Source organism: Pimephales promelas, chromosome 15 (genome assembly GCF_988280905.1).
Source record: "Pimephales promelas chromosome 15, fPimPro1.hap1.1, whole genome shotgun sequence".
Taxonomy (NCBI): Eukaryota; Metazoa; Chordata; class Actinopteri; order Cypriniformes; family Leuciscidae; genus Pimephales; species Pimephales promelas.
This window is the reverse complement of record NC_142783.1, coordinates 30,155,770-30,217,170: the sequence shown is the minus strand read 5'-3', so window position 1 is coordinate 30,217,170 and position 61,401 is coordinate 30,155,770. Positions and strand designations below refer to the sequence as shown.

Below are 61,401 nucleotides of genomic sequence, written 5' to 3'. Positions count from 1 at the left end.
TAGTTTGTAGATATCAATGCAACTTTGTAAGGATATGATTTTTATTATTGTATTGAGAAGCACAGTTCAATTAAAGTAAAAACATGAATGGGAACACTACTTAAATCTGTGCACTACCATTCAAAAGTTTGGGGCCTTTTTTAAAGGGATAGTTCACTTTGAAATACATTTTTGGTATGTTTTAGCTTACCTCAAGGGCATCCCAATATATACAGCTGTGGTTACAAGAGGTAAAAACGATATAAATACTGTTTGTTTTCTAACACAATGCGCTTGTTTCGTGTCTTAGGCCACCAATAATGTGTACTTACATTAACGAGTCATTAAATCATGTTTAATTTGGACTTCTCTGTGCATGCTCTTTGAGATGGTGACCATAGACCTCCATTATACGACTGGCAGACACGAACGGTTTGACCTGAAAATATCAAAATTGAAACTACTGAGGAACAAAGACACCTACATCTTGGATGCCCTTGAGGTAAGCTAAAACATACCAAAAATTAATTTCAGAGTGAACTGTATTCATAAAGGATGAATTAAATTGATTCAAAGTGACTGAATACTTTTACAAAAGGGTATTTCAGAAAAATGCTGTTCTTTTAAACATTCTATTCATTAAATAAACCTGAATATCATGATTTCAACAAAAATATTATGCAGCACATTGATCTCCAACATTGATGATAATACTAAAGGTTCTTTAGCAGCAAATCAGCACGCTAGAATGATTTCTGAAGGATCATGTGACATTGAAGACGAGTAATAACGCTGAAAATGAATATTACAAGAATATTTAATGAATTTTGTAATGTGTTCTTTATACACACATACTTCAAGTACAGTGTTACCAAAACATTTCAAAGGTTTCATCAAGTCAATGAACTGCACACGACCCTTGGTACCAACACTTTTAATGATGTATAAATTAAATGTACATGTTACATTTATTGTCACTACAAATTCATGATCATTTTAGGCATGGGTGAGCTTAAAAATGTTTGTTTTCGCAAGTTATTACAACACCTGGCTTTAGGCACGAGACCAAGGCATGAAACGAGAATTCATGATGGCTTGTGTGAGTAAGCTGACATTTTTGATATCTTGGAAATATTGAAAAGAAATTTGTTTTATGGAAATATGTAAACTCCCTAATTAACAACCTACAGTGACCAGTTTTTCCTCTAAACAAATCCAGTGATAATCACAATTCATATGAGAATCTCTAAAACACAAACAAATGAAACTGTTGCATTCTCAATGAGAGGCAGTTAAAAGGTTTTAAGACTTTGAAGGCCCCATGATATTTTGCCTTATGTTTCACATGAAATCAAAAATAAATTTCAGTATGTTGTGATATCTCTCTGTTTTCACCTAATCATTTTCATAATCTTTAAGTCATATAGCATCAGAGTCCAGTCCTCACCAGAAGGACCATTCTGGAAGCTTAACCGCTCGTGGGAAGAGGCTTTGGAGGGACATTATCTGGACCATAATGTGCTGTAGGTGGTCTATCAATGTTTGGATCTCCATTGCTGGCTGTGTTGATCTGATTGAACTTGCCCAGGTGTTTGATGATCTTGAAATTAGTGCGAGCGGTTTCCGCAAAGCTGTTCTCCAGGAGCCACCCGTCGGACTCGCTCTCGGGGTCCCCCTGTCGCAGCACGTTCTCCAGGGACGTTTGGAGGTAACGGACCCCAGTGAGAACTGAGAGCTGTCAGAGAAGGAATCGATGAGGTTGTTTTTGACTCATAGCAGTCTGATACTTTTTCCTATAAAAAAAGTTGATTCAACTGAAACTATTGTATAATTCATACTGTTTGAAGTGCTGTATGAAGCTTTAGGAAACTGTCATTGGAGTGGCTGGTGCATTGAGCAGATTATAAAGTTAGTATATAATCCCAGGATGGGATTAGGCCACAGAACCGGATCAGATTTTAAAAGCTAGGGTTGGCAATTTCATAGAGGCTAGCAATAGCAAGCTAGCTTTTAAAACATAAGATCCTACCCTCCCTTCAGCCATGCCTCCTTCAAAACACGGTAGAACATCCAATCATTGCATTTGGACCGAATGCAATGATTGGATGAACATTTTTTTGGACTGTCAACACTTAGCCAAAAGTGCGGTCACGTTTTTGCTGGCGAAATCCAGTAATTTCATAGCCTGGGAAAACCCAGACAATTTTCCAATCCGCCGAAATCACGGCACCAATCAGAAACGTTGGGGCGGGCTTTACATGATGACGACATCGCTGGGATTTTGAAGCAGATTTTGAAGCCTACATCACAAAGATGGATGGCGCCGTCGAACATCACTCGTTCGAATCAGCTATCGCGTCTGTTTTAGGCGATTTGAACGTTTCCTTTTTGTTAAAAACCGAGGCCGCCGCTCTGCATACAGTACGTCATCTCCTTCATCGCTCTGATTGGTTTTAGGTCTACCCGCGACGTCCGTTGGTGACGCCCCTCTAGAAATGATTTGTCTATGACGCTTTGCCAGACAATAACTCAGTTACAACTGAGAATGGTCTGGTTTTAACCAGGCAAGTAATTTCAATAGTCATCCACGCGATCAGGATTTTTTTTTTTTTGTGAGGGCTAAAAATTTCTGCACTCAGATTTTGCACTCGAGTTGGTTATACAAATTCGCTGCGTTAGCCAACAAAAATCTGCTTGGTTTTAAGAGTGCCATCTTTGTGAGCAGTGTCATGCTTCGCTACACTTGGACCTTTTTGCCCATGAAATTTCACCAATGTGACCACACCTTAACTGCTTAGTTGCTGAATCCATTACAGTGTGTTAGCATTACTGTAGTGTAGCCTGCTATATTGTACAATAGGTGATCTTTTTATGGGTATATATTAAAATTTTATTGTTTAGCATTTTAAAATAGGATAGCATTCTTTTATCCTAGAGGTGTGCTGAGTGGTTAAGGAACTTTTACCCTTTAAAGGGCAGATGGGATTTCTGAGATGGACTCATTTGACCAGGCCGATATGAGAGAATGATCCAATGTAAGTTCTTATTTTCAAATTAAAAGTCATACTTAAACTTTGCAAATGTTATAATATCGAATCCTTCCCTAATGTATTGCCAAAGCAATAGACACAACCAACCTCAAAGAGCCAGATGATCAGAACAGTGAGGCCGATAGAATGCATGATGTCCGCGTAATAATCTAGCAGAGCCTGACGACACCCTCTCATCCACAGGTTGAGCTCCTCTGTCTGGTGGTCGTAGTTGAAGTGGGCGGACTTATTGGTGATTTGGTACTGAATGCACGGCCGAGGAGAATTGACATTGCAGCAGCTGAAGGGAACCCCGTCCATTAAGTATTTTCCCTCCACGTTGCTCCTTAGACGGCTAGAAAAAAATTGTAATTGTAAAATTGCACAAAAATCAGAAGACATTTTGTTTTCTTTCAATATTATTTTAGTGCCCCTATTATGATTTTTTTTTCCGATTTTACCTTTCATTTAGTGTGTAATATAGCTGTTTGTGAATGTAAAATGTCTTTAAAGATTGAACGAGTTATTATCACCCAAAAGAAAGAACTGATTTTGCCTGAAACAAGTCATCGGTTATTCCAGTCTAACGCAAAATTACACAGGTTTGTAACAAATTTCCATAATGCCAGTCTATGATCTTCATTGGCTAAATGAAGCCAATGAAGATCATAGACACCCCCTAAAACACTAGTTAGCTGAGACTGGGAGTGTTTGGTTTGTGTTATCGAGAATTGAGCTGGAATTAAAAACCGACGCTATTGTTTCTGTTCGTGGGCTAAGGAAGATCTGGAGCTGAAATTCAGATATGGTAACAGGTGTTTAATTTTCCACACTCTATAACCAGTAGACCAATCACAACAGACTGGGTCATCATCAGACCAATCAGAGTAGAGTAAGCTCTCAGAAAGGAGAGGTTTAGAAAGATCCTTGATTGAACCGACACTGTGAGAAAACAGGTGAAGCTGTAATTCATATTATGAGAAAATGAAACTGTTTTTTGAGCTTGGATGTACACTCTAATAAATGCTGGGTTGTTATAACACAAAGTTGGGTAAAATATGGACAAACCCAAATGCTGGGTTAAAAATGTAATTTAAAATTTTAACCCAACTTTTTTTTATTACATTTTTAAACCGACATTTGGGTTTGTCCATATTTGACCCAAATTTGGGATGAAATAACCCAGCATTTTTTAGTGTATGTAAACCTATTGTAGGATACCTGCCAATATAAATAAATAACTTTTTTTTTTAAAAAAAAAAAGCATAATAGGGGCATTTCAGCTAACTAATTACGTATTAACTATTTATATAACTTTTTGTTTCAGGCCCAACTTACTCTACAACTTCCCGTTGCGACATGTCCAAGTATCGATTGCTGACCCACTGGATCTGGAACCAGTCTCTATAGCCCTCGTTCCCACAGCACTGAAACTGAATCTGCAGCAGGTCCACTGTGTGCTTCAAGAAGCAGCGGCCTGGTGTGTCCGTGTCCTTGTAGTAACGCATAGCGTCCCGTAGCCCCAACGTTAGCGATTCCTCCAGCTGTCCGAGCATGCTGTAGCACATCAAGGCCCCCACGAGCACGCTCAGAGTGAAGAAAAACGTACAAATGATGTACGGGAGCATCACCAACTTCCAACGTAAGAACTTGTTGGTGTCCACACAGTCATAGCAGATCTTTCCTCCCAAAAAGTTAATCGCACAGGCTATAAGTCCCACCGCGATTAGCATGTTCGGCACGGATTGGAGCTGACGCTCGACCATTAGATCCTGCCGCTTGTTGATTTCTACTTTCAAAAAGATGCCCAAGCTAAAGAGGATGATTCCTGTTACAATGGAAATCCAGTTCAGCACCCACAAAACCTGGGCCAGTTTGTCTCTCTTGGTTTTGGTGAATCTAACCGGCAGCACAGCCATTTTACAGTACAGGAGAGCTTTACACTTTATATAATTATTTTTGTGGAAGTGTAATGGAGTACAAAAATCAAATAGCTAAATTAGAAATTTCAGATGAAAGTCATTGAGGTGTACAAGGTTACAGAAGATGACATAATGCTTCTTAGCTATTAGCTTATTTGGCTAACTTAGTGAGTGTCAATCAATAAAGGTCCTTGAACTGCAATTGCCAAACAGCATTCATGCAGCTCATGCATTTAAATAATGAGAAGAACTAAATGTAAGTAAAAAAAAAATTGGTTTTATATTTTGATTTGTCAAACTTCTTGGAGATGCCATGCCAGGTCCTTTAGAAACGTAGTGAAGCTGAAACTATTTCCATTTTGTTTTGCAAATGAGAGGCAAAAAAAGAGAGAAAACAAACTTAGCAACAGCTGAGCATTATAGCATACCTTTAAAAGTCTCATAAAAATAGTTACATATTAAATAAAAATTTTGGATTTAGATTTTACCACATTAAGTAGCCTATATATTCAGGTTACATTTTTGTTCAATAATTGTTATCTACAGCACAGCTACCATGCAAATATTTTTAGCCGTATAACTCTTCAAAAAGCTAAGAATACTCCTGGCCTGAGTACTGAAAGCTGAAAATAGCAGGCGAAACTAAATAAGGACAGGCACAGGGAGTGGTGTGTGAGATGAGGGTAATAAACAGCTAACTCACCCATCCGGGTCTCTCCACCCCTCAGTGGCATCCCGCCCTATTCCAGGTGATTTCTTTCCATTAGAGGTTCGCAGCTTTTGGTTAACAATCTAAAGGCATTATTTGCAAATGAATGTGTGTGTTTGTTAGTGTCTGCCGCAGACTCTCAGCTGTGACCTCTCTCGTAATTCTTTCTAATCAGTAATCAGCCCAGTTGGATTTGGAAGAGTACCTTCTGCCACCAGGACAAATCTCACTGACTGGAGTGTGTGTGTGTGTGTGTTAGAGAGTAAAGAATGAGAAAGGGGTTATTGAGCAACTAAAAGTCTACAACTATACTTGCATGTAGTTTAATTTTTATAATATCCTTCTTTTTTTTGTTAAAATACATTATTTACATACAGTATATCATATATTATGGTAGTGCTGTCAAATCAGTTAATCATGATTAATCATATCTAACTTGTATATATATTTTATGTACTGTATGTGTGTGATTAATTGATTTGATAGCACTAATTTTATTGTATTTTATATATCCATTTTAAAAACAAATATTATATATTTTCAAATTACTTTGCTTTTTAGTTAAAAATAATAATAATAATAAAAATATAGACCTGAAAGATTTTGAGAAAAAAATTGGGGATTACTTTTTAATCTTTTCCCATAACACAGGCAATATATACATTATATGTACCAAAGCACACATAAATATGCACAAGATCCTTGTTTATTCTTCTAAGAATGTACATTATTGCTACATAATATTGCTAATATTAATAAATAAATACATTTTTATTTTAGAAAATGAATCAAAACAAAACAGAACACAACAAAACTGAACTAAACAGTCTATTTATGGCTTATATGTACTTCTATAAATTAAAATTCCCCTTTAGAAATGGGACTTCTGACTCCGAGGCTGTTTGCTTTGTTATATGTAATGAGGATTCTTTACTTGGCCGACTCCTGTTTTATGTATATTTGATGTAATACCACATGTACTGACAGCAAATGAAATCCGCAGGATTATTCAGGCCTAAAGGGGATTGAGTCAGGGGAAAGCACACTCTAACCTGTCAGCAGATCTGAATGCAGGACACTCATGACCACCGGATACTGGATGAAGGGTGCTTTATCAGCTGGTGAGTTCTGCTTACCACGATGTTTATGAGTTATGATGAGCTTTGACAATTTTTAGCTCTGACAACTGTTAACATACACAAGCTTTTTCTGACTATTTAGCATTTGAATATGCACAAGTTAAGATAACTTTCTGTAAACATGGTTTAACTAAAGTCTAACTTTGAAAGCCAAGATTGTTGATAGTTGATATCTTTAAGGTTTCTGTGTGGAAACACGTGGAAGGATCTTTATGGAAAATCAGGATGATGCTAAACACAGAGGTCTTGTGGAATAAAGCTTTAACAGACAACAATATCAAGGGCCTCGTTGGCTGCTTACGGGGCCTTTGTACTGAAGGTAGGACTTCAGTGTCTTATATTGAACAAGTGCCTCTGTCCAATTTGGATCACAATGATGTGACGTGGTAATTGTTTGATGTGTTGTTTCCTATAGGTGAAGGGGATACGAGTGAATGTTTAGCCCGTTTTAACTGCTGGCTTCAGAGTTCAGCAGAACTGGCCAAGAAGGAGCTGTTAATGCTCTGTGAGTAGGTGAAATCTTATTAAACATTGAGGTTTACCGCTTTTGTTTGGGTCGTCGGATAAACCTCACTTGGCTCTTCTCTGATTGTAGGTTTCGGACGATGTGAAGGATTGTGGATGTTTGTGGATGAAAACACTTTCGCTCTAGTCCATAAACTGGTCCTCAAGTTGAAGAACCTGCTTTCTCTGGTCCACCTTGTACAGAAACAAAGTGAGCCTGTACACACTAAACAAGGTCAGTCACGGAGTCTCTGTTCACTTTAATTGACAAACCACATGCAAAGTCACCAGTAAAATATACAACATCAGTAATATATTTTTTTATGTTTATGAAGATCTCAGTCTCAGTTTATGAAGTCTCTCATGCTCACCAAGGCTGCAATTATTTTTTTCAAAGAAAGTGAAAACAATTCAGAAATAATTTCACTTAAAATCACTGATTCATGATTATTTATGTAGATACCAAAACGATGTTCTGGGAAATTTTTGTGATATTTTAAAAAATCCAAGGATGTCAATATGTTTATTGTAAACAACAGCATGACTCTATTGGGATATGAAGTGCTCTAACAAACTGGTTTTGGATCTATGTTTACGGGTGGCCCGTGTGTGGTGTGTCCACTAGGAAGCAAGGCTTCATATATATGGGGTTGTTGGAAACAGGAGCATCATGCCATGAGGCAACACATCCTGCTGGGCCGCCTGGTGCAGTGGTGGAGCCTCACGGGACTTCTGCCCAAGTACCCAGGTGATATTCGGGATAGAGGACTAAAGTTTGTTTCTTTACAAATAACTGTGATCAATTTAATGCAGCCCTGCTCTAAAGTATTCATTTATTTAAAAGGCACCTACTATGCTATCTTAAAGGTTCCTAATTTTGTTTTGGAGGTCTACATATATCCAAGCTCAAAACATTTATCATAATATACATTATATGCATCACCTCTTTGCTCACAGTGCCACTGAAAGGATTCAGTCTTTCTAAAGTCCTTAGAAAGGACTACTCTGCTCTGATTGGTCAACCACTCAGAGGTTGATTGTGCCATATTTGAATTTCAGCTCCAAAATCTTCCTCAGCACTTGAATACACAGTGATACAGTAACAGTAAGGGTGTCGTCAGTTTTACCGTATCAATTCGATGAGTCATCATCCTTTGGAAGCAAAGTGGATTTTCACGGCTCTAACGGTCTCAGCTACAGCTAGTGTTTGAGAGCAGGTCAAAGTAGATGTTGTTCACTGGCAGCCAATGAAGATCACAGGAGGGCTTCCATTATGCTAATTTGTTACAAACATGCAGAAAGTAAGACTGGAATTACCGATGACTCATTTCAGGCAGTTCAGTACTTTCTTTTGGGAGTCAATATATCGTGCACTGTGATCTTTGAAACTTTTCAGACATTTTACATTCAGAAACAGCTGTATAACGCACCACATGAAATATAATATCTGAAAACTTACATTGAAGGGACAGTTTACCTAAAAATGAAAATTATGTCACCATTTATTCACCCTAAAGTAGTCCCAAAACTGAATGTGTTTCTTTCTTCTGTTGGGAAAAAAAAGTAAAAGTTGGAAAAGTAGGGGAAAATATTATGGAAGTCCAAAAATATCCATCCTACAAAATATCTTAATTTTTAGGTGAACTATCACTTTATATTAAATTGTATGATCGGCTATTTAATAGCTTTTCTGTTTGCTTTTTCTTTTTTTTAGAAGCCCATGCGCTGAAGAGGATATCTCAGATGTGGCGTGAGATGGACCACAAACAAAGGAGAACATGTCTGCAGTTGAGGTAACTACTTTCCCACTCTGACAAAATCATGGTTATTTAGCATTTAACAGTAATTAATGAATTCATTAACCAATATTCTCATGCTCTGTCTCTCATCAGCAGTTATGCTGAGGATAAGTACCGATGGAGTTCTCTTATTCAGGGTATGGTAGCTCATATGGACAAACAACACGGGCCTATATGGGTTTCAGAAGACTGTGCCTACCAAACGTACCCACCACCATCTCTAGAAGCTTTGCTAAAGCTAGTGCTGCTGCCTAATATTGACATGGTGTCCGTCCAAGCCATTGTATCCTGCTTGTTTTTATTTTAATATTTTGATGTTGAAATGTTATTCATTAAGTCAAAATTCTGTAAGGTTATGTTTGTATATCTTTTCCATTTTTAGTTGATAAATACGGAGCCCCTCTAGTCCCACTTTGGTAAAAAAAATTAATTATAACTATCTTGTGGCCTCAAGATAGTAACTCGTGGCCTCAAGATAGAGTTAGTAACTCGTGGCCACGAGTTACTATCTTGAGGCCACGAGTTACTATCTTGTGGCCACGAGTTACTATCTTGAGGCCACGAGTTACTATCTTGAGGCCACGAGTTACTATCTTGAGGCCACGAGTTACTATCTTGAGGCCACGAGTTACTATCTTGTGGCCACGAGTTACTATCTTGAGGCCACGAGTTACTATCTTGTGGCCACGAGTTACTATCTTGAGGCCACGAGTTACTATCTTGAGGCCACGAGTTACTATCTTGTGGCCACGAGTTACTATCTTGAGGCCACGAGTTACTATCTTGAGGCCACGAGTTACTATCTTGAGGCCACGAGTTACTATCTTGAGGCCACGAGTTACTATCTTGTGGCCACGAGTTACTATCTTGAGGCCATGAGTTACTATCTTGAGGCCACGAGTTACTATCTTGTGGCCATGAGTTACTATCTTGTGGCCACGAGTTACTATCTTGTGGCCACGAGTTACTATCTTGAGGCCACGAGTTACTATCTTGAGGCCACGAGTTACTATTTTGTGGCCACGAGTTACTATCTTGTGGCCACGAGTTACTATCTTGAGGCCACGAGTTACTATCTTGAGGCCACGAGTTACTATCTTGAGGCCACGAGTTACTATCTTGAGGCCACGAGTTAGTATCTTGAGGCCACGAGTTACTATCTTGTGGCCACGAGTTACTATCTTGAGGCCACGAGTTAGTATCTTGAGGCCACGAGTTACTATCTTGAGGCCACAAGATAGTTATAATTATTTTTTTTTTACCAAAGTGGGACTAGAGGGGCTCCGTAGATAAATGTTTTACTGATATATTTTTCACTAGTAGGGCTGCATTAAATTGATCAAACGTGACATTTATAATGTTACAAAAATATATATATATTTCAAATAAATGCTGTCCGTTTGAACTTTCTAATCAAAGAATCCTGAAAAGAAATGCACAAAACTATTAAGCAGCACAACTTTTTTCAATTATCAGAAATATTTATTGAGCAGCAAATCAGAATGAGAATGATTTCTGAAGGATCATGTGACTCTGAATGCTGGAGTGTTGATGCTAAAAATTCAGTTTTGCCATCACAGGAAAAACTAGAAAACAATTATTTCTCCAATGATTCTCAACATTACTGTTTTTAGTGTATTTTGATGAAATAAATGCAGCCTTGGCGAGCACAAGAGACTATATTATATTGGAAGCACTTTATTTTTAATATCTGCTGACACTTTATTTTGATGCTCCCCAACTGAGTAACTTTGCAAGTCTATGTCAACTTATTCTACTATCCCCAACCCTTCCTCTAACCCAACAGTTTCCCAATCCTCTAACTGGAGTTATCTGACATGTAGGTTACTTATAGTCAACAGGGGACCATCAAAATAATATTCATGTCTCACTTTTGGTTAACTTTCTTTAATAAGGCTCCAGGTAATGTACTTTGTCCTGGATGTGTCTAACTTCCTGCAGTGTAAGGATGATCTCCTGCAGTCATTCTGTCATGTTTTCAGTGTCTCATCTGCATTTTCCCAACAGATCTTTGGATTTTGGCTTCTAGATCAGGGATTAGTAACAGTGAGACGCTTTTTAATACCATCATTCGGTGTTATCAAAAAATTGTCCTGGTATCATATTACGTGGGTCTATGAACATATGGAACTTTTTATTCCCAGGATTCAATGGATGTCTTATTGAGCCCGAGAGCTTGTCCTCCAGCACTGTCATGGCACCACTGGGCTGTTCTGAGGACCTTATTGAGGACAGGAGAGAATAAAGCAGCACTGAAGTATCTATACAGCATCACACCAGCCATGGAGAACATTCATGATATCAAACTCCGTGTGGATGTATTAATACAGAACAAGTAAATCAAAATGATTCTTATTCTGCAAAATCTTCCTACATTGTGGTGACATCAACATCTTCGATGATCCTGGAACGACATTCAAATCGTCGAATAAGATTCAAACTTTAAAGTCATTTAGCTCTGATTTTAGGGATAACTAATGGTGGGTAGGGTTGGTTTTTTTGGGGGGATAGGGTTAGGACAACTTTTTGGACAGGAATGTTCAACAAAATATGCTGATCCAGGAACAGGTCTTCCTTAGCAAAATCATGAATAATTATGTATAGTTATGATTATTTTTCAGATGTATCTCAGCAGCCTGGGCTCTGCTCAGAGGACTTCATGAAGATGTTCATATGTTCAAGCACTTCATTCGTGTCTGTGAGAATCGTGGGATTTGTAGTCATGCATTGGCCACACTATGCGAGGTGATACACTGTAATGATTTTCTCCCAGTGGTATTTGGAAAACAAATCTGTTCTTTGACAACCATCTAATTTTCATGGCAGGGTATGGCTCGTATCCCTTTGACGAAAAGCCGAAATATGCAGTCCAATGAAGCACAAATACAGAATCAAAAAACAATAGGTCTATGTCCAGTAAGACCTGAACCAGGTAAGCTCAACTATTCATCTCAAATATACGGTAAGATGTTAAAGTCCTCTTATTCTGTGTAAACGATAGGGTTTCAAGGACAAACTCCACGTCCACTGTCTGCATGGCTATACCAAATGGATGAGCAACTGACCCCTAGAGATTTTGTCAGGATACTCAGACAATCCATTTCTGAAATATGTCCACTACCAAAGAAAAGAAGGTAAGAAACAAGCACTGTAAAAAAATCTCAACTCATTGATTTTGTTGATTTTTTGCATGGGCTTTTTTGAGTTTTAGGGGACAAGTTTAGTTTTTCAATTAAAACCGTAAATTTTGGGGGGCGTTTTGGCAGTTCATTTACACGACAAATGATGTTTTATTAACATAGTTCGAGAGGAGCATGTTCAGATAATTAACACGTGTGGAGAGCACTCAATAAAAAGTTGCGATTTTGTTAGAAGAATTGTTACTTTAAAAAAAAAAAAAAAAGAATCGCTACTTTTTTCAAAAGGAATCGTTACTTTTTAAAAAAGAATTGTTACTTTTTTAAAAAACAGAATCGATATGGACCAAAATCTCTGAGTATGTTTCCAGCACCTTGTTGAATCTACTGTATGCCGCGAAGAAATAAGGCAGTTCTGAAAGCGAAAGGGGGTCCAGCTGACACCATAACTACCTGATTTGTTTTCATCCGTGGTCATTAATCTACCTGACAGTGCACTTACTCTTCGCACCAGCTCTCATACTTCTCCTGTCCATCGTGACAGATTTGTATGAGTATTTATGCGGTAAATTGTGGTTATTTTCCCATGTATTTTTGTTAAGATTAATGAGATAAAGACATAAAGTGCTCTTCATGCGAATGAGTCAGTTCCATCAATGAAAGTGTCTCCTCTCCTACGCCATACTTCATTAGAGCCCATCCAGCACATGCTCTACTCCCACCTTCAAAAGCTTTAACTGGTTGGAAGCACATTTGCATTCACTCCTAATGAGATTGTAGCTGTGAGATGCTGCATCAGATTTATTTTTTTCAGAAGCCAGAGACATAAAAACCCAATAATGCCTGATGCCACGGCAGGTAGGCTACACCACAGACGGATGAAATATGGAAATGCGACTTGTTTGTTCAGTCAGGTCTGCAGTCGCAGCTGACATTTTCGCACATAAAGCCAGTGCAAGCTTATTAATCTCTTGGACGAGCCCATATGTGAAATCACAGAAGCAGTAGAGAGGAAAAAATCTCCTCTGAATTATGCTAGGCTGCTGTGTAATGAATGCAAGGCTAATAGCTGCAAGACAGCGGTCTTATTGGACATTGACAACCAATCTACTTTTTGTACAGTAGCCTACCTGAGGAAGATGGATAATGTTAATAACTGTGATCTACATTTGGGCGAATGCTAGCAGCTTTTTATTTAACCCAAAAATGTTAGCTAGCTAATTAGAACAAGGCTTAATTAGCTAAATGTTATGCTCTTACATACAGAAGCAAGATAGACCTATGGATGTTGTGAACATAGGCCTATTCTGCATGGTAGATACTATATTTACAAACTTTGCTGTATATACCAAAGCAGTGTATTCCTCTTTAACATACATACATTTCTAGGCTACATAAATATATAAAAATATTTAAAGACTGCAGCATCTTATGTGAGACAGAAAATAAATAGTTTGGGGGTGGGACGGTTACTTTCTTTCCTTTCCCCCTTAAATGCATAGCAAATTTGACAATATCTTCATTAGACCTCACATCAAGTATGTAATTACCGAAGACGTGAATAGCCTTTTGAAAGATCAATCTTGGCTCGTAATTGTCTTGTCATCTCATTCAGATGGGAGGTCCGTGAGAGAGGAGAGAAAAATGACTTTGTCAGCTGCTACACTTTGTAATTTTCTCATTTTGTAATAAGAGAGTCAATCGAAGACATTAATGCACTTGTTCACTTTTCCATTTTTTAAAGAATATTGAGCACAAGGTTTCAGTTTGAATCCTCTGATATAGGCTAACGTTAGTTGGCCAGCAGATGGCGGTGTGTGACTTTTGTTTGTAACTTAGGCTAATGCTGTTGCTTTGGTGCTACTTGTACACACTGGAATTGCGCTTCATGGAACTGAATGGTAGGCCACACACACACTAACATAAACGGTTTTACTATCTTTGTGTGGAGTCTCCATAGACTTAATGGTTTTTATTCTGTACAAACTGTATATTTTACGTGAAATACAAGTAGTATAACTTAGGCCTACCCAATAAGGTCGAGGATTTCCGTATAACAGTTAACGTTACACACTTAAAAAAGCGCGAAGGCCGAAGGATATACAACGTTATCAACATTGTGACATAACTTTCACACTTTCATTCATAAATTCAGCCTGTCTTTGTTGCAAAGCACTGCTTTTGGACCAGAATCGAGTCTATCCTGTTTTCAGACATTGTAGGGCTCTTTCCATAATCGTAATAAGCTTTGTTGCTTTTGATTCGAAACAAATTCTGCCTATTTTACGAAATGTATCACTACTAGCCTGGCTTGATTTATAAGCGGTTTTCTATCATGTCAAATTTTTCACATTTTACTATCTATGTGGGGACATTTGGTCCTCTCACTGTTTAACAAGAACACACACACACAAATCCTAGAAAATAAAACATTACACTTATAAAAAAACGTCACTAATTGGCCTAAACCCTAAAAAACATTTGTGTTCTTCTTTAAAGGTTTCATCAATCTTGAATGACAGTAATTCCATTCACAGTAAAATAGACCTCACAGGTTATTATTTGGTCTGGATACAGCTTTGAAACTTAAATTCTGCCTGACGGCAAGGTGTTAGAGAGCTGCATCGAGTTTTCGTACAGTCGCCTACAGCAGGGTTTAACACAAAAATGCAGTCCCAGCACTGGCAATATCACATGAGCCCTGGATTTCAGAAGTCAGTTTCTTAAAAATAATCTCTCCACTTTTTTCAATGTAGAGAGACCCATTCCTGTTGTTACACGTGTTTAGTAAGGAGATTGAAATTTCAAACTATGATACATTTCAGTATTAATTCTGGGACTAGATTTGACTGGTTAGCACAGACCTAGTCTGGGCTGATAAATAAACCATTTTGGAGTCAAAAGACTTCACTGTTGGGCATGTATTCTGATTTATTGCGAGCAACATACAGCACGAATCACACGTTATTAATATAACACATTTTACCTGTGCCTGACTATTTATTGGAAGGATTTTAAAAGCGATAATGGACATACTGTGTAAAATATTTTTCCCATGACAGCTCTGGATAGTTGGTAGTGAAGTCACTTGGAACTTGTGGTGTCAATCATCTCTGTCATGATGTCATTATTGTAGAATGATTAGTCACATGGCATTTACACCTCCAGGGGCTCTTTACAGAAACATCCTAACTCAAAATCTTCTCATATGTGTGTAATTTAACTTTCTAATCTTAAATCGAGAATTAAGGTTGGCAGTATCCGTATAGCCCCAGGTGTCAGGAAATATACACTGAGGATGGTTAGATAAACAGGCAAGTAGATATTGATTATAGCAGTTGATGGATGGTTGTTGAATGATGTTAATGAAAGTCTTTGTCTTATAGAGGGGGGTGGGTGGCTGGCTGGCAGTCCGGTGGAGAACAGAGCAGAACACACACTAAGACACATGAGGGAGAAATCACACTAGAGATTATATACAGGCACATGAGAATCAGGAGATCACAGAAATGGGTCCGTATTCCTTGTCTAAAACCCTATTCAGATAGCGTTATAGGGGGTATATGGGCTAGGGGCTTGTGTGTGATTTTATTGCCGTCCGAAACCAGAAGGTCAGTGTTTTTCTCCCACCACCCAGGTAAAAATCCCTGGCCGAATTCCCTACAGGTTTTTGACAAACACTAAGGTCGTGCGGTAATTTAATTGCCATCCGAACCCACATCAATTAGTTTACAAGAAGAGATCAATTCACTGTTTAAAGGTGCTGTTTGTAAGAATGACAGCTAGTGGCCGAAATAGGTACTGCAGTCCAAATTCAAAATATCAGAGATGGTTGTTTACCCCGCCCCACGAGAACATGCAACAGGATTGAGTCTCCTTGAATTGAGTCTCCTTTGTCTCCATGGTTTTTGATTGAGTTCACACTTGTTCCTTCTAATTATCCCTAATTAAACCCTTAGTTTCCTCAGTTCTTTGTTCGTTCTCATTATGTTGGTGGTAATAATTTATCATTTCTATATATTCATGAGTATTTGCTATCAAATATGATTCTTCTTGATTTGTCCGTTGTGTTGTGTGATTTTCTACAGCCACCAACCCTGACACTATTTGACCAATTTTCTAGAGAAAAGCAATATTGTCACACACCATGCTAAGACAGTGTTTGCTGTCAAAATTCAGATATTAATATGAATGCAAATGCTTCTCATCAGAATCCTCTGATGCTTAAAACAGCTCTATAGTCTTACTGTATGTCAACATTTGTCTCATTTGAGTCTATTTTAACTCATCCAAAGCTTTTTTGGGAGAGACATCACAGACAAAGTCGATACTTAAAAGGAACTTGATTGGGAATGTATTAATTCTCCTGAGATAAAAGGAAAGTCTTAAGAAATACAATTTTCCTCTAGGTGGTTCAAAATTAGTCAGAGCTGAAGATCCCCAGGCAGAGTACTGTGCTGTTGTCCATAAAATATTTTCTTGCTGCATTATTTAAAGTTATAAAGTCATATTACTGCTATTTAAAGTTGTATGATGAATTTACATGATTTAGATGAAAGTATTTTTATTTTTACAAATATTCAAACCACCGGCTGTGGTGCTCCAGAAGATCGTTTTTCAAAGTGAGCTCTTTTGGGCTTTTTGAAAGATTTTTTTCAATCATTCTAACTTTTGGTAACACTTTCCTTGAAGGGGTGTGCATAAGACTAACATGACACCTTCATAATCATGACCTGACATATGTTATGAATATGAAGGAAGTTTTATGCATGTTTGTGACAACTGTCATTAAGTGTCATTCGCTCAGTTATGACATTTTTAATGCAAATATGACATTGTTTGAGATGTCTTTGTTATGACACCTTGACATAAACCATAACATCATAACCTGTCAGTGTCTTTGTCATGACAACTTGACTTTTCTAAGACAACACAACCTGTCAAAAACATGGCCTCCTAGCTTTATTGGTTAACATTACATTAAACTGTCAGGTGGTTGGTTTTGACATTGGCTGTCATGAAGCCATTATAACTTTTTAATGACAAATTCGATTAGTACCACTGTAGTTGAGGTCACGAAAAATATTCATGACACACTTATAATGCCTCATGACAGCCAATGTCAAAGCCAACCACATGACAGTTTAACTTCATTTTATGTCAAGTTGTCATGACAAAGACACTCACAGGTCATGATGTTGTGGTTTATGCCAAGATGTCATAACAAAGACATCTTAAACAATGTCATATTTGCATTCAAAATGTCTTTATTGAGCGAAATACACTTGTCATAAACATGCATGAACCCTCCTTCATATTCAAGACATATGTCATGATTATGAAGGTGTCATGTCAGTTTTATGCACACCCCTTCAAGTAAAGTGTTACCCAACTTTTCAACAACCTGTAAATTCAAGATGGATCTTTGTCACTGTATGAAAGTATACAACTCAGTTAAGCTGCCTGTCACCTTTGCTTGTGCAACAGTTCAAATAGCACGGTGGATAATGTCTCAAGTATTTATAAGTTTATGTGATCTGTATATGTCTATGATGTTCACGCATCCATAAATACGAACCGCTCTCCAGAGTCTCATTTTAAATGCTCCGAGATGTTATACTGCTGTATAAGTCATTAAATGACTTGGCTGTTGGCACGCATAATTCCCCCATTAATGGTGTTTGGTGTGTATATTTCTCCACTAGGATAACAGCAGACATGCAGCCGTGTGTTCATCAGTGACTCCGCAGCAATAATTTGCAATTTTCTTCTTCCGCTGTCTTACTTTATCTTCATCATGCTGCAAAAAGGGTAAAAGGACGTGGGAAACATCCACAAAGAAAAATGGTGCAGCTTATGTTTGCAAAATTAATTCAAATCAAAGCCGGATGCAAGAGATGTTGTGAGCCGAGACTTTCTGCTGCTTTTAAAGTTTGTTGGTGTACTTCTTAGTGAGAATACAACAACGATTCTTGATATATTTTAAAATTTAGCCTACGTTGTGAAAATAGCTCAATTGAATTGTTTTTAATTAGTTTTAATGAATTGAATTACTAAATCATTTTCTATTGCATGAGAACAGGTAATGGACGAAGAGGAACACAGAAGCCTTTGTCGAAAGTCTTATAAATCTGTTCCAACCAAATAGAAAAATAGATTACCTTTATCTTTTACCTTACCCGCTTTACTATTCTCTTATCCACTATGCATTTAGCTAATTGTCATTTAAAGGGACACTCCACCCATTTGCATTAAGCTTTCCATTGTTAGAAACCCAGTTATACTATTGAATGGTCGTGCAACACTCTCTCATTTTCCCATGAGATGAGAGAAATCCGCTATTTACCTTTTTCACTTCCTCCTACAATGACGCAAAAATCGTCATTTTACGTCATTGTAGGAGAAAGTGTAAGAGGGGGGATTTCTGTAAAGACTACAAGCGCTAGATCCCACCCTTTCAAACCCGCCCGTAGGGGGTTGGACCTAATACGCTAAAAGACCAATCACAGATCAGTACCAGTGCATCTGATTTCACTGGCAGAAACTTTTTGAAAAGACGGACGAAGGTACTGAATACGCAGACGCATGCATTATGGATAGGGTTGGGTACCGCAAACGCTGTGCCAATAAGGAACCGGTTCCAACGTAAACGGTAATAACCAGGCCGAATAAGAACGAAACTTTCAGTGCCTGAGTCTCTGTCATGAGGCACACACACGCAAAGTCTCTCGCTTCTGCCTGTTCTCACGTAAATGCGTCCCTATAACACGCATCGTGTATTGTCGTGTAATTTATACGCAAAAATGAGTTTTTACGTGCATATTTGAGATTTTAACAAATTTGCGGGCATCAGGAAGCCATTATCAATATGCGGGAGACTCCCGGAACGTCTGAGGGGATTAATGAAGATGCCGAAGACAAAACGCTCCAAGGTTTAGCTGCATTTCACATGTAAAATTAGGCGTCAGAGTAAGTGTGGCGATTGTCTGAAGCCCATATAGAATCACGCCAACCCATTGACTCATGGCGCGGGCGCCTCCTTGACGCTCTTACGTCGTCATTTTATATTAGCACGTATTATCTGATTTCATTGTGCGAAATGATTTCCAGGCGGTAGCGTAAAGTGGAGCTCAACTCTAGTCTACGTTGGCGGAGTAGTAGGAGTGGCCTGCTGAGCATTGCAATGCACTATGGGGATTGTTGTCTACAATCCACAAGCACTAAAAAGTCATTTTCTGCCTTTTATCGGCCAAGAAGGACTTAAATGAGAAATTTATGATGCTATTCTACTACATACAGTATATTGCCCACTTTCAATAAATATTCATGTCTCCACCGGTGGAATTACCCTTTAAGCAAATGCTGTTAATCCAGTGAAAACGGCAGTACTGATTGCTAGGACAGTCTTCTTGGAGTAACCTGAGGTTAAATGAGTGCGAAGGGCACAGTGGTGATGGAGAAGGATTGCAATCTCATTAACTTCAGTCCAAGGTTCACACCAATTTGGGACTGAACTTATAACCTTTTTGTTAAAGCCCAGAACCCAGAACAATTAGCATAGCAACATCATTAGACTACTGTCACTCTTTCAGGTAGCATTTTTCTCCTTGCACTACTGGCAGTCACCACTATCTGAACTAATGCTCAGTCAGCAGACAGCTGTGGGACTTTTACTCTTTGTATCACTGCTTGTCTGCTCCTTCGACAGACCGGCTCCTTCTGCTCCTAACATACAACTAGTGACTGTCTTTCTAAGTGAGCATTCATTCAAACGGTTCTTTCAAAACACTGATTTATTAATCAATGAAACAAGTGACTGTTTGAGTCATTGAGTCACTCACTCAGCTGATTAGTTCAAACACACTGATTCGTTCTGAAGCACCACTACTTTGTGTTGCAGATTTAGCTTAAAAAAACCGAATTGCTTTATAGTAATTTTTCAACTAAATTAACCTTTTCTCACCTTGGCTGAGCTTGCTTTAAATCACATAACAAACAAAGGTTTGGCAAACGTAAAGGAAATGAGCCTCAGGCTGAAGGAAATGCAAATTTACGGCTGTACAGTAGACAGTGCAGCTCAACAAACCTTTCAGCTGTGCTGACATTTTGGATTGCAGAAAAGAAGATACAGGAGAAGAAAGATCAACAGTCTAACTAAAAAAAAAGGGAAAGTCATTTTTGCTTAGTGGGATGGTTGTGTTGGATCATCGAAGTTCGGCAGCAAAGACACTAAAGAAATTAAATTTAAAAAGTAATGTGTTACTTTACTTAAAGTAATCTGATTACCCCCAACACTGCACAGAAGTACAGGCTACAGGCACAAATTTCCTGAACCAGCTGTTTTGTGACCCTAAACCCAGTCGTCGCCAACTTCATGGAGTTGGGGAATTTGTGGCAGGGCTGCCATTCAGCAAATCGCTTATTCAAATCCAAAGCACAAAATCGCATTGCCCAATACGGTCTCATGTGTCATCTTTTCTCAAACCATGAAGGGTTTATGTTTGGGGAAAGCCAAAGAATGCTGTTGATTCACATCTGTGACCAACCTGCTGGGGATCCACAATGACACATGCAGGCTTCTCCAGGAATAATTTGGTTTGAAGCTTGCTATCCATTGTAGATGCTCTCTAAAATTGCTGGGTTGTTTTAACCCAACTTGATAACTAGGTCAAATATGGACAAACCTAGCCATTGGGTTACATTTTTAAATTACATTTTTATCCCAACCTTTGGGTTTGTCCATATTTGACCCAAAGTTGGGTTAAAACAACCCAACATTCTTAGAGTGTGAATATTTAAGATAGGGGTAATTTTATTTGATTTAAATCCACCTTATTCCTGATGACCTTGTGTTTTGAATTATGGGTGGCACTTCCGGTTTGGGGAACTTCCATTTAAAAAGGCTGAAACGAGTCATTTCAAATCATAAGATTGGCATACAAATACAGCTGATCCGTCAGTTTTGTTGGTATTTTAACATGACATGTTATAAGAAGAATATCTGGCAAGAGCTCTTTTCAGTCGCTGCTTTCTTTTCCTCGTTTCTTTTTTCTCTTTGCAATCCACTGGAAAAGTATGAAAAAGGACAACATACGGCACATTTGTGGTCTCTTCTCCCGAATTTAATTTACGATATTCCATTAATAATTCACTGGAATGCACAAATAATCTCTCGTTATTCTCCTCAAATCCTCACGTCTCTTTGTTTTAACAGGTAAATGCAATTGATAATCTGTCAAAATGACAGAAATCACTAGTATCAGATGCTGTTAGTTAATGAACATTTTTGATTAAGGCTTGTTATACAATACAATACAGATATACAGTATTTGCCTAATACAGTGATATTTAACCAAAGACTGGTGCTTTGGGGCTATTTTTGGTCTGTTGAATGTACCTTGTTGATGCTTTTACACTTAAATTTCTTGGGTGCGTAGATTAATGTCATCTCATTGTGACACTTTTTTACTATTTTCAATTCATAGAGCGAGCCTTTCACTGATTGTTTACAGCTTAACTGACTTTATACCCACAATTTGAGAAAAGCATCATGGGGTGTAAGAATAAGGTGGATAATATTTATTTGACTATATAGGATGAGCATGAATAGCCTTATTCTTCTAGAAAGGTCAGTATTGCACTGCATTTCAGGACTTAACCTTGTATTAACCGTACTTCTCTTAGAATAGCCTGAAACATGATGGAGGTTTTGCCTTGATGATTTATTCATCCAACAATCAAAATTCTGTGATTTTTTTTTTTTTTTCTTCATGTTTGCACATTTCGACCTTGGTGTGTGCCACATTTATGAGGCATTTAGAAATGGGAGCTCTAGTGCAAGTTCTACTGGGAAGACTCTAATATCAAGTCATTCATTAATCAGAAATCTAGCCAATCACCACTCGACATATGGAGTACTGAAAGGGATACTTCAGGATTTAGCATTAAGCTTTGTATTAGTAGGAAATCTGTAGTATTTTCAAATTGCTGTGCTTTCCACCCTCATATCCCCCGAGACAAGAGATTTATGTATTTTTTGTCTGGAAAAAATCCTCTGATGACACAAAAATTTTAATTTTTCTACACATGTTTAACATTGCAAAGAAAATTCACGCTCCTCCGTGAGAGATACGAGACCGGTGCGTCTCACAGGTTTCGCTCATCGTAATCACGCCACCGGCCTCGTGCCGTTCTCCCGCGGCCCTCACTCGTTCTGCTTGCCATTGTAAACATGATGAATTATGACTGTAGAATGCAAAAGCCGAATCCCAGACATTTTGAGCGATCTCGAAACACATTTTCGGGCAGACTCATCACGTAGTCTCACTAGTAGCCTAGACTTGTTGTTTAACTACTGCGCTCTGTTACCGGTACGTGTGGCTTCCTAGGGCAGCGAAGCAAGTGAATTCTGGGAGTTGTTGTCTTTCATCCACATAAGCCAAAAATAAATTTTTCTGGCTTTTCTCAGTCTAGAAAACTCAAAATTCAAAAATAATTTCACATTTCATTTACATAAATGACCCATTTTAAATACACATTCATCTTTCCAGAGATGAAGTATCCCTTTAAGCCCAGTTAACACCCATTAATATGTTTTCAGAAACTGATGCCAGCGTCCACATGAAACATTTTGAACTCTAAAACTGCTAGAAATTTAAAGCCATGAATCTAAATAAATTGAGCTCCAAGTTTGAGGTTGATAATGGCACCTTTTGGTTAAAAAAATAGTATTTTTTTCTATTATTATGAAGCCTTGCCAACAGAATGAAAGCCTACAAAGCTTACTACTATTTTTTATTATTATTAAATGACCCTGAGATTAAAAATAGCATTTTTTTATTGGGTTTCAATGGGTACGTTTTTGTCCTGAGTGTAGCTATTTGGTGCTACTAGTGTCAAATAGATTTATTAAAGGAAATGAGGGTGAAATAGTACAATTCCAATAAAAATACACACTTGTGCCAAAAGGTATGCAGTTGACATTAACACAGGCAAAATGATTAAAAAAATATATCAAAACTGAAAAAGACAAAAAATGCCATAAGGGCGCACAAAGGTTAATTTGGAACCAGTGTTTCCTCCAAGGAACAACCCATTACAGCACAAGTTGTAATGTCCAATGCAAGAACAAATTACTCTTATTAACCGCTTTTTAATGAGTTATTTAAAAAGATTTACAAAATATTCTCCAACTTGTTAGTGAGTTTGCAGTTTGAATCAAACTTAGTCCGTCATTTAACGTGTCATATTTCCGTCATCCTCAATTCAAAATGAACTGGGAACCGTTAATATGATATATATCAGGTTTATATTTCAGGTTTGTGAGACTCAGTCATAGGAGTTAAATGTGTTATTTACATTTATTAAAAAATGTTGTTACTTGTGTTCGTCATATGAAAGGAGAATGATGACGTACAGAAAATAAGTCATGCAAGAAATTATTCATTTATGCATGATTAAAAATGAACCGAGAACTGTGATGTTTATTTTTTTTTAGGTTTGTGAGATTTCAGTTTTCTGACTCATATAACAGTGTGTAATTAACATTTGTTAAAATAAGCTTTATTTGCGTTCTACACATGAAAGGAGTCGTACAATACAGAAAAAAAAGAATTAGAGTCGTTTTTCATGAGAGTTATGTCTAATTCAAAATAATGATGTTGAATGTGTACTGAATTTGAGAGCGAGTAATTAATATTTGTTCTAAATAACTTGATTTGTGTTTCATATATAAAAGGAGTGAAACAGAATGATGTTTTGAATTGCATGAAGTGGGTTTTCATTTTTTTTTTTTTTTTGGTAAACTATCCCTTAATATCTGCCCTTTATATCAGTTATTAGCTTTAGGTCAAAAGCAACAAAAAGTTGTGTTGAGTTTCTTCAATGGAGAGATAATTTGTTCTATTGGGACGCTTGACTCGGCTGTATGAAGTCTTTTCTCATTGTAGGACCTCAAGGTCTCCTGAGTGCTTTATCATAAATCAATCTTTTGTAATAAGGCACTTTTTTGGTCCTGGGTAAATGAAGCAGACAGTTTCACTGACATTTGCACTTTTTCTCTACTGTTCCAGCTCCCCATTCTCCAGAACCGGCTGTCGACCACGTGAGACAGATAAAACAAGAGAGAATAAAGGTGAAATTAAGGGGAGGTGAGTGAAGAAAGAGGGAGAGTTTTCATGCAGAAACAGGTGCTTTGCTCTTCAGCCTTTTTACGAATTTCTACAGTTGATTTAGTCATCAGAACCTGAACATCATTTTAATTAACCTGCTTAATGAAACCACGCTCATTCCTCTCCTGTGGTTTAAGGGGTTATTTGAGGTATCTAATCTTCATTGATCTTTTGAGATAAAAGAACTTGACGTGCTATGAAAACATATTGTAACTTTCAGAACTCAAAACTTCATCCTCAGCACACTTAAAAGGCTTCAAATTCAAATTTAAGCTCTGAAATTTTTTTAATCAAATTTACCAAATTTAAAAAAAATAAGGGAGTGAGAAGTTCTCCATGTGATCTACTGATGACACACACATTAAAGAACACAGACACAGCCGAATCATTTCCATAATGACCAACGCAATCTACCAGGAGCAGAGCATCTGGTTTCAGACATGCTTTTTTGGGTGGTAAATAATGGTGCAAATACCAGTAAATTGACGAGAGCAAACCTTAGTAAATCATCTTGCATGATTCATCACCTTTTCCTTTTGCTATGTTTTTTTTTTTTTTTTTTTTTTTGCATTGGTGCAAGGTGTATTAGCTATGTTGTATGCAAAAATATTAATTTTGTCAGAGGATGCAGCTCATTTCAAAAAGAAAAAGATACTGTATAACCACATTGCGTACAACGTAAAAAAGTAAGTAACCTGGTTGCCTTAAAATTTTAAGTTCTTTGAAATGGAAAAAGTGAGCTAATACAATGAAGGAGACTGATTTAATCATCAGAAACTCAAAATGATATGTTATCTGAACTAAATAAATTATTTAAGTTGATTTGACAAAAGAAAAAAAATGTTGTGATTACTAATCATGAAAAGATTTTTTTTTTACAGCGTAGTTACATAAATTCACCATTAGGGGCTAATGGGTTAACTTTGCTAAATAACTCAACCATGATGGAAAATATAGAAAAACCAATAAACATAGAAACTAAAAACTAAAACTTTACGTAAAAACGTTACAATTTAAATGTTAGTCGTATGAAAATTTAAGATTTTTAGAAAAAAAAAAACCTAAGCTCCACCAGTCTACCACCACAACCCTCTGTTGTAAGCAGGGTGTAAGCAGATCTTTAAAAAATGTGCGAATGAGATCATACAAATTCACTACCATTTCGCGAAAATGTGAAATATTCACGAATTGCCATTAGAGTATGATGAACTTTACTAACGTTACAAGCAGACCACAGTGGGGAAAAGTATATGAACCCTTTAATCCAATGATATTGTGCCGAATGTACCAGGAAGTAACTCCATGCTCAATAAAAGAAACAGACATCCTTCATTTGACTTCAAGTCATGTAGAGATTGGCCTACAAAAAATCACCCATTAAAACTCGCTGATGACAACAGAACCCCGAAACGCAGCAACTTGAAATTCTTTGAATTGCAACATTCATCAGATTCACATTCAGGCCCGAGTTCTTTTGTATTGCTGATACCCTATTTTCATTCTGTCATTCCTCACAGTAAAGATTCAGTCATCAACGCTCAGCTCACATGATGAAATAAAGGTATTCTCCCATGTGTAACAGCCACAACACGAAACGATCAAAGCAGTGTGTGCAGGGCTCATATACGGAGGCACAGAGGACGGGAGGCTGAGCGTTGGGCTGGAACACAATTATCACAAAGGACAACTGACAGCCTCACTGTTGTGTGCTTATGAAAGTACTAACAAAAGTGCCAAGGTTCACTGGTATTGTATTCGTGCATTGTGTTCGTCTTGTTCATTTCAAGAAAGAAAGATTGAGAACAGAGAAAGACAGAAAAAATATTATAGACCGAAGGTATCCCTGCTATTGCCGCATTCATGCTTAGTTTATGTCTTGTTTAATATTCATTCTTAGTTCTCTTGGCCACCGTTTACCTTATGCCTGCTGCTGCAGACCCTGTAATTTTGGCAATCCTATAAGATCATTACAAATCACACTGTACGACATGGATCTAATAAACTTGGGTCCGACATGCTTTAGGGCTGCAAGATATTGAAGAAAAATGCGATATGCGATAACTTTTCTAAAAAATGTGCTATTCAATATGCGATTCGATAGTGAAATGAATTTAAATTATATTTTTAAATCTGACAATGTAATTTTAACAACAACAAAAAAAACACAAAAAAATATTGAAATACCAACAAATATTTGCTCAACTTGGTAATATATTGTTATATCAACCTAAAATTACATTTTAATATATTAAAATATATCACTGTTATTTTAAATTGTAATATTTCACAATATTACTGTTAGCACTGTAATGGTACAATAAATTACAATAAATAATTTACAAAATTTACAAAAAATACAAAATCTTACTGACCCCAAACTTTTAAACAGTGTAATACATAATTGTTGTGCTTTTTATTTATTGGAAATATGCAAATATATAAAGATACTATATTAGATTTTTATATAATGACCTTATTTTTATGATAATTAAGCAGGTTTTACAAAATTACAGGCATTTGTCAGTGTTTTTTAACTTTTACGGAAAAAAAAAATGTGATAATTATTTGTTCTATTTATATCAACATACACTACAGGCAATAGAAATGCTTCCATTTTACAATTTAAATAACATATCACAGATTTTTCACATTACAGTAATAAAAATGGCTTTTACCTTACCGTAATGAGAATTGGGGTGGAAATTTGGATAATAATGTACGTTTTGTGAGATGCACCCTGAAGGTTTCGCCTATCTGAGATTTGTGACAATTTTGTGAGAAAACAGAGGAAACAGAGACAAACGTTCTCCAGCAAGTGAGGGTCTGTTTTGTTAATGGCAGGGGAAGGCTTCTGTATGTGTTATGAGAGAGGCACATGCCAAGGATAGCAAACAGCTTTACCACAGTGGGGTTTCTCTATGGACATATGCCTGCAGGGATGCTTGAGCTTTTAATATCAAGTTGGCTGAGGAAGTGTATCATTCTCTCAGAGACTATCTAAAAGCTCTGTCTAAAATAAGGAGAGGCTGAGCAGATGTTGGAGGGTATGTGATTCAATGTGTTTGTATGCGTATCAACGTGTGTGATTAGGAAGGATGTGTGTACTTGAGTAGATGTAAAAGTAGACCTTTCTGGCTGCATCTTATGCAACCGTACATTACGGTATTTTCTTTACAATTAAGTAAATTTACACCACAATTCTCATCACCGTAATGCAAAAAAAAAAAAAAAAAAAAAAAAAAAAACTAACTGTAATGTGAACAAAGAATTATATGTTTTTTAAATTGTAAGATATATATACATAATGGTATTGCAATGTATTTCAAACATTTGGATTCAGAAAGATCTTTTAAAAAATCAATACTTTTATTTAGCAAGGATGCAATGACAGTAAAACCTTTACATTGTTCACTATTTAAAATAGATGTTGTTTGAAACTTACTTTTCCTCAAAAAAATCCTCAAAAAAAAAAAAACATCACCACAGTTTTCACAAAAAATATAATAATATAATATTTAGCAGCATAACTATTTTTAACAATGATAATAATGATGTAAGAAATGTTAAGAATAAGAAATATTGCTTGAGCACCCAGGGGCATATATATATATATTTATTTATTTATTTATATATATTTATTTATATATATATATATATTTATTTATACACTGTATATACTGTGTGTGTGTGTATGTATATGTATATATATATATATCAATCAATCAATCAATCAAATTTCTTTATTCAGTCATGATGTTATTATAGACACAACAATAATCTCCACAACAACAAAATAATAACATTCATTTTACTGTATCAAATTCAAGAGAATTCTTTCAAAAATATTACAAAAACCTTCCAAGTTAAAAACACCCAGATGATTTGGAGATAAAATATGCTTAATTCTTAATTCTATGCTAAGTATAAAGTGGAAGTTAGTCATTGTCTCCAAAAATAATAATAATAATAAAAAAATAGAAAAATTAAAACAGACCTTAAAATGTGTGTTAATGGAAGTTTTTCATTGGTTAACACACACACACACACTATTTTCATTGCATTAGATGACTAGACAATTTTTTATCTGATTTATAAAAAATATATATTTAACAAAAGTTTAATATAAGCACACTTTCATTCAGAACACTTCATTAAGTGATTTGTACAGAGCTTAAACGATAAAACCACAGCATTCGGAAAGAAAAGAGGAAAAAAGTATTGGAAACTTTTGATTGCCGGAAAATTTGTGGAACGTGTCTATATAATGTGATGAACTATAACTGGTTACTCTGCTACTACACCTGTGTGAACTCGAGGGGAACTGACTTTATACAGCCACTAAAAATCACCTTGAAACCAACAGTGATTGGTATACGCACAATGGTTTCCAGCATGCGGTTCTGGATCAGCGAGTTTTAGCCGGGGTCAGATTAGACTGACAAACTGTAAAATCCTAAAGTGCTGGGAACAGGCCATGGTTTATTTTGCATGGGAAGAGATTAGTGTCAGGAGGAACGCACTTCACTCTCATGATGGGATGGCTTTGCATATTTCCCTGTCATCCCTTCAGGGTCAGTTCCAAATGACCAGCCGTACTCATTCCAATCCAACTAACACCACTCCAGCATCCCGCAGACACATTACACGTACATTTTCAAGGGTTTTACTATATCCACCCTGCACATTTGCTGATGGTCCATTCAAAATGAACCCTTCATCTCTAAAGCCTAAAGACTTGAGAAGTAAAGAGCTTAAATGCACCGGCCACTCTCATCCTGAGAATGTTGAAAGATAAGAGTGTGTACAAAAATGGCTGGCTTGACATTGTTGAAATTGGCTCTGATCATTGATTTGCACCAATGCATCCAGGGTCCCATGCAAAAACAAAGTCCCTTAAGCCACATTGACCCAACCTTTAAATATTCTGTAAGATTTCCTGGTTATTTTTCTTTTCTATTTGTAAGCTGTCTCGCCACTACGGATCAAAGGAGCAATTTTTTTTTTAACCATCTGGACAGATGCGCACACACAAACAAATTTTTCGATTAGGAATTTATCTATTAGATGAATTAATATGGGCCTATATATTATATATCCAAAAAAAAATATGTATACTTTTAAAGGTTTGGGGTAATGTCAAGACAGTAAACAAACCTGATGGGGGGGTAACAACTGCTTTAAACATTTTAAATGAAATATTTCTTATTTCAGAATTTTCTTTCTCATTTTCTTATCTCTCCATAGACGTTTTAGCTGGAAAAACCAAACTCTGGTCGGGCCAATCACATCGTGTATAGAGTCAGCGGGCAGACTTAACCTAATTACGACAGACTTGCGACGGTTCACTGCTACTTAAAAACAAAGAATGAACGTGGAAGTAATTGTGCAAGTAGTCCATTGCTCAGGAATAGTGACAACAAAAATGATATATATTAAATGAGAGCCTGAACTGACGACAGTTATTTTTCCAAAGATATTAGTTTATTCACATTTTCTGGCTGTTTGCAGTTGCTGGGCAACAGATATCTTTCAACAAGTAAAAGACTTTCGGGTCACCTTGGGTCTCGATTTAGCCAGAAAAGTGAGCTTGACTTTTAGAAACCTCATAGAACATTGACTCGCTTTTTTTCCATTGAGGGGTTTGAGGACAATTTCCTTTGATGCAATTTTATCAAAGAGGGATTTCTGACACCCAACTGACTGAGTGTCTGGCTTAATGGGGTTAAGTGCTGTGTCTTTATCTTTTAATATAGATGTGCCATAAGTATGATCGACGTTAATACAGTGGAAACGACAAGAGATAAGACTTAACCACTGTAGCACCATTGTGAATAGCACGTAACAGACGTACATGGGAGATGGATTTGAGATAATCTGTGAAGGTACCTGCTGTGAACGTGATTATGATAATTAGTTTGAGAACAATAGTTGGAGCCACAAAAATGGATTCCCTTCTCTCACTAAACGGAAAAGAATTTTATGGGACTGTAGAAGGCACATGACTGAGGGTGATAGCAGCGTTCCTTGCCAGCTGATTAGGCCAACTTCCAGCTCCACTCTTCCAGAAGCTCCCGCAGGGACTCGTCTCTATTACATGGGGATACATGATGAATACAACGAGCGTCCAGAAACACCAACTTTGTCAGACCAGTATGTCAGACCAGGCAAGAAACAATGGCTCTGTTCTGAAGCTTACAGCAATCTGTCTCGTTGCTTAATGCAATGAGCATCTATACCGTCATGGCTCCTATAAGTAAACGTTTTGAACGCTCGACATAGACAGAAGAAACACTCCCCATGGGAGTAGCATGATGTAACAACATAACGACTTCATCGGCTAATCAGCATTGTACTAATGTCATTTCTTGCGGCTTCAGAGCTGTTTTCATTATTCATCCTGAAGAATATGGAATGATACATCCTTAGGATCTGGGTACCTTAGAACAGTGTTTCTCCACCGTAAGTCACAAGACCATTTTGACTGGGTTTCATAATGTCTAGCCAGGAAGAAACAACAACAACAACAAAACATACTATTAAATGTTTTTATGATGCAAGACTTTTATTTTGAAAGACGTAATGACGTAAAAATCTTAATGTTTACGTCATTGTAGTAGGAACTAGGAAGTGTAAGAGGGGGGATTTCTGTAAAGACTACAAGCGCTAGATCCCAACCCTTTCAAACCCACCCATAGGGGGTTGGGCCTAATGCACTAACAGACCAATCACAGATCAGTTCCAGTGCGTTTGATTTCCCCGGCAGAAACTTTTTGAAAATATGGACGAAGGTACTGAATGCGGAGACGGATGCATTCTGGATAGGGTTGGGTACCGCAAACGCTGTGCCAATAGGGAACCGGTTCCAACGTAAACGGTAATAACCAGACCGAATAAGAACGAAGAGTCTCTGTGTCATGAGGCGCACACACGCAAAAAGGCTCTCGCTCTCTCCCTCGTGCGTGCACTATATGGTTTGGAGCACAGTCTGATCTGTCTCGCATGCGCGCTCTTGCTCGCTCGCTCTAGTTTCTAGGGAGATTTTAACTAATTTGTGGGCATCAGGAAGACGTTATCAACATGCGGGAGACTCTCGGAACGTCTAATAGCGAGGGGATTAATGAAGATGCCGAAGACAAAGCTGCATTTCACATGTAAAATTAGGCGTCAGAGTAAGTGTGGCGATTGTCTGAATCCCATATAGAATCACGCCAATCCATTGACTGATGGCGCGGGCGCCTCCTTGACGCTCTTATGTCGTCATTTTATATTAGCGCGCATTATCTGATTTCATTGTGCGAAATGATTTCCAGGCGGTAGCGTAGAGTGGAGCTCAACTCTACATTCTACATTGATGGGCGGAGTAGTGGGAGTGGCCTGCGGAGCTGAGCATTGCAATGCATTATGGGGATTGTTGTCTACAATCCACAAGCACTAAAAAGTCATTTCCTGCCTTTCCTCGTCACTTTCTTGGTCGTGCACAATGCTTTGTTATATGCATACTCTGTAAGGTCTTTTTGGAAAATGTGTCCTGCTATTGTTTGAGAAGCGGATAGCCCACCTGTAATCTTTTGAAAAGTCACAATGTTCCTCAGATGCCCTTTATCAACACAGCTCACACGCACGGCTTACTCATGGAGATGTTAAACGCCACGTCGAGCAAGGCTTTACTTTCGGGTGAATAGCTCCAATGCTTCTTTACCTGAAATAATCCTGTTGGCTGTTAGAGTTTAACAAGCGTCTCCCCGAGGATGCGACGTCAAAGGAACTTTAGCAGTGCTTCAGAGAGCTGACACGGATTTGAAGCGGCGTGACTCTTGACGTAGTCAGCTAAAGTGAGATGTGAAAAGTAGTGAATTCAAGTGCAAGTGACTCAGACATCTGCTATGGTAATACAGGACACTATAAAAAGATGTTACAAATGAAGGGTTTGAATCTACAGTATAACTCTACCTCAGAACCATCTCTGCCTTTTTTTTTCCCTAAGGCATCAGTCTTCTCCTTAGGGAGTGAAGGATCCCATGAAGTGCTTGTTTTTCTGGCTCTCTTTATAAGTTTTTTTTTTCCAGCTTGCATCTGCATGACAAATCTGACAGCCAGATGTGTGAGGATGCCTCCACACTGATGGAATGATGGGCGACAAGGTCTTTTTGAGAATAAAATTGCAGAATAAGGGGCCATTCACATATCGCGCCTAAAAACGCGTAGAAAACGCTAGGCGCACGCGTTCTCCTTTTTCCAAAGAAGCGCTAGGGCGGTTGCACTCCGGAGGCGTCTGTCGTTGCTAAGCAACCATCAGCTGCGCTCTCCATTACATGAAGGAAATTTCAGCAATGGATTTCCACCACCGAAAAACCCTTGCTGTAACTCTGTTACAAGATTTATTTACTCAGAAAAGTAAAAAAACGCCGCAGTGTTTGGGTGCACCCCATACTACAAAAACGCAAGAACCATGGGGAATTTCACCAGCTGATTCAGGAACTCCGCCTGAACAATGGGAGGTTCAAAGCCTATTCCAGAGTGGACAAGGACCAGTTTGATTATATTTTAAGAAGAGGTAACAAAAATGGCGAGGAAGCTGATTGGTTGGTTCGTGTCACGTGACCTACGGTGCGCTTGCGGCATTCTGAAAAGTTGAGATGTTTTTATCTCGATGCGGCGCGGACGCGCCTGGAAAAAACGAGCGCGTCGCACCGCGACCGCGTCGCTTCCATTATGAGCGCGCATACCGCGCGCCTACATTTGAAATAACGAACTTGAGCGCGCAAAAGACGCGATATGTGAACCGGCCCTAACATGTTTAAAACTATGTATTGGCTTCCAATTACTTGAATATCGTCCTTTAGCGTCACATAGAACGCTATAGGACAAAACGGCGCTATACTACGCACATGGCACCCTTTATCGTTAATATTCACGTGAACCTAAGGCGTCATAAATCCTTTAGCGTAATATGAGACTACCCTACCCTACCCCACACCTAAACCTAACCATCACAGCGCGTGTTATATTAACGATAACGGGTACCATGTGCGTAGTATAGCGCTGTTTTGTCATATAGCGTTCTATATGACGCTAAAGGATGAGAATGCGTTGATATCTAATGATACTAATGTAAAAAAAAAAATGTCAAACTTAAAAAAAAAAAAGTCTGAATCCTTCGAAAGATGCGGCGTCTGAATTGAATAAACATGTTATTCGGGGATGCTTAAGCTTCGCTCTGTTCAGAAACGAAAAGCGTTTCTGTTTATTAATGTTATTAATATAACATTGATATTTATTAATTAACTTTAAAACAGTCTGTATTAAGTGCTATATATGCGACGACTTCATTTGACTTTAGTCATTGTATAACCATAGCCTATGAAATAAATATGCGCTGCTTACAGTATTTCTCTTCAGTAACTTGGTGTTCTGCAAAATGAAAATAGTCATAATATAACAATATTACACAAAATGTACATTTTTTATGTGTTTTACACTACTTTAAAGTGGAGTCACTAATGAAGGTTCTTGTACACATAATGAAATCATCCATTGTCGATTATTTTCATTATCGATTATTATGTGTCGTTGCTCTAATGGAAGTAGAACACAGAAAAGAATGTGAGATAGAGAAGTTTCAGAGCAGTCTCACTCCCGTGTGTCTCTTCCTTCCTGCTGACTGAGGTCATAAGAGAGTGTATGTTGCTCAAAGCTCTCTGCATGATGTATTTTAAAGAAGAGCACTGAAGTGTATAAGTGTGTGTGTGTGTGCATGTGTGTATATATCCAGCAGGGCCAGACAGACGGTGCAGTCAGAGGGAAGCAGTGAACCCTGACTGAGTGCGTTGGTGGCACTGCCCCAAGGGAATGTGTGCATGCAAGTGAAGGTATGATGGACAGGGAAGAGACAAGGGGCTTTGGCACAGTAGGTGAAGCTGTGGGTGACGCGAAGGGGAGCGATGGACATGCCTGATGCCGGTGTGTCATGAGATCATAGGCTCATCAGTCCCTAAGCCATTGTGTCTCTCCAACACTGAGTGCTAAATCAATGTATTTTGAATCTTTTTATCCATATTTACAAACTGCATTGCAGATTTGCCATTTCACGGGTTGAGTACTGCTTTTAGAGCTAGTAAGGTGAGTAAATGGAGTGAGTGATGAAGCGGAAAATGTATTGTCCTAGAGTTTTACATCAATATTGCTCCGACCAAATTTACATGAAAGCACATAATTATAACCTCCCAACACTTTAATATAGACATTCCCAAAGAGCAACGTAAAGTTAGTGGTGACTGATGATTTGTGGTTCGTTAATTTAGAGTGATTTTTGCCGTTGTATACGCCTTTTTCACGGCAGCCCCATCTGTGATTTTTAATGAGAATGAAAGCGAGGCTGTGAGGGATAGACTGTACTGTACTGTTATTTAATATGTTTTCGGATTGTTCTGCTCATGAAACACTGGAAAAATATCTTTGCAAGAAATGTCAGTTGAAAAAAAACTCCAGACAATGTAAGCTGTGGAAAATTGTAAGTAATCTAGCCGCTTTATTCAGCTTTTTACAGAGGATGCCATTGGAAACACAGTAAGTCTATCCCTCACAGCCTCACTTTCATACCTGTCATGGCACTGCTCTGAATAAGGTCTATGGGGAACGCACACCTGAACAGGTGGTAACAAGGGCAGGGACATAATGAAAACGCAATCTTCTAAAAGTTGGTGAACTTTTAGAACTACATACATAATCTTAACAAACATGGCACACATTTGTTAAGATTATGATACCCATGGCGACACATAACTCCAATTCTGATAGGATCTTTCAATCTTTCTGAGCACAAAAGACCTCCATTGTTGCTCATTACGGACAATTTCACACCTATAATCACACACTGCACTAACATTGCAGTAATTATACTCTTCTTTTGAAGCCTTTTATCAAATTCTAATAGGCTGGTGTGTCTTCCTAACAAACTCTTGTCCACTGCTGTGACGTTAGCAGACTCTTGGCTGGAGAAGTGTTCACCCCTCAGTTACTGTCATAGTGTAATTTGCTGTTCTTCCCATATCTTTTCCTCTAGTGTTGTCTGATAACCTACTCTCTGATGGAGAGACAAAAATTGTAGGGATGCACCAATCGAGGACATGAAAGCATGTTCCTTCAAACAGCAGAATGAAGTTGTGTGGCAGGCCGAAAGCTCAAGACCTGTGGTTGGACTCAATGTTGTTCGAACAGTAATTTTGCAAAATAACTGTTTTCTCAAGTAAAGCTTAACATATGAAACAGTGGCAGCAATGGCCACAATAAAATCCGTCACGTAACAGATTTGAAGTAACTTACCCAAACAGCAAACAATTCCTGCAGAAAATGGGACATCGCTTAATTGCTGTTATTGAACTGAAGTGCTTTAAAAAGCTTTGGCTTTCTGCACAAAATGAAGCTCTAGTCTAGTGTAGGTCTTCTTTTGCCAATTAACTCCACCTTTTCTTTGAATGTTAATCTTGAAAACTGTGTAAGCAATGATTTCCTCCTCTAAAATTGCTTGCAGTTTGCATAGCGAATAATGCTAGCTATTTTATCTGCGTTTTTTGTTTTTCTCCGATTGAGTTCCTCAAAGCGACACTCGGCGATAACAAGCCCCACCCATGATACGATTGGTCAATTTTCCTGTCATTTGAAATTCTTGTCTCATTGACTTGCTATGGCTTGCTCTCTGTAATTTCACATCTAGACCACCAATCACAGAGCTGAAATTGTTAGGCGGAAAAATCATGATATGGAGAAAACGGATGTCTTTACAAAACAACACACACTGAAAAGGGCAGATTTGAAGGGTTTATTACCTCAAAAAGATTTAGATGTTCGTTAGAACTGATGACTTTTTATTTTAAAAAGTTGTTACTTTTTTAAACTATTATTTAAACGTTATTAAATATTAATTTTATAACAGTCTAGGCCCACTCTGAGGGCCATGAAGAATCTGTTGACCCATGGGGGCCATAAAAGTGTCATAATGAAAACGCCAACTGCTGTAAGTTGATTAACTTTTAGAACTAGAAAATCTTTACAAACATGGAGTGAAAAACACACAACTCCCATTTTGATGGGGTCTTTAAAGCTTTCACCAAGCTTTTAAATCGTTCTGAGCACAAAAGACCACCATTCGTCCTCATTATAGACGATTTCACACCTTTAATGCCACAGACGTACATCACACGTCACAAACATTGCAGTAATTATACTCTTCATTTGAAGCCTTTTATCAAATTCTAATAGGCTGCTGTGTCTTGTCCACTGCTGTGATTTTAGCAGACTCTTGGCTGGAGAAGTGTTCACCCCTCAGTTACTGTCATTAGCAGTGTTCCTCCCACCTCATTTCTAGTCTGAAAGCCTATCTCTGATGCAGTGACAGAAATTGTAGGGATGCACCAATCGATTGGTCACCGATCTTTACTGACCCAGTGACCTACAGTTCACTGAGGCTCATGCATTCAGGACTGATTTTTTTTTTTTAAATTGCAGCACGCTCAAATTCACACATAAACTTCAGAAATGAGTCTCTTTTTTTGCGCTTTAAGCATGTCATCAATACTCGAGAATGTTGGTCATTTTCCATTTTACCCATTCAGATGCTTATGCCGGTTTTATTAATGAAAATATAACTGTTAGATGTTCTTGGCACTGTTTCCTTTCCCTTTTCTTATGTAAAATTTATGGGAGGAGAGTATTTAAATGAATCATGCAAGGTGATTTTTACTAAAATTTGCACTCGTCAATTTACTGGTATGTGTGCCATTATTTACCCCCCCCAAAAAACATGTTTTAAACCAGATGCGCTGCTCTTGGTAGATTGTACAGTAGAACTTTCAACTCCCATCTGCACTTTTATGGAATTGCACACTCTCATGTTAATTAGCCCTGTTCAGTAAATCTGGCCCAAAATCTTTTATTTAAAATCATCACAAAAATTGATTGGACCTTCTTATTATTGCCCGGATGGTGGAATTTTCTGGGATTTTCAATTCTTTAGCTATTTTCTTATGCCACTTTCTATTTTGTAAAGCTCAACAATCTTTTGTAGCACATCAGACCTACAGTATGTCCTTTGGTTTTACACATTGTGATGGATGATTAAGGGAATTTGGCCTTTGTGTTAACTCATATTTATTCTGCTGTGAAAGAAAAAGTCATTGCTTTATAATTTCACGTTTCTAGTCACCCTGGTGTGCTAAAAAATGTGAATGTGACTATAATTGTGGCCAACATGTTTTGGAGTAAAACATTTATTTAATAATGTGAAAGATTAGATTTTGAATGGACGATCAAAAGGATCAGCTTGACCATGACTGTATCATTTTGGCAAAGCTGAATTTCAGCAGCCATTATTCTTTTCTTCAGTGTCACATGATCCTGTATAAATCATTCTATGCTTTCATCTCAACATGAAATGATATATCAATATATATTTTTATTATTATTATTATTATTTTTTCAGGGTAGACTAGTCTTATTCATTAAGGTTCAATGGAAATGTTCAAACCTCAGGCTTTACGCACAAATCCATTGATTTTAATAGGGATGGTGCTACTAAATGACGTTGAGGAAAATGGCAAGGGGATGAAAAACAAAACAGATGCAGGAAAAATGTAAGTGTCTCATCTCGCTCAACAAATAAGCACCCTGTTGAGTCGTGGTGCAGAATATTGTGATGTTCTGTGCTGACTATAGTCACGGCCAAAATCTTTGGATTTTGGATATCTTTGGAAAGAATACATCCCAGTTAGGACACTCTAAAAAAATAAAGTTTTTTACACGTATAACAGTTCTATTTAGTAGCTACCGTATCATCCTGAAGAACACTTTATGCTGAAATGGTTCTTTGTGTTAGAGTTTAGGGTTCTTTTTTCCCGCCTTTTTGTTTTGCAAATCTGTAGCTGTCTGTAAGCCTCCTTATTACTGATTTTCTGGAGCTCAGGTACAACTACAGTTACTAAACAGTGGAATTGCAGCAATTCTGCTATAAAAGTGCATATTAGTGTATTAAAATTAATGGCAAGTTAGTTTTTGTCTAATTACAATGGCGGAATAAGTCAGTACAACATGCACCCATGAATAGAAGAGTGGTTCAAACAGCCTAAAAAACACAATTTTGCCTAAAATCATGTTGAAATACAGTCACATAAGTGTCATTTCCACTGTATAAATCAGGATCTCTAAACCCCACCGTAGTGTTTTTCATCCACTTATGCCACAGCTCTGAGCTCAATTATTTACGCCCGTTTTATTCATTGAATCCCATTAGGTAGCTACATTTGTTGAATGTTAGTGTGCACTTATGACTAAATCTGTTCATATTTGTCATTATTCAACTGAGGCTTTTCTAAAGGCCATAAATGAAGTCCATTTTCCACAAGTCCTTTGCAGATATCTTACTTGAAAGCAGCCAAACTCTATATTAATGAATAAGTGTAGGCAAATTTGGTCTTTTCGTAGGATTTTTATTTTTATTTTTTTTTTAAATCGTGCTGTGGCAGAAACAGTACATAATAATACCAACCGTTTGACATGTTTCTGGGTCAATGACAAATAAGAGAGTCCAAGATAAAGAAACGGTAATGTGCCATATTCTCAGAAGTGTAATCATCTTTCATTTTGGTTTTGAAAAATTTTACTACCCTTAATTACGAGCTAGGCAAAACAAGTGAAAATGTTGAATTTGAGGTTTTCATAAAAATGAGTTCATCAAGGCTTCGTCTAGCGATCCCAATGCTCGAAATAGCAATTAAACATCTAAAAGTATTTTTATTTGTACGTTTTCTAAAGGAGGAGTACACTGTAAAAAACGATCATGCTTTGAATGGTAAAAGACTGAAGAAAAACCTTTAATGGGCTTTATGCCCAGCTGGACTACTTCCTGAACTTCAGCCAGCTCCTTGTTTCCTGTCTGCCATTATTGGCCAAATTGATTCATTCAGGTGTGCTTGACCTCAGTAGTCATGGCAACAATAATCAGACACACCTGAATTAATCAATTTGGCCAATAATGGCAGACAGGAAACAAGAAGCTGGCTGAAGTTCAGGAAGTAGTGCAGCTGGGCATAAAGCCAATTGGTTAACAGAAAGTTTCCATATAGGTACATTTAATGTTATTTTACTGTAAAATATGGTTCAATTTACTGTTTTTGGAAGTGAAAAAGAACAAGTCATTTTATAATTTACAGTGAAAAAATGTAAATTGACAAAATGACACTTCACATTTTTTGTGAATTTTTGTATTTTTTGAGGTGTTTTTTTTTTTTTTTTTTTTTTTTTTTTAAATAACTGTTTCTGCATAGTTTTCTTAGTTTTATAGTTACACTCTAAAAATGCTGGGTTGTTTTAACCCAACAATCAAATAGACAAACCCAAACGTTGGGTTAAAATGCAATTAAAAATTTAACCCAATGGCTGGGTTTGTCCATATTTGACCCAAAGTTGGGTTAAAACAACCCAGCCATTTTTAGAGTGTATACACAGAAGCACAGTATTTCAAAATATCTGCCTTGGCAAGTATTCACACAAACATTATTTGTTATGTCTTAAGGGAACATTTAACTGTTGGGGAAAAACATCTGATGTGTAATATTATATTATATCAGTGCGGTACATAGGTTTTAAATATAGACTGTCTATTCATTAATGTTAATCAAACAATTGTGGTATCATGGTTTCCTCTAGAGAAATACAGATCTAAATAGGCAATTTAAAAAAAAAAGATGTATTGAAGAAAGTAAATTGAATTGCATTTTTAGTGTATCTTTGTGTATTTTGAATACAAAGAGGTTGATGGCCATGTGTTGACTAGCACTGAGACACATTTTCTGTTACTATTTGCCTATACTGGTTATCTGGCAGTTTCAGACTTTTTAACATTTGAGCCATGATTTTGATCTCTCAGATCTTGCATGAAGAGGTTTGGAGTTTAGCCAGAGGTAGAGTATGTCCTTCTGTGAATACCCCCTTTCTGTTGAAGCGTTCAAGTGGCAATCGCATCAAACAACTGCAATGAGTAATATTAATCAGATCGAATCTGAGACATCAATTATCACATAGCCTTAAACATTTCTTCAGTAGACAAGGATCCTTTTCTCACACACACACACTTCAGTCAAGGTTGCAACTCCAAAATGCTCAGGCCTATCATGTTAATATGTGGATTTATGTTATAGACGGTCTTATACTTTGGATTCTACCGGCATGTGTGGTACTGTATAGCCATAGTCGCTGTATATAGCCTGTAACTTTATAGTAGTCCTGAAGATTGGAATAATAGGACTGGAGCAAAACACTGCAGGAAAGTTGAAGTGAGGTGAGGACACTGAGCCATTTCTAGTGCCTTACCAAAAGTTAATATTTTTTCAAATAAAAAAATTGAAATCTAAGAAAAAGTTTAGGACTATATGTTGAGATTGACCTTCTCATTCATATTTACAATTTCATCAAATACAGAAATGAAAATGAAAGGAGTGACTTATAGTCACCCCATTGCCTTCAGAAGCTCCAGATGATGCAACTTACTGTTGAAAATGTGTCTTGTGGAATATTCTACGTTTTTCAGAGGGGGGATGTAATAGTGTAACAGGACTGAGTGAAAACCCGGGGACATGACTAAAATGTGTATTTTATCTAAAATATTAGATCAAATGTTTTTTTTTCTTTTTTCATTTAAAGCAGTTTGGATATAAAGTCACACAACAATGCAAGAAAAATCAGATCATAATATTTCATTGTAAAGTTTAGAGATAGACAGTTGGGACATCCAGAAAATGCTATTTTTTAGTATTCTGTATCATTTTTATTTATATTTTTAAATTTGTAGTTAGCTTAATGTGCATGACATTTTGGTTAATAATAAAATGTATTTTAGAGTTTATTTTCATGCAATTTTATGCATATAATGTCGTGGGGACAGAAATATCACTCTTTCGGTGGAATGGCTAAATTGCAGTATTTTATTGTTTTATTTATTATTATTTATTGCAAAACTGTGCAGCCCTTTTCTGTCTCTATCCATGATCCATAATAGAAAGATATATTTCTTATATACATAAGAAATATATAATATATATCTTATTTAAATATAAATCTTATAAATATGTTATATAAGAGGGATGGATGTGTGGATATCTATCTGTACAGATGCACAAACTATACATACAAAATAGTACTGAATTATGTGTGTTACAAGTGTTACTACTAACCCCTCTGTGTGTTACAATTAACCCTGTATATGGGGTAAGTTGTAACATTTGCACTTCTGTCACTTTCAGTGCAACAGTGAAACGAAAATGGTAGGTCCTAGAAAATAAAACAACTTTAAGTTTTTTTCTTGTAGCAGAGATGTGTATGTTGCTTATAAAAAAAATATTTTTTTAATTAATTGAGCCAAAACCAAAATGCATTAGGTTGTGCCCCGCTCTCCCCTACCTCACCAGTGCCCATATAATCTTTAAGCTAATACGGTTAAGGTGGCTTGCTGTCGACAATGGAGGGGCTCGAGGAAGCAGCTTCACCTCGAGCTTACATATACCCCCCCAGTGGGACTACTAATGCTTGGATGATGATAATGGTAGCAAATGCCAAAATCATGTTGGTGGAGGGATGCCAAAACAGCTGATGATGATGAGCGGCAGTTAATTGAAAGATTAGATGGGTTTACTCCTCCCGAAATTACGTCGTGAACTTCACTTCTCAACTAATGCTCTAATGAGAGTTAGCTGACTCTAAAAGTCACTTTGGATAAAAGCATCTGCCAAATGAACCGCTGTAAAAATGTAAAATAGCAAGAAAATCCTGTTTACCATCATATGACGACTTTAAAGCTGTAATGTGTGATGTATACTGGCCTCGGCTGTTTTCCCCCTGTCAAGTGCAGCGTATCATTCCACATTTCCTCTCTCTGAATCACACTCTCTAATGTGTCTCTCTCATTTTCTGTGAACAGAGGATTACCGGCATTGATGCCTGGAAAATGCAAGGGCTCATCAGAGCTGTTTATGAAGTCGCTTTCTCAAGCTTCACATCATAACAGCTCCAGGGCAAACATCTCCAAACTTTTGACTGGGTCACTGTGAAGAACAGCATTTGAATCTGCTCACTTGTTTGAGAGCTTGCCAAGAATCTGAGAGCGAGAGATGTTCTTCTATTTCCACTTGGTCATGCCTCATAACCACATTTCATGACTTTAATGAGCTCATTACAGTGGGCTGGCTTCATAAGAGGCACAGCTCACATCGCCCAGAGCGCCTCTGAATGGACATCACTGCGACCACCTCGATAGCAAACAGAATTAAACACACAGTGTGCGCAGATAAGGGATATACATGAATATTCATGCTCATATTCAAACCATTTACCGATAAAGAGATTACGATTTAAAGGGATAGTTCACTTTGAAATTCGTTTTTGGTGTGTTTTAGCTTACCTCAAGGGCATCCAAGATGTTGGTGTCTTTGTTTCAGCAGTAGTTTTAATTTTGAAATTTTTAGGTCAAACCGTTCTCAAACCACTTGGACACTCGTTTCGTGTCTTAGGCCATCAATGCGTACTTACATTTACGAGTCATTAAATCATGTTTAATTTGGACTTTTCTGTGCATGCTCTTTGAGGTGGTGACCATAGACCTCCATTATATGACTGACAAAAACGGTTTGACCTAAAAATATCAAAATTGAAAATACTGAGGAAACAAAAACACCTACATCTTGGATGCCCTTGAGGTAAGCTAAAACATACCAAAAATTACTTTCAAAGTGAACTATCCCTTTAACACTTAAATGCATGAATCATTATTACATGTTCGGTCCTTTATCGACCCGGATTTATACTTTACACGGATGGATCTCTAACTGCCACAATATATATTACAAAAGAATTTCGTTATGATGTCTAAAAAATGAATGAGGGGAAGGGTAGTGAATCCCGAGTCGATAAGGCATGTGTTTAAAGGTTAACTATAAAACTGTAGTTTGAGTATTTTGACTGATAGCCTAATAAAAAAAAATCTAAAAAAATAAGTATGCTTTTAAAAATGTTTAAGAAAAAGAAAAAAAAAAGATTGCTTTTGCATTTTGAAACTTGAAAGCTCCTGGCGCCATTCATTGTAATGACGAAGAAATACAGTTTTGGAATGGCATGAGGGTGAGTAAATGATGAATTCGAGTTTTTCAGTGATCTGTATCTTGAATTAAACATGGAGTTCAACCACAGAGACTAAAAGCAACATTCTGACCGGCACACTGTTCTTAATGTGTATCTCACTGGACGTCAGATGACTCAAACTCCGTGTGAATCAGCAGCTCTGTAATTGGTCTTAGTGGATTTAGATTTACCAGATAAGTGGTTCATTAAATCAGGCCGCGTTTGAACCTGCTCAATCACTGGTGCAGCAACGGCCTTCATCACACCGTCTGCTAGTGTAAGATTGACAATTGAGGAAGCAAATGCAATTATCCTGACTGACCCATTAATAACTGCTGCATAATCTTCTGATTCGAGCGTTTTCCATCCTCGCGAGTTATTTTCCAAAAGTCAGTCAGCAATTGAGTTCAGCTTTTTGGCCCCAAGGGAAACAACATCAAAACAGAGCTGGCCGTTTGGCGTGAATGTTCTTAAAGATTGATTTATGACCGGCTCCTTAAACCATCAGCACAGCTTTGATCTTTGACCATATGTGATATTTCACGGTCCCACAGACCTCCCCGTCCGCATCAACAACCCCGCCAAACTTAATTACTGTATCGTCACATTATTTTACGACATCTATCTATTATTTCCAACCTTCTGCCTTCTACGCCAAGGTCGAGTGTCAGTTCAAAGCGACAGACCATTATTAAATTAAATTTGTCAAATGGTTATTTATTACCGTACATGCCGTATGTGGCGGTTGCTAAGGCAAACATCTCTTTTACTGTTTGTTTATGAAACATAAACATAAATTTTTTTTTTTTTTTTTTTTTAGGAGGTTAGGAGGGAGCATGGAAAAAAAATATTTTTACACACAAATTGGCAAGTCCAGACCTTAAATTCATTGAAAGTCTTGTGCTGGGATGTGCTGGAGGAGACCTTGACTTGACTCATCCATGCTTGACTCTTGCATTGTCAATACAAGTGCTTCCAAAAATTGATGCTCCTCTTGATGAAAATTTTTTATTAGAGGTGCGAGAATGTAAAAATGGATTTCCACTTGACTACTTTTCAAATGTATATCTAGCTCTGAATATACAAATGTTAGGTTGTGGAATAAAGTAAATAATGAATTATAGCAATGTCCAACATAATCCATTTTAAAAAAGATGTTCAAAGAAATGATACTCAAGAAGTACAGAGAAACACAGTGCTAACTTGAGCTTATATTGAATAAATCTGTAGTATGTATAAATATTGTCATGTATGGGTAATATCCTTATGCGTATAGAACTTTTGAATAAATATTCTCATCGATTATAGATTGGTTATTTAGGTTTATTATTTGGAGTTATGTGCTTAAATATGGTAGTAAGGGTATAATAGGAGTACATAGGTTTTACTTCTTACTCTTTTTGCACATGTAAATAGAGGTGTTTTTTGTTTGTTTGTTTATTCTTTAAGTAACGGAAAGTATGGATTTTTACTTTGTTGTTCATTTGTTTTTACCACTATTCTTGGTTTCATTGATTATTTTTTTATTTATTTTTTGTATTTACATGTTCAAAATAAAGTCTAAACTGAAAATCCATTATAAAAATTAATAATGGTCAAAACTATGATAAACAAGTACAAAAATAAACCATTTTAATATTAATGTTAAAATAATTTCCATTGGTTTCTTTTAAAAATCATGACTGTCACGCAGTTGTGCCGTCATTTCCACAACACCAAACTATTTTGTCCTTGATGTACAGGGTTTTTTTTTTGTTGTTGTTGTTGTTTTTTTTACTTTTGAAAAATGTGTATACTTGTTTACCAATGAGACTAGTGTCGGTGAATGAATTGATATATTGATATATATCTGTGAAATTAGCCTTAGCAAGACAAAACCACTAAAAAAAAAGACATTTCCACAATGGAATGGTATTAAACACAATACATAATTTGAGATGTCATCACCAATATACTATAGAAACCAGATTGTGGCTTAAAAGTGGGTTCTTTTGATTTGAGCTTGTAACCAACCACAGCAACTGCGCTGAACACCCCATCAACCACATGGCAGCATGCTAAAAAACACTGTTCATTAGAGATAGGCATACTGCTCGTCTTTTGGACGATATGGAGATTTACTGCAGTTAATTACCACTGGAGCACCGCCACAAGCAAGCCACTGAATCACTTCCTCTGAGCATGTCAGTGGCTCAGATGGGTTGATACAAGCAAATGGAGCTTAGCTTATGCTCGGCTCTTTCTGTTCCATCGGGTCTGGTTGGCGCTGACCTCGCTGGCACTATCTCTCAGGTTAATGTGTGATGAGACCGACACGGAGAAGGGACTTTCTCTGAGTCCACACTGCTAAAAAGGGTTCAATGCCAGAGGTATAGCAGCCAGTCGATAGGAGTAACAAGATGGGACTGGAGGTAGAATTTAGATAAATTAGCTCTTAAAGTAAATTTGTCTTTTCTGTTAACAGTTTGGGGAGACTTTTGTGCCATTATTTGAACTTCTATTTTTATACTGGTCTGTTGTTCTGGTAATAAAACTGTGGCTGGTATATATATATATATATATATATATATATATATATATATATATATATATACTTTTATGATGGATATGTCATTTTTGGGGCTTTTTTGGGCAGTTTGATTAATGATTAATCTGATATCTTTAAAAAACTGTATGGAGTGGTTTTTAGCTAAAGTTGTAAAGGCCAGGTCTGCAGGCTTTATTGCAGAATGTATGTAAATGGAGCACATTAGCAATAGATAAACAGAGAAGAACATGTCATGGAGGAGCACAAAAAGAACAAATTCCACATGTATTCTCTCAATTAATATTATAAAACAGCCTGTATAATAATGAGCTGTCACCACTTTAAATGTCATGTCCATTATTACAAATAAAATGTCAGTCTCCATGTGTAAAACATTAAAGGGCTTTAGCATTGTCTTTGCTGACTGAATGTGATCCGCAATGTCCAATTTACCTCAGTGATAGGAAATCTAAATTTAAAGTGACAATCAAACAACTTACCTGCATTTCTACACAGACATGAAGAAATTGACCGACTTGTTTCACTCATCACTGAAAACACTGTTGTTGTTTTTTTTAAGTTCAGTAGTTGCTGCTGAGGAGGAAACGACAAAATGTTCAGCAAATGCATGAATCACGGGCGACAGATACATAAAAAAGAAAAAAAGATGATTTTGGCCCTATTATATTAGAGATTTTTTTTTTCATTTATCCATAAGAACTGATTATGCATGCTCATTTTCTCTATTAGATTTGGCATAATCTTACGCTCACTAAAAAAACAGTAATAATTGAATAACACAAATATAATTTGGCAAATCTCATAATGAATATTGTTAGCTCCCTCTTTAGTCTAGGGGATTTAACGAGGGAGTAACAATAACACACATAGCATTTACAATGGTTCATTTATTTGTGTGTGTTTTAATATATTTAGAAAAAATAGCATAAACATTTTATTTAAGTCATTGTTTAGTTCTCGGGCATAACAGAAAACTAATTATGCAGAATTTTAGTATTAGTGCACCTTGAAAACAAGACATATTTACTTTATTTATTTATTTATTTGTCCTTTTGGAATTTTGCCAGTAAAATGGACACTTTAATTGCTTGAAAAATTTCCAAAAATATTTTAAGTCAATCGAATACTGTTTCTACAATTACTCTTATAACGATTTTTGGAAACACAGGGTGTTCTGCAAAATGTCACCATTTTGTGTTTCAAAGAAAAAGAAAAATTCATGTGGGTTGAAAATGACATGAGGGTGAGTAAATGATGACTGATTTTCATTTTCTTCCAACAACGCTCTGAGATAGAAAGTGTGTGATTGCATTGTGTGAGTGATATCTGAACAGCATTTCACGCTTCTGCTGGCCCAGACTTATCTGTGTCTGGTGTGTGCTGTCGTGGGCCAAAGGGTAATGACCCAGTTGAGTTGCTCTCACCCTTGACTGGTCCTGCCGGGAATGAGACAGCCAGTCGAGAGGTTTAGAGAGAGAAAGTGAGAGATCTGTATAAACCGTTAAATTGAGTTCCAAATGATAGTTCGGGAGGAGCATGTTCATATAATACCACCAATCACAACACGAAGGGCATATAAACACTCAATTTGACAATTGAGTTGAGTTTCATGCTCCACTGAGGACAGAAGAAAGCCAAACATGTTAACCCTCTTTCATTGCTTATTCCGATATAAACTTAAACATTTTATTTAATTTGTCTAAAAATACTATTTTCTACACTTTTAGCAACCCTTTTTTAGCTACTGAAATAAAATTCATTTTGCCTTTGGCAGTCATGATGGAAACAATGCCAGACTCATCGTGGCTTTTCTTTTTGTTTTATATCGCACAATCTCGTGCACACATTAGGTCTGTTTCCACTCCACAGTAAGTATTATTAAATTAATAGTTCACCCAAAAACGAACCTTGTCACAGTCATGTCATTCTAAACATGTATGCCTATCTTTTAATTGAACTCATAAGATGTGTAGGCTATTCTGCTATTTTTCATTTCCATGGACAATTCATTGCAACTCAAGCTTCAAAATGCACTTAAAATCAGAAATGAACGAAGTACCAGGCTCTAAATTAATTTGAATAGATTTCGTAGCTCTTACGGATTTAGTAGAGCCTTTTACGGATTGAGCGAGTTCATTCGTAGCCTGGCTGCGCCCTCCTACGCACTTCCGCTCAATTTCATTTTACTTCAATGAAATGAACTAGAGTCTGGTTGAACCAGGCTAGTTCATTCGTCAGACCGATTCAAACCAGTAACGAGTCCTTTTGAACAATTCATTAAAATAACCGGTTCACAAGAGTTATTTGTTAGGAATCGAACTACATTTAGTTGTTTGTCTTGCACGCACGCCTCAACGCAAGAGAAATGTGATTATTTCTCAGTTCAATGTGTTTTTATCGAAATACATAGTTGAGTTCAGACAGCAGACCAGAATGTGAAAAAAGACGCGTTCGGTGCAAACGGAATGAGGTCATGTGGTGCTTCTCTGAAGCTTCGTGGAAAATTCATCATTTCATGGACGGAAGAAATAAAAAAAAAAAAAAAAACAAATACGGAAACAACATGAGGGTGAGTAGCTGACATCATTTTCATTGCTGGTTCAATGTTCTTTTGGGGTTTATTAGAATGATAAAATCTATTAAATTAAATAGAAGTTAAATCTAGGGCCTGAAAAGACAAGGTAAACAGAAGGTCTCTGAGGTAAATTCATTCCGAAGCGGATTCGAGACGGATTCAAAAATCTGATCAAACCAGTTCAGGAGGAGATTTTAGACGATGTAAAAAATAAATAAATAAACCCCCTTTTTTAATTTTTTTTTTAAATAAATATAAACTTAAAATTTCTTGTCATCAGTATCCACTTGACTAACGTTAATCTTTCTCACGGTTTTCTGGTAAACAATAGGAATGTGTTGTAAAAAAGAGCACTTTGGTATGATGAAAGTGACGTTGTTACGTTGATGCCTTTTTTATTAGGCATATATATATATGAAGAGTTCAGATGCAAAAGCCTCTAAATGCCATTTGAAATTTTCTTCTTTAATGATGATTTTTATCAAACTTGTATATTTAAGTTCAGTAATTTCACTTAAATAACAATTAATAGGTAGGCTAATTATCATTGCCATTTAAGTGAAATCACTGAACTTAAATATACAAGCTTGATAAAAATCATCATTCTAGAAGAAAATTTCAAATGGCACTTAGAGGCTTTTGCATCTGAACTCTTCATATATATATATATATATATATATATATATATATATCTGTTTGTCACCTCAAAGTTAATATATATATATATATATATATATATATATATATATTTTACTTTTTAGAAACTGAAAGGGAAGTTGAATGTTTACTTGTCTGCATCACCTGTGAGGTGTATGTTTTTACTGTAATAAGCCTGTGGAGGAGAGCTTCCATTAAGCATTACCACATGCTGTAAAGCTGTCAGCCTGCCTCTGTTTTATGGCTCTCTAAATATGGCTGGCCCATTCCTGCTAACAGCCCAATGAGGCTGTAATCACCGCCTCCATGTTCTGGTCTTATGACACAGCTACTGGCCCTTTTTACTGGCTGCTGCAAAGTCTCTCTGCTTTATTTGCCACCTCATAAAGCATACGGCCTGGCCACAAGAGCTGAACACACACGCACACACACGCACACACACACACACACACACACACACATGCATTTATGGAAATTTACATTCATTGGGGACATTATGGTGACATCAAAGAAGAGTCAATTTTAAATATAATGAAGATAATGGTGATTAGGTCTGTTTATTCGACCTATTCCTGTTTTGATGCTGAGAATCATCACCAGTTTTCTCAGCTTTAGTGACGGCACTGCCGCTGACTGTGAATTCAGATATAGCCTACTCTTTTCACATACTGTTTTTGCCCACAATGGGAAAGTAGGCATATTCAGATCTCAGAAAGCCACATAGTGTCGGCCCACATCTGGTTCACGACACATGGATTCCACACTTGACGTGGGCCGGATCTGGGCTTTTGCTGTCTGGGTTTGTCTTTTGAACGATTCATTAAAAATAAACGCCTCATAAAAGTGATTTATTGGTGATTTGAACAAGTCTAAAAAGTGGTTTCTTATGATTATTTTGGACTTATTTTCACGAGTGAAAGTAAGAAAAGCTTTTCAGGAATATACTGAGCGACTAGCTGAAACATGCTAAGACTGAACTGAACACACTTACAGACTGTTTCCATCGACTGCAGCAGATTTTAAAGTCTGTGAACACTGACTGAACGCGACTTGGTGCGTTTGGGCATGATCAGTCATAAGTATCAAATTGCATTCATAATCAGATTTATAGTCGTTAAGTGTGTCCCCGGCTTAAGTTGTGTGAGATGTAGATTCAGGAATCAGTGAGTTCACTCTTGAAAGCAATTTAAACGGGAATTTCCGGATATTTTTTAGTCTTTGAATGATTCATTAAAAAGAGGCGTGAAAGTTAAATACCTTTTGTTATTGCTTTGTTCAAATCAAAAACTTATAGTAGTTAATAAATAGCAAATAAATAGCAAATAAGTAGCAAATAAATAATCTTGGATAGCTTTGAGCATATGCAGTATGCGAACATTGGGCTGTCAGACGGGACTGACCCACCTGCAGGCTTTTCTCCCAGCATGCTAGGTCAGTGTGCAGGTCAATCAATCAAACGTGCACATGCCATAACTGTTGAAAGCATCTCTAATCACACCGGAGAGGCTTCCACTTGACCAGCTTGCAGAAATGACAGTGATTTTCTCAAGTGTTTGGTTTCTTTTGCATGAAGTCAACTGAGTCCACAGAGAGGCAGAGAGAACCGTGCGTGCACACACCCAAATCGCTCCCATCAGCACCATGGCAACAAGTCTGAAGTTTATTGCATGTAAGAAAACTTAATTGCATATTTCATGAAGTGTGATTGGGATATTGTATGAAAAATGCCACTTAGCAACCCTGCGACAGAATCTGAGAGGTGACAAACAGAAAAGCGCTGGCTTTTGAGCACAGATGTGACATTGGAAGCATTTAGTTGTGAAAGGTGCACTTTAAAAATGTTTCCTTTGTGCAAGAAGCTAATTAGTCTTTTAAAAAGAACTCCCCCTCATTTAAATAAAGAAAGACTGTTTAATTTTTTTACATTTAGACCATTGCCTTCATAACACTTACTTAGTTTTACTAATAATTATTATTTCAGAATTTTATTTTTCAATTATAAATTTATTTATATTTTTTTGTTTACATTTATTTAATGATTTTTAATAATTTAACATAAATTATTATACATTTTTCATACTGTGCATTATAATGTGATGCCTACTTGTAGTGTTATTTTTTTCAGTGTAATTTATTTATTTAAAACAATAATTTTAACATCAGCATTTTATTGGCTTTTAGCTGTATCATTCCTAATTGAAACTTCAAATAGAATACGACATTACATTGATAGCATATGTTAGCTACTCCATAAATGAAATTGTAATGTAATATAGTTGCAGTGTTCTTTTTTGTAATAAGCATTGTTTTATCTGTTTTAATGGAGAAAGCATAATATAAATTATGCCTACATTTCTCATTATTATTGCAAAATAAACAAGTTCTGATCAACCGTTTTCAGTTTAATTTGCAATAATATCCGGCTGACTGTTATTTATGCTTTACTTTTTTGCCTAGTAAAAAAATAGTTTGATACACATTGCTGAATGGAAACGTTTTTTTTTTAATCTGTAAAGTGCTGTGGGTGGCTGGGCGGTTGGGTATTGACATTTCAGTTTAGGGGCCAAGTTGTGTTTCTGAGGTGATGAAGACTACATTAGCGGAGCATGGACCCTCTCACTGAGGTTCAATTAATCACGGCCCAGAGCCACTTGAGCAAAGCAAACACATTGTCGGGTGCGCACCGCCTTATGGTGTGCCAGATGTGTGGAGATTAACTAAGGAACCATATTAATGTAGGAAAGATGCATTTGCACACACCATAATACTCCCATACTTCACAGTTAAAACCGGAGCCGCCCTGATTTGAATATAAAACACGCAGAGGTTGCCGTGTCTGCAGTGTAGGCATAAAAACTGTCCCGGCGGAGTTTAGAAATGGTTTCTTGACAGTGATACATATGCTTGCTGGTCTGACGTTCCTTTTGATGTCCTTTGGGGTGAACATACAGTTGGGAAGTACTGTAAAATCTTCCGACACAACGAACGGCACAGCGTGAAGGATCAAATGTAATGGATTATTTCAACATCAGATGCGTTCCCGCCACGCACCAATGAGAGCGGCTTGAAAGCAGGAAGAACTGAGTGAGAATCGAGCCGCCTGGCACCTGAGCTGCATCGGAAAGCAGCAGCATGGGCTCACAGAAGAGAGAGGATATAAGACGTATATAATCTTCATGAAATGACTCGGAATGTATTTGAAACAGTTCATTGCCAATAGGGGAATTTTACAAATACCGCTGTCCATTTATCTTCTTTTTTTTTTTTTTGCACTCCACCAGCTCTGAGATATTTCGTTTTCATCATAGCTGTAAGACCATCTGTCATGGGTAGAACATTTTAATTGACAACAAAATTCTGTGCCAAGTTTGGAAAAGTGAAAACCGATCACATTTGTAATACTGTATCACATTTGATACATGGCTTTCTTCTTTTAGCTTGATTTAACATGATCAGTAGTTTCCTGTTGTGCATGATACGAGCTGTCTTCTCAAAAGTGTCTCCCACTTTTGTATTGTTCATGCTTTTTTGGAAGTAGACCCCCTGTGGTGACAATCAAGATTTTTGTAGGTCTATGTGGTGTTTTCAATAGGCTTTAAGAGAAACCTTTTGCAAATTCATCAGTTGCAGACTTGGAACCATTGTTGAGTAGTTTCTCCTTAAAACTGCGGTGTACTAGCCTGGTTAAAACCAGACCATTCTCAGTTATAACTGAGTTATGGTCTGGCAAAGATGCGATAGCTGATTCGAACGGGTGATGTTCAACGGCGGCATCCATCTTTGTAATGTTGGCTACAAAATCTGCAGACTGATCTCATGAATTATTAGCGTATGTATGACACGCCAATTCGTATTTCCATTTTTGCCGTGCTATCAACACGCATAATCGCTTTTCAGCGTGTTTATGAATGCCGTTGACTTAGCGTTATTGCTGTATATATAAATATACTGTATGACTTGACAACCCCGTCCCTAAACCTACCCGTCACTGGGGTTAATGGCATTTATGACTGTTCCCTTACCATCCTAGGAAAAAAAAGATAGCTCCCCAAATGTAGATCTACATTTTGCTTTGTTTTGCTCGGACATTTGACGGCGTAGACATATACACGTGGATAGCTCAAAATGCGTAGAGATAACAAAATCCCAGCGAGGTCGTCATCGTGTCAAGCCACCCCAACGTTTCTGATTGGTGACGCGATTTCTGCGGATTGGAAATGGGCTTGAATGAGCTCTTTGCCAGACTAACTTTCAGAGCAAATCTAAATTTGCTGCAAGTTGTCTGGGTTTTCCCAGGCTAGCAGTGTACCAAAAACAGTCGCAAAAATGCGATTTGACACTGCCCATTTTCTACTCTCACGTAACCAATCCTCTCAACGTGCAGGCTAGGGCTTTTCTCCACTGACTTTCTATAATGGTTAAAGCGTTTCTAAGGATGCTTTAGAAGGCTGTCTGATTAATTGCTGATTAGCTGATTGATTAATCGTTAAATGCGCTGAATGTAAATTTGTTTTTGACTTACTAAAGCATCACTATAATACGTTAGCACTAGCAGATATTTAGGATACATGCTAAGTTCGTAAGGTCGTTCTCAAGTGTTTCCTCACATTGCAGTTAGTCTGACTGATGACTATATTTCCTTTTCTGATTCTTCTTGGGTTGTTTTGCTTTGCTGACTTTTTTTAAGCAAGGTTGTGATTCTGGTAAGGTAAATGAAATCGCATGGTGCAACAAAAGTCCTTGAAGCATAAATGGTGTGGCTTATCAGCAGTGTACCACGCTTGTCTGATATGACTGTGTGCAGGTCTGCTTGGATTGGGAATTGCCTGGTCAAGGTTCATGGTGACAGTAGTTGTAGTAGCGAACATGCAAGACAGATCTGATTCAAATCATGGGTAGTGTGCTAGAACTAGATATCGTTGGCCATTTATTCAGTTCAGTTTGATTTCAGCTGGTACAGAGAGCATGAGAGAACGACTTGAACTTCAATTTTTTGCCAGTATCTTATATAGAGGCTGCTGTGTAGGGAGGATATGTTCAGGTGACGGCTTTTCTGCCTTTTGTTATCAACTGTAAGTTTGTCGTGTTATAACCCAGTTATTGTTATTGCTATTATAATTACATAGTACGTACATGCGGAACAGGACTGTAAAATAAAGTGCTACCAATTTTTATTATATAAAAAACAGCAGCAAATGCATTATCAAAAAATACAACATTCAGTTTCTTAATCATAACCATTAGCATATCATAGTTCATGGTTTTGAATGTCTATTTGCTTTATTTATTTAATAAAATGGAACTTTTGAAATGTCCTACCCAAACTTCAATTGGAATTACAGTACTTTTTACAGTAACACATGGTAGATTGGGATTTCATGAGATCCTGGTCTAATCTGAACTTCTCTTGTAGTGAAAAAGCATAAATAAAGATTTCTTTCTAGTTTCCAGTTCAGCTTAGAAATGTGAAAATATATGTGTAAGCCAGGTCCTTAATTTGCCAGCACAATTAATATGCAATATTCTTGTTAACGCATGGCACTTTCCACTGATATATCCTTCAAATAGCAGTGGTTATGCCATTTGGAGTCATTCAGACATCTATTAGCTTTAGTAAGTGACATGCCCCAGCACTTCTGTACAGTGTAATTGAGTGCAGTGTAGAATGTCACCTAGCCATTGCTTAATTTGTAAATTATGGGGTCCCAGAACAAGGAGCAGTGACAGATATGACAGGTTGGTGGGGGGAATTAACTGAACTCATTTGAAAAGAGAGCCCATTAACAGGTACATTAACATACCATTTCTATACAGTGGTGAAGACTTTCTCTGATGACAGCTTTGCCTTGTTAAAAGTAAAAATAAAATTACTATTAATGGTGCATGCGTAGGCTTAATTTTAAGGCAACGCAGTAACACATTACTATGTGTTCTTACTATACTAATAACAGTAAAGTATTCATAATTAGAAGTATACATAACTGTAACTCTATAGTAAGTACAAGTAGTTAATTAATATTACTCATAATTGCAACTACGTCACCTTAAAATGAAGTGTAATTGGCTAATCATGAACAACTTGGCAACAGCATAGCAATGCACTAAAAACTCCATCAGTTAATGGTATTAGGCGAATGAAGGGAGGGGGTCCACTAAAATTCATTCCGGATCCAATATTGTAGCTGCAGGATCTGGCTTGTCATGGCAAAAAATAAGTCTAACTACTTCGGCTAATAGATTCCTGTAACAATGCTGGTGCAAAATACAAACGTAATTGTGTTTTCCTTTTAAGTTTTTACTTTGTTGTTCTAAATGTTGCTGCGCTTCTTCTGATTCCTGTATTAAAGTGGTCACTTCAGAGTTACATAGACATTTTTACAAAGATCTTTAAATTGTCTAAATATTGAGTGCAGCTCACCGAAGTAGTGGGAACACTGGAAAGCTCGATTTCAGAGCAGTGATGGGTGAAACTAAATTTGGTGCATTTGTACTGTAGATATACTGACTAGAAGCAGTGATCTGGCGTCCTACACTCTTTTACAAGCTGCCCAAAATAATTAAAGAATCCATTAAATTAAATCTGGCATTTGGTGACTATTAATCCATGTCTATTAGCTCTGCGTTTTAGATGTCTCTCTAATTAAAATACCTGATTCAACTTATCAGCTTGTTGGTGCGTTAAAAAGGGAGACATCGAAAACATACTGGGAGGGAGGTGGATCTGACTGGAGTTGAGAAACATCTTGTATGTAATCAAAAATACATTTTAGTTCATTTATATAATGACGACTTGAATACACATCTTCTACTATCATTAACATGTTTTAAAAATGTATTTTATTGATATTATTGGGACATAAATTAAAAATGAAAAGACAGTAGTCTAGTTTAGATGAACAGTCTTAGACTGAGCTGTTTTTCTAAGCATGATCTTCATCTATTTTTTCCCTCCACATTGACCTTTGACCACCGCAAAGTTTCCTTTCCCACCTGTCACTTCATTTGTTCTTATTGGAGAGTCAAGCGTCTCTCCTCAGAACTAGAGCTAGTTCAAATGTTAAATGCTCTTGAGAGGATTTACCCCACTTTCCTTCATTTAAGATCCATTCTAAGAGCTGCATTCATTCTAATACCACCTCTTCATCTTAATAAATCCACTGTCTCTGTACTCCAGTGGGGGATTTTACAGAAAAAGCCTTATTCAGCCTGCCCTGAACAAGTACTCATCACAGGTAACACTTGCCCCTATTAAGCATTAAAGGGTTAGTTCACCCAAAAATGAAAATTATGTCATTAATGAATCTCCCTCATGTCTTCCCAAGCCCATAAGACCTCCGTTCATCTTCGGAACATGTTCGGAACTTTGAAAATGTATGTACGGTATCCTGTCCTTGTCCAGAAAGGAAATAAAGACATCATCAAAGTAGTCCATGTGACATCAGTGGGTTAGTTACAATGTTTTGAAGCATCGAAAATACATTTTGGTCCAAAATTAACAAAAACTACGACTTTATTCAGAATTGGATTGTCCTCCAGTTCTGTTGTGGATCCGCGTTCAGTGACGCTGCTGACGTGTTATCAGTGCGCCCGAGCTTCGTTTACAGTCTGAGGGAGACGCTTGCTATAAACAAAACAATCTTCACAACCATGTCTAGTTTTTGTTATTTTTGGACCAAAATGTATTTTCGATGCTTCAAAACATTCTAACTAACCCACTGATGTCACATGGACTACTTTTTATGATGTCTTTATTACCTTTCTGGACAAGGACACATACATTTTCAATGGAGGGACAGAAATCTCTCGGACTAAATCTAAAATATCTTAAACTGTGTTTGCAAGATGAATGACATGAGGGTGAGTCATTAATGACATCATTTTCATTTTTGGGTGAACTAAACCTTTACGTGTTCCTCCATATTACGTGCCCACCGGAAGTAGAATCTTGACCCCCCAAAAGAGGATCAGAGTAGCAGTTGTTCTTCATTCTAGACAGTCATGTCATTATGGAAATATTTGAATATCGGAATGTTCAGATAAGGTGAAATTATAAAATTAGAAAAGCCTTCTTTGTATTCCACCTTGACTTTGTCGTCAGCTTGCTTTTGTCACTTTAATTTTTCTTCTTAATCTGAACTAATCTGAACAGCCAATCAGAGTTGGCATCGCTAACCAACAACATGCTCAGTCGACTAAAAAGCCACTGACGGTGATCCGACTAGTGGCATCGGTGCGGATCCTACTCTAAAAACTACCTAACAATCTTAGGCTATTCTGAGCTGTTTCTCATCAGCTCTGTTTTTCCGCACTGACCTGTGACCACTTCAAAGTTTCCTACCTGTCCCCTCATTTGTTCTTATTGGAGAGTCAAGCATCTCTCCCTAGAACTAGAGCTGGTTCAAATGTTAAATGCTCTTGAGGGGAATTACCCCACTTTCCTTCCTTGAAGATCCACTCGACAAGCTCTCGTGTGTAACTAATGTGTTGCATTCATTCTAATTCCACCTCTTCTTCTTAATATCCCACTGTCTCTGTGCTCCTATGGAGGATTACACAGGAGGTGCCTTATCCAGCCTGCCCTGAACATGTTCTCATCCCAGATAGCACTTCCCCCCTATTGACCGTTAAGTGCTCCTTCACATTACGTGCCCTTTGGAAGTAATAACTTGACCTTCCAAAAGAGGAACACCGTAGCATGCATAGCTGATTTCCTGGCGTCGCTCCCTGCGAGGAGATACGGCTTGCCTCTGATGAACAGCTCTTTGCAGGGCTGCTTTTTTCTGTGCGCGTGAGGTAGATTAATAAAGTTTACAGCACATACAAGCTCCATCTATTTATCCCTGACTGCTCGTAATGTTCCTCTCTCCCTCTCCTATTAATCTCTACCTCAGACCGGGCTTGCTTCCTCAACACCACAATGTGGCTATTCCCATGCTTCATCCTGCTAAGAGCCACAGCCTTTTCAGAGTCCCTAAAAGATAGCTTTTCTCCCAGCATTCTTCAGCAAGGGCTATGTGTAAGCTATACAGGGAGATGCGCTTCACGGTGCCTGTGTGTGTCCGCCTATGTGACAGTGCTAAATGATCCTCGGTGGTAATACGCTCAGGAGTGATTTGTACGGGCCCACGGGTATCGATTCCCCAGCTGCCCAAAACTAAACAGAACAAATGTTGAGCCTGGATGAATCCTGAGCCATGTGAATAAGAGCAGTGACGGCAGAGAACGGTCTGTTCCACCCATTCATCTCTATCAGAATATTCCCTTCCCTGAGCTTAAGCACAGAGTGTCATGTCGTTCTGGAGCACTCGCACCATTGCTGAAGCCTATAATAATTCATTTCTGCTCTATGCAACTTAACGAATTCAAACACTTGTTGCTACGCAAGCTTGTTTCAAAATGTGTTAGACAGTCAATGCAAAATGTTTTATTTTTTTTTTATCAGTATAAGTGAAGTCATTTCTGTCGTGCTTTAAATAATGCAGATCGTTTCAAAGCAGCTTCACGGTAATACAATCAATGGTGTAAACTTCAAGTATCAGAAAGATTCAAATTCTGCAGTAAAGTAGCTCTACTGAAGACGGCGCCATTAAAATCAATTCAGTTCACATTTCGATTGTTCACAAGAATGTCGCATTATCAGCCGTTTTTACCATTTTTACCACAACTCAAATGAATCATTCTGAAATGTGGTGGATTTGACTGAAGTGGAAATCAAAATATACCAATCACAAGTAAGGCTGGCATAGAGCTGCCTATATGATATTGTGAGAATAATATATACATTAAATTCTATTATTGTGTTTTATTCATTTATTGTCTTTATACATTTAGGCTCTTGATATTTGGTTTGTTGATGTTTGTTCAACTATTTGAAATGTTTAATTACAAAAATCTTAAAGGGGTCCTATTATGCCCTTTTACGAAGTCTTGATTTTGTTTTTTGGGTGTACTAGAATATGCTTTCATGCTTGATTGTTTTAAAAAAAACACATTTTTCACATATATTACATTATCTCCTTTCTTCCCAGTCTATCCTGAACACGTTGTTTATTTCTGTATTTGATTATGCCCCTCCTTCCGAAATTCGAAATGTGCTGTGATTGGTTAGCTGGCCCGGTGTGTTGTGATTAGGGTAGGGTATCTTTTGAATTTGAACGATTCTGATTCCAATTCCTTGTTTAGATTCCGGTTCCTAACGATTCCGATTCTTTTAAGAGGCAGCGTCAAAAAAGTTTAGCTAACCTTGCTAACCAACGGTCTTTCTGAAGGAAATAATCCTTTCTGAAGGAAATGCTAACTTCTGTCACAAATTTTGCATTTTGCCGAGATTTCGTTATTTTTAGAATAGTAAGGACCGCCGACGTAAGCTACTCATGTTCGTCTCTTCGTTGGTGTTGTTCAGCGGTTTCTTCTTCCGTTCGGTGGACTGTGAATATCGAAACTAGGAATCGAAATTTTAACTTTTGAACGATTCCGGGAAAAACGAAAAGTTAGTCCCGGTTCCAATCGATATTCGATTCTCGATACCCAACCCTAGTTGTGATTGGCAGTGCTTGGCGTGTGTTTTGGGAAACGTCCCGACCCTCCATAACCACAATTTCTGCTCTAGTGTAAATATGAAGGAAATACGTACATTTCAAACCTGATTCATAACCTGACAATGTTAACAAACAAAGAGGATCATCCAGAATGGATTTCATGCACGGACTTTGCGAGCATGTTCAATTCATAGTTCATGTGTGATAGAAGTAACGAAACCCGCTGAAGACACGAGAGTTGCATATCCTTTAATAAGCATAAATATTTTCATAAAATAAACAGTTTTTACCAATAGTATTAGCCTAAATAAATTATAAATCTAATCAGAAATCATTATTTCTTTCGTATATTTCATAATTTCCGTTTCACCCAGATATACGTCACAATAGAGAAGAAAAGACTAACCTCATCTCCTGTTTCATGCCAACTTGGAGTGAATGTCTGGAGTGTGCCTGTGATGCCTGTGGAAGCGGCTCACTAGTTTTCACAACGCAGCTCGTCTTACAATTTACAATGCATCTGTAGTCTACAGATATTCATCTGAATTTTTTTGGGAGGTGGGTGTTTAAACAGAACTGGCAAATCTGTCCGCATTTGTATTCAAAGCCACAGGTTACCTGCTTCAAGCTACAGTCAAACTGACAGACGAGCCACACTTTCTAAATCAAGGACGTACAACTAAGCGCTGGAGTCTGCTCAGCTTTGATTCACAGTTATTTCCAGCTGTTCACAAGCCTGAGGTTGGTGTGTAGATGTGCGTGACAGATGTGCTAGCAAAAGTATAATGATCGTAGATTTGTACCAATGAAGTCGCTGAATCATAATGAGCTTCAATCTAAAACCCCAACAGGTTTTTGTTGACTTTAATGAAGACAGGCAGCAGGTGATGAGATGCCACTGATACCCGCTGATTTACATACTTCTCTGCTGAAATTAAACAAGATTAGGTTTCAGCTTCAGAGTCCCTTTGATTTTGATACCAGTGGGAAAGTGCTGTTTTAGGGGTTTTCACACTAGGACTTTTGGTTTTCACACTTGGACCCATTTGACATCAATCGTTTTGTGAACTCTGGTTCAGTTCTGAAATGATCCACATGATAAAAATGTGTTTTCCTGAGAAAGAAATAACTGAAGTTTGTCTCTCTGGTGTGTCTGATTTAAAAGATTTCGAGAATCATAAGCCCTGCTGCTGTGAACAGGACATAAACAGAACAAGGGCATTTTCATTCCACCCCTGCCCTGAGTGATTATTACATGGACATTAGGTTGTCTTTTCCTCCTGTCTTCCTTGTAAATAGGTTGGTATTTTATGTGTTGTCTACAGGTCAAACTAGCATGAATAACATCTGAGGTATGAGAAACAGGAATCGCGCCCCCACCTCCATCTCCCCACCACACTTATGACATCACATTCATACATTTACATAATCAATTAGCAGATGTTTTTTTATCCAAAGCTTACAAATGAGAAAAACAAGAGAAGCAATAAAAACCCACTAGAGCAACAATATG

The 61,401-nt window shown here is 37.3% G+C and overlaps 1 protein-coding gene, 2 long non-coding RNA genes and 1 other non-coding gene across 4 annotated transcripts in view; 3 read left to right on the top strand and 1 right to left on the bottom strand.

Moving 5' to 3' along the window:
* Positions 1–891: 891 nt before the first annotated feature.
* Positions 892–5,064, bottom strand: prph2la (peripherin 2-like a). Its single transcript, XM_039667122.2, has 3 exons — positions 4,347–5,064; positions 3,117–3,363; positions 892–1,714 (listed from the first exon to the last, which is right to left on the bottom strand). The coding sequence occupies exons 1-3, from the start codon at positions 4,925–4,927 to the stop codon at positions 1,448–1,450; spliced, it is 1,095 nt and encodes a 364-aa protein (XP_039523056.1). The 5' UTR covers positions 4,928–5,064; the 3' UTR covers positions 892–1,447.
* Positions 5,065–7,379: 2,315 nt separating this feature from the next.
* LOC120476177 (uncharacterized) lies at positions 7,380–9,072 on the top strand. Its single transcript, XR_016146614.1, has 3 exons — positions 7,380–7,517; positions 7,908–8,030; positions 8,997–9,072. It is a non-coding gene; the product is annotated as an uncharacterized LOC120476177 (transcript).
* A 4,977-nt stretch (positions 9,073–14,049) lies between these two features.
* LOC148973586 (uncharacterized) lies at positions 14,050–43,110 on the top strand. The gene is made up of 3 exons (XR_016146610.1): positions 14,050–14,140; positions 24,311–24,388; positions 42,375–43,110. It is a non-coding gene; the product is annotated as an uncharacterized LOC148973586 (long non-coding RNA).
* A 5,234-nt stretch (positions 43,111–48,344) lies between these two features.
* Positions 48,345–61,401, top strand: part of LOC148973585 (uncharacterized) — a 19,279-nt gene continuing 6,222 nt past the window's right edge. Inside the window, exon 1 of the long non-coding RNA XR_016146609.1 lies at positions 48,345–48,687. This is a non-coding gene — a long non-coding RNA (uncharacterized LOC148973585). The remainder of the gene's footprint in view (positions 48,688–61,401) is intronic.

Excerpts from the sequence above, each read along its gene's own strand:
- prph2la (XM_039667122.2), bottom strand. The coding sequence starts at position 4,927 with ATGGCTGTGCTGCCGGTTAGATTCACCAAAACCAAGAGAGACAAACTG. Across the intron at positions 3,364-4,346 it reads TCGCAACGGGAAGTTGTAGA|CCGTCTAAGGAGCAACGTGG; the intron begins GTAAGTTGGGCC and ends ATTTTTTTCTAG. Across the intron at positions 1,715-3,116 it reads TGATCATCTGGCTCTTTGAG|CTCTCAGTTCTCACTGGGGT; the intron begins GTTGGTTGTGTC and ends CTTCTCTGACAG.